The sequence below is a fragment of the Diospyros lotus genome, chromosome 3 (assembly GCF_014633365.1).
Source record: "Diospyros lotus cultivar Yz01 chromosome 3, ASM1463336v1, whole genome shotgun sequence".
In the NCBI taxonomy this organism is placed as follows: domain Eukaryota; kingdom Viridiplantae; phylum Streptophyta; class Magnoliopsida; order Ericales; family Ebenaceae; genus Diospyros; species Diospyros lotus.
In genome coordinates, this window is record NC_068340.1 from 8,859,894 (window position 1) to 8,931,982 (window position 72,089).

The 72,089-nt window shown below is 36.0% G+C and overlaps 2 protein-coding genes across 2 annotated transcripts; both read left to right on the plus strand.

Annotated features, from left to right (window-relative positions):
* The first annotated feature begins 5,650 nt into the window (after nt 1–5,650).
* Nucleotides 5,651–58,761, plus strand: LOC127797019 (double-strand break repair protein MRE11-like). Its single transcript, XM_052329461.1, is given in 25 exon segments — nt 5,651–5,994; nt 6,311–6,350; nt 6,909–7,044; nt 7,494–7,651; nt 9,567–9,657; nt 16,862–16,893; nt 18,647–18,734; nt 18,821–18,889; nt 18,984–19,075; nt 19,245–19,347; nt 19,427–19,534; nt 19,650–19,712; nt 19,808–19,879; nt 20,013–20,090; nt 20,194–20,256; nt 20,415–20,475; nt 26,544–26,626; nt 26,901–27,014; nt 27,394–27,471; nt 38,889–38,960; nt 39,091–39,344; nt 42,396–42,483; nt 42,756–42,830; nt 42,833–49,499; nt 49,549–58,761. Coding segments are annotated over 23 exon segments (2,127 nt in total). The 5' UTR covers nt 5,651–5,994; nt 6,311–6,336; the 3' UTR covers nt 42,968–49,499; nt 49,549–58,761.
* On the plus strand, nt 9,713–15,658 carry LOC127797018 (uncharacterized). Its single transcript, XM_052329460.1, has 2 exons — nt 9,713–14,651; nt 14,766–15,658. The coding sequence occupies exons 1-2, from the start codon at nt 13,685–13,687 to the stop codon at nt 15,620–15,622; spliced, it is 1,824 nt and encodes a 607-aa protein (XP_052185420.1). The 5' UTR covers nt 9,713–13,684; the 3' UTR covers nt 15,623–15,658.
* Nucleotides 58,762–72,089: the final 13,328 nt, after the last annotated feature.

The window sequence follows — 72,089 nt, forward strand, 5'->3', positions numbered from 1 at the left end:
AGTCAATTAATCAAAATAGTTGTATTTGTCTGAAGTTTGAGGACGCAAAACCATAATAAAATCACCTAAATTTTGGGCATGTTGTAACCCATGGAGTAAAATTTCCAACGACATATAGTTCATGGAAAATATTGATGTTCAGTCCATCAAATACTCCAAATAGAGATAGATCTAATAGGATGCTAGGGCTAACCCAATCGACGTACATAGAAAATGTGCCAAAGAGGTTTAGCATGGAGAATTCCAAGAGATGACTCATTTCGATGAGTTAAGGAATTCACCTCTCTAAGAAGCATTTCCCAAAAACTTCTGAAGAGAGAGAGCGTATGAGTAGGATACCTTATGCATCAGTTATAGAATCCATAATGTATGTTATGTTATGTACGAGACCCGATGTAGCACATGCTCTGAGTGTCATGAGTCGATATCAGGTAGACCCAAGTGAGGAACACTGGAAAGAAGTTAAAAATATCCGTAAGTACTTGAGAAGAACTAAGGATATGTTCCTTGTTTATGGAGGAGGTGAGGTGAAACTTGAGGGCTTCACAGACTCTAATTTTCAATCTGATGTAGATGATAGCAGATCCAATTTTGGATTTGTGTTTTTGTTGAATGGTGGAACAGTGAGTTAGAAAAGTTTCAAACAAGAAATCACTGTAGACTCTACTTGTAAAGCAAAGTACATTGCAGCATCGAAAGCGGCCAAGGAAGCAGTTTGGATGAAAAAGTTCCTACTAGAACTAGGAGTGGTTCCAACCATAGTTGACCCAATCTCTGTCTACTGTGACAACAATGGGGCGATAGCTCAAGCCAAGGAAACAAGGTCTCATCAGCGAACCAAGCACATTCTAAGGCACTTCCACATCATTAGAGAGATTATAGAGAGGGGAGATGTAAAGATAGATAGGGTTTGTACCAAGGATAATATAGTAAATCCATTTACCAAAGCGCTTTAACAGAAACCTTTTGAGAAGCATCTTGGGAAGATGGGTATCTTGAATAAGGGTGATTGGCTTTAGGTTAAGTGGGAGATTGATAGAGTTGTAACCTGGGAGCTAATCATGACTTGTGAGTTGGCTGCTTGTCTTATAAATCTCGGATATATTTTGATTAATAAAAGTATTTTTCTTTTAATACTTGACAATGCATTCATCTTAATGTTTTCTTATCTAGATGAAGTCCAAAGAGTGTAGCAATGTCAATCGGGTTATGATGAGATCATATTAATGAGACCGAATGACTGATGCTTCATTCTTAAACTATTCCCAGTCATAGGACTATAGAGTGGGGTCTCTATAGTACCGTTAAGACTGGTGCACACTATGCATGCTCGTAAGAAAGGTAGTTGATCTCATTGACTACTTGTGCGGTGACACTAATGCAAATGTGTAAGTGCTCATTGGTGAATGGGTTCACTGAATGACCTAATCTGAGAACACCCAAATGGTACTTACTAAATGTCAATTGGGAGTTCTCTATGGTGATAGGTTCTAGTAATCTCTTTTCCCGAGGTACCACGGTTATCTTGTATGAGGAGTGTCATGCTTTGATGCCACTATTTTGAGTCCAGTAAGATGGGTCTCTAATAAAGTGGCTATTAGTATGATCTGAATCATACGAATATAGGTGAGTACGTAAAAAGGAATCTATCGACCTTAATGAGAATCATAAAAGGTATATGCCCTATGTGAATGATGAAGTCACAACTTAGAAGTCGTTGGCTAACGCAGATAGTTGAGAATTAATAAGAGTTATTAATTCAACTATAGGAGTTGTGGACTTAACATTCGTACACATAGTATCAGTTATTGGAAGTTTGACATTTCACCATACTTCTAGACCGTATCGGGGCATTATGATAGAGGGATCAAATAGCATTGAAACTCGTTGTGGAAAGGTTCATCTGAAGTGCCGTTTGCATTTCATTATGATATGAGGGCCATGATACGTTGCTAGATGTCAATCTTGGTCTAAGGGCAAAATGATAATTTTGTCATGAGATGACATAAATTGCAAATCATAATCAAAGAGTTTGATTAGGAGTAGTGTTCTATAAATTGTCCTTTGCCATCTTCATTGTGAACCTATAAGGTCTCACATAAACAAAGAGAAGTTTTATGAAAAAAATTCAATAGGATCAAAAAGTGTTTCGAGTTTAGACGAATTTGTGGGTTTTTGGGACGAGCTAACACTTGTGGAAAAGTCCGCAGGATGTCAATAAGGAGCAAGATAAACCGAGGGAGATAACGGCAACGGGTCGCGTTGGGTGTGGCCTGGGGCCTGCCCACGCGCAACCCAGTGGGTGCCTGGCATGGCCCGGAGGCAGCTATGGGTGCTAACGTCGGCCAAGGGGGCGGCTGGGCCGCGCATAGCCTCCGTGGCCCATGTTAGAGTTATGCCCCACAAGCCAATTATATTTACATGTAATTGATCATATTTTTCCATTGTGACTCTTTATCTTCAATCAATTATTATTGTGAGGCATTATGTTTTATTTGTCATTGATGGTTGACTTTATTATTTCCACTCTTGACAAAGTCCATAGATCAAACAGGCTCATGGAATATGGTCGTGCATAGAGATGACGATCATGAAACATATTCCTTATAAGCCTTGATCTTAAATGTTCCTAGTCATAGAGTTATTAGGATTGGACACTAATAACTCGGATAGACTAGCATATATGATGCATGCTCAATTAGGAGAATGTCTTGTTTCATAGACATTGGTGTGTGGACACTAGTGCATATATGTGGGTGCTTATTATAAGAATAAGTACACTGAACTGACCCGCTACAGAATTCCTAATGGTAATTGTTGATTGTCGAATTGGAATTTCTGTGTTGCAGTAGTGCAGATTGGTCCTTAGACTTGAGACATCATGGTAGTCTTATATTTGACTGGTTACGCTTTGGTTATTTTTTGGATTCCAATGGAGTCATTAACAAATTATCACTGGGCGTAACCTTATCACATATGAAGGCTTGTGAATGTCGAAATAGGATTCATCACTTATCGACAAGATGAGAAGATGTCCTATGTATTCCGATGATTTCATGACTAAGGAAATCCTTGGCCAAGGTGAGATGGAAATCAAAAGGTGTTTTGATTTCATCGAACAAGTCATAAATCTGGAATGGATACATAGTTATTGAATGACTAGGGTTTCGTCATAAAACCATACCCTAAATTCAATCGGGACATAGTTGATGAAAGGATTTTACTGTACGGTAATTGCAATCGAAAAGGTCCGTGTTTTTTCATCGTTGGCTAGGCGTTCATGGCATGTTGCTAGACGTTAACCATGATATGTAGGGTTTTAGAATTAATATGATTAATTCTAAAACTATTAATTAAAGAGTTTAATTAAGAAGCCCATGAGATGAGTTAATTATGAAGCCCATAAGTTTAATTAAAAGAGTTTAATTATTCTAAGGAGTTGGGCCTTCATATAGCCCAATAGAATTGGCCCTACATCTAGCCCAATGGTGGACCTAAGGGGTCACACACTTGGGTCGAGTCCGTTCCACAAATTAAAAGAGAGATACGGCCCAATATGATTATGGGCCAGACCTAAATCGTTTAGGGTTTTTCCAAAGGCATAATTAGGGTTTTAACTCTATAAATAGGCCACTTAAGAAGCTGGAAAAAGAAGGAAAAATTCGGATCTCTCATTGGAGGCGCCTAGGGTTACTAGCATTACTCAAGGCGTTCGTGGAAACGGCCGATCGTGTGGACCGACTTGGAGGAGTTCGTGTTTGCGGCTCTACGGATCAATTAAGGCAGAATCATATCTTCACGGTTGCCCGGTTCCTAACAGCCCATGGGCTCGCTCGCACGTGCGCGACCCAGTGACCGGGCGCCCTGCACGACCCGCGTGCCTTGGCTGCAGCCCAGCACGTCCTAAACGTGATGGACTTGATTCCAAACCCTAGTTAGACTAGGGTTTGTCCTCCTCTCCTATAAATAGGCCATTAATGCTTCTGCCTCTTAACGGAAAAATGACTTTTGAGAAAAGTTAGAGAAACCTGACCTTTTTGAAAGTTTGTGTTAGATCTTGCGTTCTTAGCGCAAGAAGTCTCAAAACACGAAAAACTTATGGAAATGGGGTATTTATACTTGAAACTCATCCCTCATTTTCTCATATTTTTCCTTAAAATATTTATTGTCAAAAGTTGTGGCTTGCCTAATTTTCCATTGTTAAAAGTGTTAGCTTGTCTAATTTTCCCTTTTTAATTTGGGAAACCCTAAACCTAAAACCCAAAAAACTCCATATCCCAAAATCCCAAATCATAAATCTTAATCCCTAAACCTATGAGAGCGGAATAATAAGTGTTTCAGGGAGTAGAAGTGCTTCTCGTCCCAGTTGGTGCATCGGGTTTAGTGTGCCATGTGGGCATGATTTGGTTACCTTCCCCTTTCCCAATTCCCTTTTGAGTTGTGCTGTGCAACACTTCTAGAGCGTCTGACCGACCAATTTGCCTTACTTTGCTAAGTCGTATCACATCGTAACTTGAAGCTGATAGTTTGCTCTTAGTTTAACCTTCACAGTAAAATAGTGGTTGACTCTTGATTATGCTCATGCATCCTTACTGTTCATTCAGGGAGTAGTTAGGGGGTTCACAATTTGCGTCAACACCTCTTGTGAGCTTTCTGATCTAATTCTGAGGGAGGTCTTATGAATTGATGGTTCTTGGTCTTGAGTGATTATTCTAGTGAGTATCCGGGGTTGACTACACAACAGTGAACTTTGGATGACCAAAGCTAGTATAATCCTTATGGCTTCTCTTGCTTTGCTGATTGCAACCGGTGTTCATTTCCAAGCGTAGAGGTCTTTGTAGTCTTGTTGATCATTTTCTAACCTCTGCTTATGACAATTGTACATCCCTGTTTTGGGATCCATTTTTTCTCCTTGATGTTGAGGTTTTCTTTAATTGTTAAGTAGTTTTGCCTCTTTCCCTTGTTGTGAGGCCCATGATATGCCCCAATTAAAGCTATAGACGCTTTGCGATTTTTCATTTAATGTAATTCTTATTTACTAAAAAAAAACTCTAAATCTTAAATATTAAACCCTCTATCTCTATCTAAAGACAGAATCAGAGACAATATTTTTTGTCTTTGTTTAGAGACAGAATCAGAGATAGAATTAGAGATAGAAGTTTTTTGTCTATGTTTCGAGATGGAATCAGATACGAAATATTTTCTGTCTCTGTTTAGAGATGGGATCAAAGACAAGTTTTTCTTCTTTTTTTAGAGTCGAAATTAGATACGAAATATTTTTTGTCTCTATTTAGATACAAAATTAGGGATGGAATGTATTTTGCCTCTATTTAGAAACGGACTCAGAGACGAAATCAAGGACGAAAAATATTTCGCCTTTGTTCGGGGATGGAATTTTTATATATTTTATCGTATTTTTCATGTATTATTTTCTTCCGTTTTGCAAATAAATGGTATTTAACTCATTCAAAAAAATGATTGTGTGAAAAATAATTTCAGAATAATAAGTCATGGTAAAAATCCCTTTATGCTTGCTATTTTTTTTTTTTTTTTCATTTTGCTTGTATTATTATATAATTTTATGTATAAAATCTTTTTAAAAAATAAGGCTTCCAGTGTTTAGTGTTGGTTGCGCTAGCACTTTGAAATTTGTTTTGAAGGGGTTGGATGATCAAACCTCATTGAGTCCAAATGGATGCTAAGATCGCATAATTTAGTTACGGAAAATCGCAGAGTCCATAATACTGCTCATCGTGAGGGTTCTGGAGCTTGGCCTTGGACTACTTTTTCTTAAATCATATTGAAATCCCGTTGGTTACTTGTTTTTGAATGAAGTAAATTTCTTTGCGAGAGAAGTTGCAGCTAGGTTTATGTCCAAAAAAAACCTAACTAGCGCAGAAGAAGACCACTGACAATAGGCAGATAGATCCCCTGTCAAATGGCTTCCACGGAAGGGGTCAATGTGAGATTGGTTCATGTCATCTGAGGTTTAAGGTCCCGTTTTCTTTTCTTTTCTCTTTTCATTTTTTTCGAATTCGTTCCGACCAAACAGAGTCAGTTGAATGCTTATAGCATATACGGATAACGGGCTTATCTTCTGACCCCTTGCTATTGCTTCCATTTTTAGTATATACTGTTCCCGGGTTTTTCTGATTTTAGTTCCCTTCCTTTCTAATAGAAAGGATTTCCTAATTTCTTCACTGGTTTGTAGTTTCATCTTTCCCCTTTTATAATTTCAAACTTTACAAATTTTCAGAATCCATGATTAGTGATATTTTGCTAATGATATTTTACTTATATGTTATTGTAGGGCAATTGAGGTAAAACTTCGTTGTTATGGCTCCTCCAAGGTAAGATTGGTTGTGAAAATGCAGATGCCTGAATGCATTCATTACAATTTAGCTGGCTAAAGCTGAAGAAAGAGTTCAGTCATGTTTTACTTCTTATGTTGCTCTCAATGACTTAAGAACTAAATAGTTTAAAGATATTCTTGCATTTGTGCTAGCGTGGCAAGTTATGTTTAGTACATCCAAATGACCCAAGTGGATTGTATTTTAGCATATAGGTATCTCTGGTTTATCTAAGGGCTATTGTTGATAATCAAAAATGTTCTTTTTGATGCATGGGTTGATGAATAACCAACACAGGGCTTTTGTTTACTATTGGATTTTCTGTATGCATCCAATGGTAGAAGAGATTAGAATATCACTATTCTTGTCAGTCCGATAACAATAGTAGGACATGAATTAATGAATGATGATGTACTGGAAAATATTTGCATGCGTGTTTTGAATCATCCGTGTATGTTTCTTTTTTATGGTACACAGGAATAAGTTTTCACATTTATAGTTTGGTTCGTATGTAGCGTGAAAAACCTTTGTTGTTTATAATGGAAAATAAAATTTTAGGGAGGATGTTGCAAATACACTGGGGATACTTGTTGCCACAGATTGTCATCTGGGTTATATGGAGAAGGATGAAATTCTCCGGCATGACTCATTCCAGGCATTTGAAGAGATATGCTCCCTAGCAGAGCAAAAGCAGGTGATTTCTTTTTTCCTTTGTGCTTAAGGCCTTCATAAGCATTTAGATTTCAGATTTCATATTTTCCTATTGCTAGGTGATGTATTTTTATATGCCAACTTTATGTTATCACGACCCTATTAGTTTTTTTTGGTTACATGCATCTACTAGGACACCTTCAATTTCTCTCAAATGCTGTTGGATGAACTCCTCTAAGGCCTCTACTGCAATTCATAATTGTTTCATTTTCAACAGGTTTATATACAGCTTCTCTTCTTTTTCTTCTTTAGAATACATGTTGATTCACTTGAACAAGCTTGTTCTAATTTTAAGTTCAAAGGCTAAAGAATGCTATAAATATAATGCTTTATTTTCCAAGACTACCTATCATACCTTTGCATGGTAGTTGCTGAGTATCCAAATTTTATGCATGTTAAATCATACATCAAACTGTCTGATCCTGGCATCAGGTGGATCTCTTACTCCTTGGTGGTGACCTTTTCCATGAGAATAAGCCCTCAAGGTCAACATTGGTGAAAGCCATTGAAATTCTTCGTCGCCATTGCCTCAATGATCAACCAGTGCAATTCCAAGTTGTCAGCGATCAGACTGTGAACTTTGCAAACTCGTAATTTCTTACTTTTGCACTTGATAGAATTATGCCTGATGGTAAATAATTTATGTTCTTTTTTCTGCTTTGACTTGGTACTCCAATATTGGGTTGCTAAATATGTTTTGGCTGTTCAGCTGCCTGTTGATGCTGTGACTTAAGCAAGAACTTGGTGTCCTTGACTGAGTCCTTAGTTGCTAAATATGTTTTGTCAAAGTTTTTTTTTTTTTTCATTTTTTTTTTCTAAATCTACAAACACCATATGTATCCTTTTGTTTACCTTTATAACTTCCCTTAGGTGTCTCAACAAGTATATAGTGTCCATTGTTGACCTTCCAAGCATGAAACTAAATTGATTTTTCATACACCTTAATTTCTTTCCTTTATCTTTGCTTAATCACTCTCTCCTAAAGTTTGATATAGACTAAAATTTAAGCAGTGATTAAGGACTGCTGGAACTCAAAGTTGACTCACGGGGAAATCCAATCTAGCCTTTTCAACTAGCGAGAATCAAACTGTCATTGAAAGCAGACGCCATCAGATCCTGCTCATTAACTTGATTCCTCTATAATTTCCACAACTTTAAACATCTCCTTTATTCTTGTAAATAGGCAATAAAGTGCTCTGCTTCGATTATGCTCATCTTGCATCTTTTTTGATTTAAGGATCACATTAAATAATTTCATTAACCAAAAAGTGCCATTTTCTCCCATGCATTTCCATACTTCTATTGCTATGTAATCTGATCTAACTGATTTACTATTCTTTATCTTTTTTGGTACTGGCTTTATTTCATTTGGACATATATGTCAATTAAACATGTAAATGATATTTTCTTCAGAGTTAGTCCCCAACATAATACTCGTTGTTAAAGGTTTGCCTCGAGTAAAGTCTAGGATTTGGGAGAAAGCAGCCAAGTGTCAAGCATCTTATACTAGATAGGCTGTTTTTTCTTCAATTGTAATTTCTATTAAGTTGAGGGGTAAAACCAATAATATCAAACCTGGTCATTTGTATTGGGTTGTCCGCCCACTTAGTCTATAAATAAGGGGCAGGGGGTAGGCGCGCTTGACACACATATCTTTTTGCGAGTGCATTCTGTTCAATTGAGAGAAAAGGCTAGAGTTTTGGTAGTCCTTTGTAATTTCGGGTGAGAGGCAAGATTGTACTCGAGTAGGCTGTGTACTAATTGTTTTCAATAAAAGAAGACTGCTCTCGGTGGGTGTTTGAAGGCTGGATGTAGGTTCATTCCAAGAATGAACTGAACTAGGATAAAGAATTGGTGTTCTTGTGTGGTTTATTTTCTGTTCTTAATACTTTCAATTCTGTTATTGTTCTTGTAATTTCTATTCTGTTGATTCATTCGTGAGTGGGTGCGATTGAGAGTTTTTTAATCCGTCCAAGGAATCAAATTCCAGTGCTCCTTGTAATGTTGATTAAAGATTTGAAAGAAACAATAAGAGAAGAAAGTGAATTCCAGAATAATGCCTTGTTCAATTAAACACAAAACAGAGAGGTTAGCCTATTAATATGACAGGCTTAACCTCCTAATAACACTTAAAACACAATAGCTACAATACATGGACTAAGGTATAACTGAACAACTGAAACCAACACTTAACAGAATACAAACTGAAACAGCAACACAAACAAAGACGTCAACAAGCCTTAATTCCTTCAACACTCCCTTGTTAACACTTGTTTCTCCACCTTTATTGAATAACCATTGAGAAATACTCATTCCATCTCTCCTTCACTAACCCCCCACCCCCCCACCCCAATTTCATTTGGTTCAGATCCCTTATTTTTATCCCTTGCTTTTGCATACAATTTATACATATTTTCTTTATCTATATGTAAATTAGCATGTAGAATTTTATATACGTTGTGCAAAATTTGGGAATTGGTCTAACAAACCTTTTGATCTTGACAGATTTGGTCATGTAAATTATGAAGACCCTCACTTCAATGTTGGCTTGCCAGTGTTCAGTATTCACGGAAATCATGATGATCCAGCGGGGGTGGTATGGATTATGCAATTTGAGGATGCATATTTCTGCTGAAGTATATTTACTAAGCATGCTTTACCACTAGTCACAATTCCTATACATTATATGTTGAGAGTAAAAATAATAGTATAAAAGATAAAGTTAACCCTCTTTCTACCAACCTAAGCTTTGAGATGGAATGGGAGTTAACAATCAAACATGGTACTAGAGTATACAAAGGTCTTGACTTCAAACCCCTCGGCTAACCCAATATTTAAATAGTTGCATGTGTTTGAATCAATTATACAGTAAAAACTTGGGCACACATGAGGGGTTGTGTTGATTATAAAAATAATAATATAAAAGATAAAAATCCTCTACCTACCGGCTTAAGCTTTTAGATGGAACAATAGTTAACAATTTAACATTATTCATGGTATATTAGGGGCTATTTAGTTGTGGAAAATGATTTATCTTTACTTTTCATTTTCCATAGAATATTTGAAAAACACATTTGAATGTTAGACATATAGAAAACTAATTTCCAATCTAAAAATTTGAAAAATATGTTCAAGAAAAGGAGAGATGTTTTATTTTCTTTTGTGTAACTTGTATTAGAAGAGGAGATGAAGATGATTGGGGAAAAGTTTTTGGAACGCCACATTTTCCAAATCTGCATGTTATTAAAGAAAACTTATAAAAGTCATTTTAGGAGTTTTCCAGTGTAGTTTAATATGGAAAACTGCTTTTTTGCCAAATCTCCACTCTGTTTGAAAATATTTTGTATTTGCACAAGTTTTCTAATTTTGCATTTTATGTGGAGTAATTTTCTAGAAAACTGTGGTTGTTTTCCACAACTAAACAGCCCCGTAGTCTTTTGCTTTAAATGTATGTTTAATGAAAACTGAGCATGCCCCCATCCCTAGCAATCAGGTTGCTGAGTCATCATACAAGTAGCTTTGTTGGAGTTTTCAATATTTCAGTAATTAGACAAAGCATAGCTCCATTTTAGCACAAAGAGGTTGCATGTCAAATTTGATGACATCAGAAGACCGTTTGATGGGGGGTTTTATCAATTTGAAGTTGGCCACTGTTAGCTAGTGCTGGTGTCATGATGGGAGTGATTTCCAAGTTCAGAATCTCTCTTTTTCATTTCTATTTTCGTTTTATTGAGTTCAATAGTCCCTCCTTGAATTTTGTTGTGAAATTATACTGTTTGACTACCTTGAATTTTGGGTCCCCTTATGAGTTGGCACACAAAACAAGGGATCTCACCAAGTGTCCCTTTGACAGACCATGAACCTTCACCTATTCAACTTTGAGGTTCATCATGGTCTTATTTCAAGTGCCTCTCCAAATTCGTCCTAAAATTCTTTCATTTGGGCAGTTTCGTCCTTTCTGTGGTCAAAATGATCATTTTTCCCTGGGGTCAAAAAGCTAACTTCCCCCCCTCCCCCCCCCCCCCCCCCTCTTCTCTCTCTCTCTCTCCTCAAACACACTACACTTGTGGATCTTGGCCAGGTCCACCTTTCCCAAGGCAGATCTATAAACTTTCACTTAACCAAACGAAGTTATAGTGAACTGGACAGGTATATCTTGCACTGGAATAACAAATAAGGGGTAACAGGTTAACTGTCCAACCTTGGAACTACTTGGTGACACCCGTTGGTTTGATATTTTTTACTTCATGTCAAGTTTGTGGACAACAATCATTGTTCAAACTTTGTATGACACAAGAAAAATATGTTAAACATTCTGTGTCAAAACTTTTTAAATATGCTGGAAACAAATATTTATATTGATTAAAATTTTTTGATATGTACCATTTTGTTTTTGTATACCATTCCCACACATGGCATGACCTTATTTTCTCCCTTGACATGCTGTGGTTAAAGAAAAGTGAACAAGTTTATTTTGCGTCAAATAAGAAATAATGGGTTAAACCATAGTTACTGGGTTCACTCCTCACCCCTTGGAACCATGATCTAGATCAGGCATTCTAGATTGTGGTTCTTTCATGTCTCAGGATCATGAGGAATGTGATCTAGATCCCCAAGTTTGGGTATCCCAACAGTGCATAAGTCAGCTAAAATAATTTAAAGCTAAGGAAGAAACTTAAAATCAAATAATTTTCAAATTTCAAATAAAACTAGATAAAATAAAGCTTGCCTACCTTACTTTCTTCCAGATTCTCTGCATTTTGAATTATATTTAAAACCTACTTTGTTTGCATATAATTCTTCAATGCATAAAGTTTTACAAGAACATTAAAAAACCAAGACAAAATGATCAAAATAGCTTCTGTAATAGCAAAGTATTAATCCAACCAATTTCGACCTGGGTACAGCTATAAAGCGTGCAACAGCTCGAAATAATGAATCAAAATTAAACCTATCTCATCTACCACAAAATTGGCATACTAATGTAACCCATACCCGTTCCATGAACATACCATGTTCCTAGAAACTATGGGTTAAACTATTCTGTCTAACCTACTTTGTTACACCCATCAGCTTGCTTTTCTTTTTTTACTTAATTCTTCATCAAGTGATGTCAAGTTTGTGGATATCTACCTGCCATTATGAAAAGGTAAATGGAACAATACATGGTTACAACTTTGTATTATCAACACAAGAAAAATGCATCAAAACATGCTTGAATGTCGAAATGTTTTAAATATATAGGTAAGATATATTTATATTGCTAAAAATGTGCAATGCGTACATCTTGTGGTTGCTACACCATGGTACTCCACTTGGCATAACCTTGTTAGTTTCCCACATTGCAAGACTGCAGCATTCTACTACCTGTTTCCCTTGCTTGAGCTTGCTGCTTAAACCCTCTCAAGCTGTAGATCAAGTGTCACGATAGTGAAAATTTCGTTTGATTTTTTAGTTCTTTTCATTAAGTCTTTAAAGAAGAGGACTTGCTTTTGTTTTTGATTGTAGCAATGGCCTTCAACATAGTTTCCTTGTTTTGCTATTTGGTCCATCCTCTTTCTGTTCGCAAAGTTACAGTGTTTCTGATTTTCACAATGCTCATTCAACTCATTGGTGTTGCTACTTGTGCATTTGAAGATAAGTTGAACTATAAGAAACCATAGTTATCAAAGGCGCGCCTAGGCGCGAGGCGCCTCGCCTGGGCTGAGGCGAGGCGGTTTTGGCGAGGCCCTCGCCTTGCGCCCCTAGGCGCTGGGGCGTGAGGCGCGCCTCATGAAACTTAGGTCTTCTAGCTAAATCTTGCAGCCCAATCGCTCCTCACTCCTCCCGACTCTAGCATCCAACCGCTCCAGCCTTTCCTCTCCAGCTCGTTGCTCGTGCTCGCCCGATCTTCCTCTTCCTCTCTAGCCCCAGCCGCGCTTGCCTCCTCTCTTCCTCTCCTCTCCAGCTCGCCCGATCTTTTTCTTCCTCTCCTCTCCAGTCGCGACCCCCTCCTCTCTTCCTCTCCAGCTCGCTCGATCTTCCTCTCTAGCCCTAGCCGCGCCTGCCTCCTCTCTTCCTCTCCTCTCCAACTCACCCGATCTTCTTCTTCCTCTCCTCTCCAGCCGCGACCCCCTCCTCTCTTCCTCTCCAACTCGGCCCGATCTTCTTCTTTCTCTCCTCTCCAATCGCGACCCCATCCTCTCTTCCTCTCCAGCGACGACCCCCCCCTCTCTTCCTCTCCTCTCTAGTTCGGCTTGATTTTCCTCTTCCTTTCCTCTCCAGCCGCGCCTACCTCCTCTCTTCCTCTCCTATCCAGCCACGCCCACCTCCTAGCTTGTTAATTTCCTCTCCAGCCAGCTGCGCCCTCTTCCTCTATTCTCCTGTCCACGGTCTTCTCCTCTCTTCCTCGCCTCTCTTCTCATCTGCTCTTCAAGTTGAAGCTGTTAAGGTTGCCCACGGTCTTCTCCTATCTTGTAAGTTCTTTTACTTGTTTTTTATTTGTTTATTTCTTGCATTCTTGCCTAATTTCTTTTGTTGGCAGCTGGTTGCTGATCTCTTTTAAGTCTTTATAGTTTATTTCTATCATTAGGAGAATTTTGTGGAAGTTGGAAGTTTGGAACTGTGTTGCAACAGCCCAATAAATGTCGTCAACCACTTCCAAAACGAACTTTGCATGGAATTATTTTGAAGCTGATCCTAATGATAGAAATACCACCACATGTAAATTTTGTCGTAAAGTAACAAAAGGTGGTATATTTCGGGCGAAACAACATCTTGTGGGCGGTTTTAGGAATACTAAAGCTTGTCTAAAATGTCCTTCATCAGTAAAAGAAGAAATTGGAGAGTACATGCAAAAGAAGAAAAATAGAAGGGATGAGCGAAATATAGCATTGTTAGATGATGATCTTCAATTTGGTGAAGGGTATGATGATGATGATGATGATGAGCCGCTGCCTCAAAGTAGAAAAAGACCCAATGTATCTACTGGAAGTGGAAGCGGTACAGGTACTGGTAGTGTTGGTAGTGTTAAAGGGCCAACACAAAAGGGTCCACTTGATGTTTTTCTTAAAGACCCAGAAGTTAATGTGTTGAAAAGCAAGGGCAAAGGAAAGCAAACAAGGTTGGGTGAGCATGATTTTGCAAAAAAAGAGTTAAGAGCTCGAGTTTGTAGAAGCTTTGCACGATGGATGTATGATGCAGGCATTCCATTCAATGCAGTGACATATGATAGTTTTAAAGTATTTATAGAAGCAGTTGGTCAGTATGGTTCGGGTGTGAAGTCGCCTAGTTACCATGAAGTCAGGGTTCCTCTTCTCAAACAAGAGGTGGAAGCCACTCGTGAAATGATGAAAGATCATGAAGAGGCGTGGGCCAAATATGGATCTTCCATTTTGTCAGATGGTTGGAAAGACAAGAGGGAAAGGACATTGATTAACTTTTTAGTCAATTCTCCTAAAGAAAGTATGTTTTTGGAGTCTGTTGATGGTTCTAGCTATTCAAAGACTGGGGAAAAGATGTTTCAATTATTAAGTAAATGTGTGGAAAAGATTGGAGTAAGAAATGTGGTGCAAGTGGTCACCGATAGTGCTTCAAACAATGTTTTAGCAGGTATGAAATTCATTTTTGTAATTTGTATTATGTTTATAAATAGAACAATTTGAATATTCATTAGATATTTATTATTTACTAATATCTTGTTAATTTCACTCTAAATAATAACAGGAAGATTTTTGGAGGCAAAATATCCTACGTTGTTTTGGATATCATGTGCAGCGCACTGCTTGGATTTAGTGTTGGAAGATATTTTCAAGTTGCCTAATATGAAGAAGACATTTGAGAGAGCTGTTATGGTGAATAGCTATATCTATACTCATTCGGGTCTAGTAAACATGCTTAGAAGATTTACTGACAAGAAAAAGGTGTCGAGGCCTGCAAAAACACGGTTTGCAACTGCCTTTATCACTTTGGGCAGGATGCATAGTCTGAAAAACAACCTTAGAAGGATGTTTACCTCCGAAGAGTGGATGACAAGCAAGTGGGTAAAAGAAACGGGGGCTAAAAAGGTTGTAGAAGTGATTTTGATGCCTTCATTTTGGAACAATGTTGTATTTCCTTTAAAGGTGGCTAGTCCATTGGTGCGTGTATTGCGCTTAGTGGATGGTGAGAAGAAGCCTACTATGGGATACATATATGAGGCCATGGATAGGGCCAAAGAAGCGATTTCTAACTCTTTTAATGGGGATGAAAAGAAGTATGCACCCATTTTTCAGATCATTGATAATCGATGGGATGTTCAGCTTCATCGCCCCTTGTACGCAGCTGGTTGGTACTTGAACCCAGAATATTTCTACAAGGTTGAACGTATAGATCCAGAGATCATGACTGGCTTATATGAATGCATTAGAAAGTTAAATCCAGATGTAAAGGTTCAAGACCAAATTGATGCTGAGCTTTCGATGTATAACAATGCAGATGGGTTCTTTGGAAACTATATGGCTATTAGAAAGAGAGCTGATAAATCACCAAGTACACACATATATATATATATTACATTATATATATATAATCATTCTAGATAATAGATAATAACTAATCCATGAATTTTATTGGACAGCTGAATGGTGGGCTTCATATGGAATGTCAACACCCACGTTGCAAAAATTTGCAATTAAAATTCTTAGCTTGACTTGTAGTTCATCTAGGTGTGAACGTAATTGGAGTGTGTTTGAAAATGTAAGTGCACACTTACAATTTTTATTAGTAGTTGGTTTGTTTCATGTAACTTATTCTTACTTCTTAGTATGTTTTTGCATAAATTGTTGCAGCTTCATACTAAACGGAGAAACAGGCTTGATCAACTTCATTTAAACGACTTGGTGTTTGTGAAATACAATAGAGCATTGAGGCGTCGGTATCAAATGCGTGATACCATTGACCCTATCATATTGACCCACATTGATGAAAGCAATGAATGGTTGACTGGAAAACTTGATGAGGAGAATGATAAAGATGATGAAATTGTTTTTCCAGATGACGTTGGGGATGGGTTAACATGGAGTAATGTTGTTGTGGCTGCAGGAGTTGGAGAGCCTAGTTATCAATTTAGAACTAAACAAACTCGATCACAATCGGGATCAACTTCGGCTTCGACTTCAAAGCGGCAAGTAACTCGGGAGATTGAAGAGGAGGAGGAAAGTGAGGCAGGGACCGAAGATGATGAAGACTTGGAAGAGGGAGAAGAATTGAGAGATGAAGAAGAAGATGAAGGGGTGATTGAAGGGGATGATGAAGATATTGACCTTGATGTTGATGATCTCCTTGATGATGATTGATTAAAAAACTTCTTTATATTGATTGTGGACTTGTAGTGTTTATGTGTTTGTTTAGAACTTTGTATTATAATTGGTACTTGTTTGAGTTTGAGACTTTAAGTTTGTACTTTGATGATGTTTCTAGTTTAGAATTTGCATGATGAATGAATTAACTTTGATGTTGTTAATTTATAGAATTTGAAGATAATGAATTGTGAATGATATGAATGTGTTATTATTGATAATTTGATATTTGTTTATGATTTTACAAGATTTTGAGTTTTTTTCCTAAAAGGTGCGCCTCGCTTCGCAAAGGCGCGCCTCGCGCCTCAGGCTCCAGGAGCTTTTGCGCCTCACGCCTTTCAAAACTATGCAAGAAACCATATTTCTTGCCCACTCTATCCATCTAATATTTCTCTTTCAAATTTTAGTGAAATTAATAATTGGTCATATTTTTTTTTTTTTTCCTTAAGACTATTTCATGGGTGTTTTCTGATGTTGCAACAGGACAACCTTTCAGCAGTTGATATCCTTTCTGCATGCAATCTTGTGAACTACAACAACAACATATCCAGCCTTTATCCTACTATGTGGGGTCGGCTACATGAATTCTAGACTTCCATGTATTTTTGTCTTTTGTCATATCTTCATTGAGGTCTATACATTTCATATCAAACTTTAATGTCTTTCTCAAAGTCTTCTTAGGTCTACCTCTACCTTTTTTTTTGATTAATTGTTCAATTTCATCAACTCTACTCACAGGAGCGTCTCTTGGTCTCCTTCTCACATGACCAAACCATCTTAGTCTAGTCTCTCTCATCTTCTCCTCTATTGGCACTACTCCTATCTTATTACGAATAACTTCATTTCTAATTTTATCTTTTCTTATATGGTCGCACATCCATCTTACCATCCTCATCTTCGCTACGCTCGTCTTTTGCTCATGTTGGTATTTGATTGTCCAACATTTTGAGCCGTACAACAAAACTAGTCTTATAATTGTCCTATAGAATTTTCCTTTCAGTTTTAATGGGATTTTACCATCACATAACACCCCCGATGCATTTCTCCATTTTAGCCAGCCTGCCTTAATTTTATGTGTGACATCCTCGTGAATTTCTTTATCTTTTTGAATCGCTGATCCCAAATATCAAAAATGGTCTTTTCTTTGTAAGATTTGGTTTTCCAATTTTATTATAACATCCTCCACTCTTGCATTCTTACTAAATTTACATTCCATATATTCTGTTTTCTTTCTGCTTAATTTAAATCCCTTAGATTCTAAATTGTTTCTCTATAACTCAAGCTTAGTGTTCACTCTTTCTTTTGTTTCATCCACCAACACTATGTCGTCTGCAAATAGCATATACCATGACACCTCTATCTGAATATCTTTAGTGAGTTCATCCATTATTAAAGCAAATAAGTATGGACTTAGTGCAGAACCTTGATGCAATCCTATTGTAATTTTAAACGGTTCAGTATCCCCTCCGCATGTTCTGACCCTTGTCTCTGCACCATGATACATGTCCTTAAGGGCTTGTATATAGGCTATTCGGACTCCTTTCTTCTCTAAAACCCTCCATAATACTTCTCTAGGGACCCTATCATAAGCCTTTTCTAGATCTATAAACACCATATGTAGGTCCTTTTGATGATCCCGATATCTTTCCATTAGGCGCCTTAGTAGGTATATAGCTTCCATTGTTGACCTACCAGGCATGAAACCAAACTGATTTTCCGAGACCTCTATTTTTTTTCTGAGCCTCTGTTCTATTACTCTTTCCCAGAGTTTCATGGTATGGCTCATTAACTTAATTCCTCTATGATTTTCACAGTTTTGAACATCTCCTTTATTCTTATATATAGAGACCAAAGTATCCTTTCTCCACTCATCTGGCATTTTTTTTGATTTAAGAATCGCGTTAAATAATTTCGTTAGCCAGGAGATGCCCTCTTCTCCCATGCATTTCCATGCTTCTATTGGTATATTATCCGGTCCCACCGCTTTATGATTTTTCATTTTTTTTAATGCTTGTCTTATTTCATTTGGGCTTATGTGTCGATAAAATGTATAGCTCACGTACCCTTCGGAGTTACTAAGATATCCCAACCTAACTCCCATCATCATTGAATAATTTTGTGAAATACTCCTTCCATCTCTCCTTAATCGCTCCCTCATTCACTAATACATTTTGATTTTCATCTTTTATGCATTTCACTTGATTTAAATCCCCTGTTTTTCTTTCTCTTGCTTTAGCTAATTTATATATATCCCTTTCTCCATCTTTTATGCAATCTTGTGAATTATTTTGGCAAAATGGTTCTTGGAGGTTCTGGTGTTGGGGAAATTACTCTCAACCCCATTCTCATTAGGAAGGTCTATATTTAGATTTTATTTGTCAAATGCCATCAGTTTGGACCACTTGAGTAGTTTCAGGGAGCTATTTTTAACTCTAATTGTAGGGATCAACTTCTGTAGCTCTGTATGGCCTTGGAAACATTAGAGATGAACGACTTAATAGAATGTTTCAGGTGTTCATTTGGAAGAAATGCTTTTCAAATGTGATGTTTCTAAACTAACTTCAGCAGAACTTAAATTTTAGTTGTGTTGTTTTTTAAACCTCAGACACCTCACTCTGTCCAGTGGATGTGACCTGAAGCTCAAGATGGATGTCAAGTATCAGACTGGTTCAACATTTTAGTACTTCATCAGAACAGGTTTTGCTGAATTCCTTGACATATTATTGCATCATGCATGAAGAGACCTGTTGTTATTTATTTAGAAAATCAAATAATATCACAACTTATGGGAGCTTGTGTGGTCTTCAATTAGAAATTTATAGTTGTTGCGTCCTGCTATTTATCTTGCTTCTTATGTGCCTTGCAGAGTTAAAACAAATCCTAAAAATGCAATAAATGAGCATTTCCTGCCTCGGTTCCTGGACTTTGTTGTGTGCGGGCATGAACATGAATGTCTTATTGATCCTCAGGTACCAATAATATAATTGTTTCTTCTTCAATTCAATTTTCCTTGAGGTATCTCATTCAAGGCTGTTGGAACCTTAACAGGAAATTCCAGGCATGGGTTTCCGCATAACTCAACCAGGTTCTTCTGTTGCAACATCACTAATTGAAGGAGAATCAAAACCAAAACATGTACTTGTTTTAGAAATCAAGGTTGTCTTTTGGGAATGTTTAAATGAAACATTCTGGAGTTGATTTATTTCTTAAAAATTCAGGAATTTTTTGGCTTAGTTACCGAATTGTGTTTTTGTATATGAATTATATACAGGGAAATCAATATCGCCCAACCAAGATATGTTTGAACTCAGTGAGGCCTTTCGAATATACCGAGGTAAATTGACGTTGTTTATTTTAATTTTATAAGTAACTTGTGTTGAATGGCTTAATTAAATAACTTGTGTTGGATGGCTTAATTTCATGATACAGGTAGTGTTGAAAGACGAACCTAACATTGATCCTCATGACCAAAATTCAATTCTTGAACATTTGGATGAAGTGGTAAACCTTCTTCCTCTTCCCCCTTTTTATCCTTGTATTAGTCAGAAATATTAATTGCTTGTGTTATCATTTTCTACTGCCAGGGTACTATTTTTTTTTATAATTGTATGTTAATACTTTTACTCTGCTTTAGGTCAGAAACCTAATAGAAAAATCTAGCCAAAAGGCTGTTAACCTAACAGAGCTGAAGCTTCCACTAGTCCGAGTGAAGGTAAACATTTCCTTTGTCAAATGATGCTACATTGAAGATGATATTCCCAATTGGCATGTGTTTCCTCCACTTCTTTTTACCTTCTTGTTCTTTGATTTTATAGGTTGATTATTCTGGATTTATGACAATCAATCCTCAAAGGTTTGGGCAAAAGTATGTGGGAAAGGTACTGCATGTTTTATTAATTTTGCTAAGACTGTCCCTTCTTTTTTTTTTTTTTTTTTAATTTTCATACAGGGGTGCTTTTTTTTTTTTCTCTCCTTTTATTTTTCTACGCTTTTCCTGTTTTTCCTAATGGTGAATGACTATCTCAAGATTGTGTAGGTTGCAAATCCCCAGGATATCTTTATATTTTCAAAGGCTACACGGAAAGGTCGCAGTGAAGGTACTTCTTTGTTATTCTGGCTGTTAGTATTGTACTTTATAGTTTATATGAAATTTTCACCACAAACCTAATATCTATCTGTTGTGGGCATTCAGGTATGTATTCTTGTGCCTAAGTGATTACTTTATGTAACAATTGGTCCTTTCTTGACTTGTTAAAATAAAATAAAAGAAAATGTTGATACAGTTTTCTCTGAAATTTTACTTATTGTAGACTACCGAACTGAATTTCACTTTGTAGTTTGTAAGACCCTATTTGAATTCATTGCAATTTCAGTTTTTTTCAAAATCTTGAAAAAACAAAAAATGCTGTTTGGATAAGTGTTTTTGTTTCCTAAAAAATGGAATCCACTTCCACTATTTTCACAAAACCCTGAATACACCAATTTGTTTTGTTCAGTTGTTTTAAAAACAACTTTTAGTTTCGCCAAGGCCACTTTTTTCTGTGTGACAAGGATCAAAGAAGGTGCCATTAGTAAAGGATTTAACATGCCTCATTTTATTTAAGGGCTTAAATGAAAAGATAATTAGTTGCACTCTCAATATGTTGTTGGGGATGGTGAGAGGATTCTGATGATATAAATTTTGTTAATTTTGATTAAGGTTTATGAAAGTGGGATTAGTGGCTAATTAAATAATTAAGAGTAATTAAATTAGATTACAATATTGGGTAAATTACCCTCAGAGCCCGTGGTTTGTTTTTGTCCCTAGGGATCATTTTTGCTTGAACAGCCCTTTGGTAGTTTTTGGCACTGAGAATTTTAAATTAAATCAAATTAAGTTAAATTTACTCCTAACTCTAATTACAAAAGATATGAAAAAAGAAGGCAAATCTGTTCTCTTATTTGGAGAAAAGTTGCTGGCAGTGGTATTGTAAGGAAGAAAGGAGGAAGATCTTACAATTGCGAATATTTTAAGAGTGTTATTGGACGCAGCTCAAGAAGAAACTTCCAGTTTCCAGTATCTTCAGGAATGTAGCCAATGAGGTTAAGATTATGCAAATGAAGAACCTGGAGATATTAAATCTTCCCAAACTCAGCTGGAATGGGATCTCCCCGTCCAATTGACTCCCCTAAACATCCAAAATTTCCAATCCCTCACCATAATTTTTTGTCTCTGGAATCTCTCCCTCAACCCATTATCAGAAATGTTGAAATGTGAAAGATTTGTTAGACCAAGAACCCCCAGTGGAGCCAACTGAGTAAACAAATTGTTGCCAAGATCCAAGCTCTCAAAGCTCTCACACACTGAAAGCTGCTTTCAAACGTCCCAGTTAGCATATTCCTCCACAAGGACAAGTAGACCATTGATAAACTAGTCATTGCCAAGAAGCATATTTGTCAAAGGCACAAGGTGCACTGAAGCACAAAGAGTTCTAGGGGCCTAGGGGTGAGGCATAAGGTGAAGGGCAAGCCTCACACACATGAGGCACACATTTATTCAAAATGCTTATAAAATAATCTTATACACCATTTTGTTTATGTTGAGCCAAGTTGCTCCAATCAACCTATTGTGTATTTTGATGTTTAACAAAACATAATTTTAGTAAAACTATTTTTGGTGTATTTAAATCTCCTAATGAATTTTTGATATATCTTATGGTGGATAACATATTTTAAGTATTATAGTATTTTGTGTATCAAAATAAACCAAGAAATGCTATTTGTTCTAAGTAGAATATTAGCACACTATAAGGGAATATATAAGAAAATGTTTTCATATTGGAAAGCTAACTCTCGGTATTTTGATAGCTAATATTTATTATTGTTAAAATGATTTTTAATGAATTTTTTAAGAAATAGAAAGTATGTATTTTGGAAGTGGTAAAGTCACCAAATCCTGACTTTGTTTTAAAACCAAAAATTTACTTTCTTATTGATTTGGATTTTGATTTTTTAGATATTTTTATTGAATCCAAATGAGGGGTACTTTCTTATTTACATTTATGTATTAAAGTAAATAAAAGATAAAATATAAATAAAATAAAATGAGGACATTTACTTGAACTAAAGAAATGTAAATATTTTGTAATGAATTCATGCCATGTATTGTATTATCAAAGCAAATCTTTATTTTTCTGAAAATTTGGACTGAGAGTCGACTTCCGGTGAGGGATAGCCGACTGTAAGTCAAAATGGTAGTCGACTGTGGATATGCATCAGTCGACATAGCCGAGCATTGTTTATGTAGAGTTGAGGTAGTCGAGAGTAGATTTTGGCCAGTCGAGAGTAGATTTTGGCCAGTCGACTGTAGGCGAATGAGAGTCGACTGTGGGTGTCGTGGAGTCGACTGTCGGTTAGAACAGTCGACTGCCAGACTCCAACGGTCGGATTTTTGGAGCCGTTGCAGGTCGTTTGGGAGCTCCACTATATATATCTTGAAGAGAAATCTGGAGAAGACTAATGCTCTACCATTTTCTATCTTTCCAAAGCACATCCAAGCTCTCAAGCACTCAATTAAAGCAATCCAAGGCCCAAGGAACTTCAAAGATCTATCCATTGGAGCCTCAAGGCAAAGAAGAAGTTTTCTTCTTGTTGGTAACTTGTATTATTTCATTTGCCTTGTATATTGTTGTTGTATTGATATTCATTTTAGTCCAAGTGTGTTGGACATAGGATTGATTTATTTATATTGGATTGTGGTGTGGCATCCTAGAGCCTATTGTAATATAGGTGGTGTTGTTGTTGTATTGTTGTATTAGTTTCCGGGGCGAGCTAAGGGGAAAACCTCGGGGTGTACAAGTTTGCTAGATGTTCTTGTGTAGAAATCTAGTGGTGGTTGGTTTTAGTGGAACTTCAAGTGTCGGTTTGACCTTGAGAGAGTAGACCAAAAGTCCACTCTATCAAGTGTTTGTATAGCTTTTCTTTATAATACTGTATTTAAAGCTATGCAATATTATAAAGTTTGTATAGCTTTTCTTTAAGTGTTTCAAAATTTCTGGACCAAAAGTCGACTCCCATATGGGAGAAATCGACTCCTCTATTGCCAATCGACTGGGGCTTAGCCACAGTCAATGTAGCCGAAGCTCGGATTAAACAGAGTCGACATAGCCGAGAGTTATGTTTCGACAGTCGACTCCCTTTGAAGGGAAGTCGACTCCTTTCAAGTTGTAGTCGACTGTCTTGGTCCAACGTTCGTATTTTTAGCCCGATTTCTGCTCGTTTCTTGTTCCATATAAATATATAGCTTTTGTCCAGAGAAACAACGAATGAAAAAGTGCTCTCTCAAGATCTATCCTCCAAGAAAAGCAAGCAATTGCTCAAATCTTTAAAGCCTACTCAAGAAGCACTCAAGTTCACGGATCTACACTGTTCAACTGTTCTTGGAGCTCTTGCAACCAAGGAATCGAAAAGCCATCTTGCAAATCTGCTTGAGGTCAACTGTATTTGTTCGATCTAAGTTGTATTTTATATTACAGTTGTATCTTTGCATCTTATTGTGGTTCATTGTGTTGTCTAAAGGTGGACATTGTTGTAATACCTAAACTTCATCATTGTGGTTGTTGGTTGGTTTCCTAGAACCATTACAAAATCTAGGTATATTAGTTTCCGAGGTTAGCTACGGTAAAATCTCAAGGTGATTGAGAGTAGTGGAACCTTAAGGGTTGTTGATACCTTAGGAGAGTGGAATAGGCGTGAGATCGCCGAACCACTATATGTGTTGTGTGCATTGTTGCTTTTATTTTTGGTGAATCTTGAGCATTTAAATTTTCATCCCAAAGCTATTGGAATATACAATTATATATCAAAGTATTCTTATGTATAAAAATTAATCAAGAGATTTTAAATAAAAAAATTAGACCTAAATTTTTATCAACTCAATTCACCCCCCCTCTTGAGTTGCCATTGTATTGTGTCAAGGGACCAATAGTTTCAATATATACCTATAAGGAGATAGCTGCAAACTCATAAAATAATAAATCACAAATGACCAACCTTATAATAACAACTAATATCATTGTAGAAAATCAATTATTTTCTTTTGCAATTAGTTTCTTCTAACTGCAAAAGAAATTAGAGGAAATCAAAAATTATAGCAGAACACACTGCAAAAAACAATTACAGAGGAACAATTAGTTTCTTCTAATTTCTTTTGCAATTAGAAGAAAGAAAAAAAAATTGCAGCAAAACACACAACTAGGACAATTACAGAAAAGCAATTATTTTCTTTAAAATTGCAGAAGTAATTAGAAGAGAAAAAAATCAGTAGAGCATACATTGAAAAACAATTATAGAAAACAATTTGTTTCATTTGCAATCAGTTTCTTCTAAATTGCAACAAAAATTAGAAGAAAGAAAATAAAAATAGAGTAGAAAACAAAGAAAAACATTACAGAAAAAATTAGTTTATTCTAAATTGAAAAGAAATTAGAAGAAAGAAAGAAAAATGAGCAGAACACACAGGGAATGCACGGTATGCAACTAACAAGCACAATTTCATGTAGGCTAATAGACAAAAGGTCACCAAGAAGGTGGCCGCCTGCTTCTGGCAACTTTGTAGGTGGAAACAGGTCACTGGAGATTAGGCCACATGCCCACACATGCTAGTTCTACAGCGAATGAACATTACTTCCAAAGGATCCAGGAAAGTGGGAGATCTGGTGGACCTCACTTTCACCACTAGGTTTGCCTGTCACTGAAATACAAGAACATGGAATCAGATTAACAAGAAATAAGATCTAATATGGAAAATCAACAAGAAATAGGGTTTCAATAGCTTATACATACAAGGTGCATGAGGTATGTGCCTCGTGTTGCTAGGCAGTGCCTCATGAAAGGCACTGCACCACTGTGGTGATGAGGCACATAGCGCTGCTCCTCTGTGTGCCTTGCATTGCATCTAGGTGAGCAATTTGCAACTGGACAAGGAATTGAAACTGAAGATTGTTGTGTGAAAGGGAAATGAACTTGATCTTGCCACAATTCTTAAACAAAGCTGATGGAATCTCTATAGTATACCCATTTCTTGACAAATCAAGAAACTGAATGTTGGGCAAATCGCCAAGGAAATCAGGCATCATCTGGGATAAAGCATTCGAACTCCAATTGATGTTCTGCAACATCTCAATCTGCCTGTATTCATCCAGGATGTTGCCAGTGAATTGTTTCCCAAATACGGCAAGAATCCTTAAGAAAGTTCAGCCTGGACAAGGCCGCCGACAAGACACCCTCCCTCTTTTCTAATATTACATTTAATAATCATGATAATGTTACTGAAAGGTGTAGTTAAGAATTTGACAATATTCAAGATCTCCATCCACAACTTTTGATGTGGATGGAGATTACTCTATGAACAGTGAGTCGGTCACACGGTCCTCTGCATCAATATGTTCTAATAATACATGTAATAATTTTGATAATGTTATTGAAAGGCATAGTTAAGAATTTGACAATATTGAAGATCTCCATCTACACAACTTTTGATGTGGGGTAGGTCAGAATTATTTCATAGTAGCCCCCAACTTCCAGGCGTTTGGTGAGAACTTGAAATATTTCCAGATTGGCACTCCTCATGTTTAACAATGAGAATTCTGAGAGGAAGAAATTTCACAATAATGATTTGCTAATGTAAGATGAGTGCACGCATAAAATTGTCCACATGATCAATTGCATGGGTTGATTTGGATGCTATAAGTAAGAATCACTGGAATTCATCCAAATGGGCTTAAAACAATTGAGTTTTTTGCTTCAATCTTACATAATAAAGACTTCTCTCTGCAACTTCCAATGACTTCCAATGTGGGATTAGCCTGATTCCCGCACAAGATTGGCGTTACAAGTAATTTGACTTGTTATTGACTCTAAAGGTCCTATAGCTAATCAACTGTAGTGAGTGGAACTTTGTTTAAAATAATTTTAGCTACCACGAGAACCGTGTAACCTGAAGCTTTCTCACTGCTGATCTCTCCTATGTCTAGCCTCAGGGATTTGAAATACTTGTTAAAATTTTGTTTTTCGGGTGCAGTTTATATTAATTACCTTTTAAGGGCCCCTCATATTATCACTTGTCAGTGTTTTATTTTGTTCTTACATTGTGATGAATAACATCTGTGGTTTTCTTGGATTGTAGCTACAATTGGTGATGCTGAATGGCTTCGACCAGAAGAACTAAATCAGCAAAATATAGAGGCATTGGTTGCTGAGAATAATCTGGTGCTTGATTAACTTATGATATTTTGCTTTCTTTCTTTAACAATAAGAATTTATGCCTTTAGATTCTTCTGAATAATTTTGTTGAAGAGTAACATGTGATGTTGTCATGAGTTATCTTTAGGACCTCATTAGGTCTCTCCCCTGTGCACATGAGTTTCTGGTTTTGAATGTGCAATAATTAGAAATAACAATGCAAAATTTACAGATCACAGTCCAGAGCTTAGTTATTTTTGTTCCTATTCCAGGATCTCTGACTAATCAGTCAATTTTACAGAAAATGGAGATCCTTCCAGTTAATGATTTGGATGTTGCATTGCAAAATTTTGTGAACAAGGATGACAAAATGGCTTTCCATTCTTGTGTGAAGTACAACCTTGAAGAAACACGTGTACGTATTCTATTTGGCTCCTTGAGTTGCTATAAGAAGCTTGTGTTCAGATTTTGGGTTGATATTAGAACACCAATATATGAGATCAAGCCTTGTCAGTGACAGTAAGGTTACTCCTTTGTGACTGAAATGTCATGGATTCAAGTTGTGAAAACAGCCTCTTTGCAGAGCAAGGGTAAGGCTGTGTAGAAAAACAACCTTCCCCCCCAATCCTCGTAAAGCGGGGAGCCTCATGCATTGGGAACGTCTTTATTAGAACACCAATATATGTGCTCCTAAATTTGGATGGATAAGCACAGCTATGTTTTTGGTTGTTTGGACATGCCTGCCTATCCATATGAATTTGCCTAATAATGACTAAATCATCTTTACTTGGCAGAATAAAATTACTCAGGACTCAGGAATTGCGAAATTTGAGGAGGAAGATCTGATTCTCAAAGTTGGGGAATGCTTAGAGGCAAGCAGCTGAAACATTAATTTTTTAATTTGTTACTGTGAAGCTATCATTATGGCACTCAAAGTTCTCTCTAATGGAAAGATGTGTGTATTTCTTTCATGTTGCTTACCTGCTTCTTTTCCTACTGCTTTTTTTATTCCCATTTTTCGATCTCCTAAGGCCTTTCTTTTGCATAGGTTCTTCCATTTTCTTAAATCTCTCTCTCATATTCCCTCTATATATCTTCTTTATTCTAATGCTCTCTGTCGTGAGTCAAGGCTTTGATTATTTGCATGATTAACCAATATTCTGTAGATTTAAAAGTTGTAATTAAGATATGATCATATCTATGTTACTATCAATAGAAGATTACTCAATTAGGAGATCTGTTTCCATAGTCAGTAGACATCCTATGTCTATATATGCATCTTCTAGCTCAATGAGAAAGTAAGCCATATTTTTCCACATGGTATTAGAGCCTAAGAAACCCTAGGACTCTTTTTTCGAGCCTTCTTCTCCGACTGCCCTTTTGCTGCTATTGACAGTCTATGATCAACAGCTTTCATTGTTGCCCAGCCTTGCCTGCTATTACAACCATCACTAGCAGCCTTCATTGCTGCGATAGTACTTTATGTCCCATTCTTTCCTTAGGCCTTCCCATTAACTAGAAATGTCAGCCACCAGTAATGAATTTAGTTCCCATGACACAAAGGCAACATCAACACCCATGCTACTCTAGCTGTCTAGAGAACTACAACAAATCAATGTTGCCCTTTGGTTGGAAGAAATTATCTTAAATGGTCCCAGTTGAAAGGGAAAGGGAAGATTAGCCATATTATAGGAACTAGACCAAAGAAGGAAGATCTAGTCTATGCTGTACTGGCCCACTCCTGGATAGTCTCGCTAGTATAGGATATCTGAAAGGAGGTTATCACAAGAATGATATAGAATAATAACATACAATACCTGTTGGAAGAAGTTGTAATCCATTAGGAGTCTTGGAAGATAATCTCACGGAAGAAGAAGGTTTCCAGAATTTAAAGGTTGTAGATTATCATATTAGCTGTAAATTGAGTTGTAATCTTTCCCTATTTTATAGGAGAATATCTAGGAGATAAGTTAGCTAATATTTAGGAGATAGATGGGCTGATATCTAGGAGATAAAGTTAACCATTTTTAGGACTCTTTGTGTATAAAGTTCCATTACCATTGAACTAATAGATTATGGTAGTTTTCATTCAAGTTTCTACCGAAATTCTTCATGGTATCAGAACCACGGTTTGTGGCAGTATATCGGAAGTTCTACTTCAACTAGAACTCAGCTATCATCACGATGGCCGAGAACTCTACACTAAGTGAGAGTTTAGCCTCTGATCCTCCTTCCCAGGTTAGGAATCATCAGATTCCAGTCTCTACAACAGCTCTCGATAGCCATACTCTCCAAATAACTGTGCATAAGCTCAATGGAACCAATTTTCGTGAATGGTCTCAATTAGTTATGCTTGTGGTTAAAGGGAAAGGCAAGATGGGCTATCTGACCAAAGAGATAAAAAAACCGAGTGCAGAAGCAACAACTTATGGAGTTTGGGAAGCAGAAAATGCCACAGTCATGGCATGGCTAATAAAATCCATGGAGCCAAAGATTGGTAGAACATACTTGTTCTACAAGACGGCGAGCGAGATTTAGAAGGCTGTCAAAGAGATATATTTGGATCTTGAGAACACAGCACAAAGTTTTCAAGTCTGATCCACTATCCAAACCACAAAGCAAGGTAATAACTCGGTCACTGAGTATTATAATACCTTAGTTGAATTGTGGCAAGAGATGGATCTCTTTTATGAGATCACTTGGGAGTGTCTAGCGGATGGAATGAAGTATGATAAAATGATGGAAAAAGAGAGAGTATTTGATTTTCTACACGGCCTAAATTTGGATCTAGATGAAGTAAGGGGCAGGTTGCTTGGTACTAAACCATTTCCATCTCTAAAAAAAGTGTTTGCTGAAGTAAGAAGAGAAGAAAGTAGGAAACGAGTGATGCTGCCTTATGTTGGACATGGAGGAAACGAAGGATACTCAGCATTGAGTCTGTCACGAGGAAAGGCCTCTGCCTCCACAAAAGGTGAAATACAGAGAGAAAAACAGTGATGTGACCACTGCAATAAACCCTGTCATACTAGGGAAACCTGTTGGAAGATACATGAAAAGCCAGCTTCGTGGAAACCAAGGAATCAACGGAAAGGTGGTCAATCTGCATATGTTGCAGAAATGGAGAAAAGTAACTCAAATATGCCTACTTTTACAGACGAACACTTAGAGGCTCTTCGACAATTACTAAATCATTCTAAAGGAAAAGGGAGTTCGGAAGTAACAAATAATCTTGAGGTGCCTTTGCCAAGGCAAGGTAATATATGCTACTCTCTCCTATCTAAAAGATCGTATACTAATTGTTGGATTGTAGATACGGGAGCTATTGACCATATGATAGGATCCTTGGAATCCTTATCTAATTTTGAACCTATGGATCAAGAAATAGCAGTACTGCTAGTTGATGGTTCGAAATCCTCAGCCCAAGGAAAGGGAAAGGCTTACATATCAGGCCTAAGCTTAGATATGGTACTCTATGTACCAAATCTGAGATGCAACCTGATATTAGTAAGCAAATTAACTTCAGAAAGAAATTGGTCAGTAACATTTTTCTCTTCTTTTTGTGTTTTTCAGGACATATCCTCGGGGATGATGATTGGCAAGGCTAAGGAAAGAAGAGAATTATATCAAATAAATCAGTTTGAATCTTCTACAGAGTCTAGGTTATTTTTTCAAAACATGTTAGCTTCAGTTTCAGAGTTAGAATTGATGTTATTGCATCAAAGATTAGGGCATCCTAACTTAGAATATCTCAAGTTTTTGTATCCAGATCTTCCTAGAAATAAACTTCGGAATTTCAATTGTGAGGATTGTATCCTTGCAAAGCAAACTAAGAGCTCTCATCCTAAACATGCTTACAGACCATCAAAGCATTTCACTTGATTCATAGTAACATTTGGGGACTAACTAGGATATCCAACATAACAAATACCGGTGGTTCATCACTTTTATTGATGATCATACAAGAATGTGTTAGGTTTTCCTTATGAAAGACAAATTTGAAACCTATCTTGTATTCAAAAGGTTTCATCAAATGGTCTTGAATGTTTTCCAAACCTCCGTTCATGTTCTAAGAACGGACAATGGCCGAGAATATTTTTCAAACGAATTCAATCAATACCTAGATGAGCATGGTATTGTTCACCAAAACTCATGTCCTTACAACTCTCAGCAAAATGGGATTATAGAAAGAAAAAACCGGCATCTTCTTGAAACAGCCAAGGCCTTGATGTTTGCTAGATCAGTTCCTAACAACTATTGGGGGGAAGCTGTCCTGACATCCGCCTATCTCATCAATAGGCTACCCTAAAAAATTCTGAAGTTCCAAACCCCTTTGAGCGTCCTTATTGATTTCTTTCCTTACCATTCTAGAGTCCTTAATTCTCTGCCTCTAAAAGTGTTTGGATGTACAACCTTTGTACACCAAAAACAACCAAACCAATCTAAGCTAGACCCTAAAGCTTCGAGATGTGTGTTTGTTGGGTGTTCTCCCACTCAACAAGGATATAAATGTTATGATCCTACTAACAGAAAGTTCACTGTTTCCTGTGATGTCTCCTTCTTAGAATCTCAGCCTTTCTTCAAACACCATCAGTCTCAAGAAAGTACCAACAACCCAGAAGATATATGGAGTACTCTATTGCCTATATCTGGTCATCCTTATCCCAATTCTCCTTGTGAGCCATCCCAAAAGCCTGAGAATTCTCAGGATGATCCTAATCTAAAGATTGACTCTATCAATCCGCTCTCAGATCATCCAAGGAGGGAAGGAGAAAATACTGAGACTTGTAGGGAAGATCAAGCTAAAATTAAACCTCCTCTCCAAGTTTACTCAAGAAGACCTCAGAATCCTCAGCCTACACATTCATCTGACTTGGGGATAAGTCCAGAAAATGTTGAAGAAGGTAGGGTGGCAACCGAGAGCAGAGGTGAAGATGACCTTGGAATTCCAATTTCCCTAAGAAAAGGGGTAAGAGCCTGTACAAAATATCCCATCTCAAATCACTTGAGATACTCAAAATTGTCTCCTCTATACCGAGCATTTACTGTAAGTCTAGATCAGGAGACTATTCCTACAAATATTAATCAGGCTCCACAAGATAAGAACTAGAAGGGAGCTGTTATGGAAGAAATGACAGCTTTGGAGAAAAATAATACCTGGGAAGTGACTGAGCTACCTGAGGGAAAGAAAGTAGTAGGAAGCAAGTGGGTCTTCACCATAAAGTATAGATCTGATGGAAAAATTGACCGATACAAGGCAAGGCCAAGCTGACCACACTCTCTTTACTAAAGTTGAAGAAAATGGAAAAAGAACTATCTTGATAGTGTATGTGGATGATATTATCATCACAGGGGACAATCTGCAGGAGATTGAGAGGTTGAAGCAACAGCTGAGGCAAGTGTTTGAAGTGAAGAACTTAGGGGAATTAAGATATTTCCTTGGATTGGAAGTAGCTAGGAGCAGTGAAGGCATATTTATATCTCAGAGAAAATACACTCTGGACTTGCTACAAGAAACAGGAAAAATGGGTTGCAAACCAGCAAGTACTCCCCTAGAGTCAAACTGGAAAAATAAGGAAGAGAATGGAGACTATTTGGTAGATAAAGGGAGGTATCAAAGGTTGGTAGGAAAGCTGATTTATCTATCTCACACTAGGCCAGATATAGCCTATGCTGTGAGCATTATCAGTCAGTATATGCACCAACCGAGCAAGAGACATCTTGAGGTAGTCTATCATATTCTTAGATACCTCAAAGGGACACCTGGGATAGGGTTGTTATTCAAGAAAAATCAAGACAAGGGGATTGTTGGCTTTGTTGATTCGGATTGGGCCGGTTCAATTGAAGATAGCAAATCAGTATCTGGGTATTGCACCAAAGTTTGGGGCAATTTAGTAACCTGGAGGAGCAATAAACAGCCAATTGTAGCGAGGAGCAGTGCGGAAGCGGAATACCGGGCCATTTCTCAAGGAATTTGTGAGGTAATTTTGTTAGAAAAATTAATGAGTGACCTGTCTATGGCTATGTCATCATCTAAGGTGCTATATAGTGATAGCCAATCAGCCATTAACATTGTGAACAACCCGGTTCAGTATGACCAAATGAAGCATGTCAGAATTGACAGGCATTTTGTCAAGCAAGAGATAGAAGAAGGAGGCATAAATCTGATGTATATCCTTACAACAAATCGGGAGGCAGATATCTTAACTAAAGCCATGCAAAAACAGGGTTTTGAAACCCTTAGAAGCAAGCTGGGAATGATGAGCATCTATTCCTCAGCTTGAGGGATGGTGTTGGAAGAAGTTGTAATCCATTAGGAGTCTTGGAAGATAATCTCACGGAAGAAGGTTTCTAGAATTTAAAGGTTATAGATTATCATATTAGCTGTAAATTGAGTTGTAATCTTTCCCTATTTTATAGGAGAATATCTAGGAGATAAGTTAGCTAATATTTAGGAGATAGATGGGCTGATATCTAGGAGATAAAGTTAACTATTTTTAGGACTCTTTGTGTATAAAGTTCCATTACCATTGAACTAATAGATTATGGTAGTTTTCATTCAAGTTTCTACCGAAATTCTTCAATACCATATTATTATCCTTAGATAAATTTAGCGGAAGTGAACATAAATGTTTACAACATCATCAATTTACAACATCTTGGCACCATGGCCTACACAAAATGAAATACAAGGGCACTAATGTAATTTAACAAAATAAAAATCTCCTCACAACATGCCCTTATCAAAACCACTAACAAGGATTTTTTAGTCTGGGATGTCTCTGTACACCTCTAAAGTTGGGCTCTAGCCCCACTAGACTCGCCTTTCACAATTTATTTACCTTTACTTGGAATGACATGAGAGTATAACAAAGTGAGCCACAAGGCTCAACAAATATATATATAAAGCATGGAGATATAGGATCAAAGGCATGGATAACCAAAATAGAGTAAACAACAGTTCTATGAAAAGGGTATCAGTAAAACATAACTCAAATAGTTAAAAGTTTTCCATTTACAATCATTTTCCATGACGTGATCATTATACATACCATGTATTCATTTTCATGCTCATGCACATGCATTAATAGTAAAGAATTACATGGCTCCCACGACCAATATATCCATACATGGTTACATACATCATGAAAATACATCAAAAAACAATTACAATTTGAGCCTCGCTTACCGGGTTGATGGCCACCTCACCTGTATCAAACACTCATAGGATATCCTTTTCTCACCTGCGGACAAAGCCGCGACGCAAAATAATAGGTGCACAAATATCTATCATGCCACACATAGGCATTTCAATGCAATTTATAACACCGCATAACATCACAAGTCTTGCCCATTTCATACACATGGACATATTGCTCTATTTCACCATTATTTTTAGATTAGGTAATCATCAAACGAATGTTGTAATTAATATATGAATTACAACCCATATCTCATTATGAATCACTTATAATTATTTTTCCACAATTCTGGACACTGAAAGTCGACTTCTCAAAACTGGAGAGTCAACTCTTGAAGGGGCGAAAGTTGACTCTAGAAGACAAGAAAGTCGACATTTGAAGTGGTGAGAGTTGACTCTTGGAACAATAAAAGTCGACTCTTGAAGATATGAAAGTCGATTCTTAAAGCACCACATCACAGCCTCCAAATTTTAGCAACCTCAAATTTGCCACGAATTCTTCCCCATTCATCTCCCAGCAAATTCCCAAACATGAGGATTTGACTTAATACCTGATGAAGATATTGCTGCTCAGTGTCTTGATGTTTATGTCTTGATGTTTAATTGTTCTGCTTTGTTGTTTAGCAGTAGTATTGTTGCTGTTTTTGTAAGTGGTTAGTTAGTTGTTTCTGTTTGACGCGTTTTAATATGTTGTATGAAAGCTGACAGTATATAAGTCATCTTTCCTCTTATGTTAAGTGAGCTATTATTCATTTGTTCCGTTTTTAATTGGAAGAGCACCTGAGGTATTTTTCTACCTTTGTTTTTCATTCTTTCCATTGTGAAGCTCTCGCTTCAATACCTTATTTCCGTTTGCTACTGTTACCGAAAGGGGGTGAGAGTTCGAGACCTCACACCCCAATTTCTTTGCCATACCTTCATCCAGAAAGCTATGGGTGCTTCTGCTATCAATGAGTACCATTAGTGGACATTGGTGAGCTCGCCCTTCTACCTTAATGATCTTGCTGTGTGCCAATCCTTTCAATGCATGTAAGGAGATTTCTCTTTGATCACCTTCATCCATCTCCAAGGTCTCATCCGTGAGTTCTTCCTCATCCTCCCCTTCTAGTAGTAGGATTTATCGTTTGCACATGTGTCCTGGAAAGTATCTATCCCCGCACCTATAACATAAGTTCGCTTGGCGTCTCTGTTCCATTAATCCTCCTCCATTCGTCGAATTAGGGGCTGCAGGAGGTAATGCTAGGACCCCCTTACCACTGTGCCCCATATCTCTTCCTTGAGTCCTGTTACCAGACTGCCATTCTCCAGAGATTACTCCCTTTACTTGAGTGCGTTGCCTCTTTAGCAATGCTTCGATCGTCATATTTTGCAACCTTGCAATCTCTGCGGCTAGCCTCACTGTCGTTGGTTGCATCATTTTTACCATGGGTCTCACTTCATCTCCCAAGCCACTAATAAAACTCGATACAAAATACTCTTCCGACAGATGGGGATTGTGTACCATCATTAAGGACCCTAGCTCCTCAAACTTGAGCTGGCAGGTCTGCACCGACCCCAGTTGTTTGAGCTTGTTGAATTCTTCAATTATATCTCGCATACCATCCTTGGAACCACGCATCACCCATATCATTCAGGTAGGAAGAGGCCAAGGTGACCTTTTGCCGTTCTTGTACCTGATACACAACGAACATACATTCGCACCTCCTTACCCACCATTTTGGGTTTTCCCCATCGAAGAGTGGAATCTCCAGTTTGGGTACCGGGAAGCTCGGCTGATAACGATTAACTTGAGCTCATGCTCTTCTCTCCCTTATATTATCGCTGGCTCCTTCCGCCTTAAATTCAAATTCCGACGTTCCTAATGGTCGGTTCTCTGTTCCTACTCCTTGAAGAATGGGTTTCGACCGCTCCCTCTGTGGAAAATCAACCGAAAGTCTTACCGGTTGCTGGGATGAGAACATCCGCATGATCTGGTGTATCTGTTCCATCACTTGCTCATGAAACCGAGCATTCTGTTCTCGATTCTCACCCCACCGCCTTTCCATGGCCTAATCAATCCGAGCATCCACCCCTGCTCCAATCGAGGATTCAAGCATTCCCATTCTTGTTTGCATCTCCGCCATTGTTGTAGCCACCTGCTGCATTTGGGACTCCATCTGTTTCATCCTCGTTCCTTCGACCATATTGATAACCTTCTCCTATTCTGCTCGCGCCCAAGGACACCGCTCTAATACCAAATGTCAGCTTCTGAAGACCTGACTGTTTGATTTGCTCGGTTGAGCGATTGAGAGTGTTAGCCGAGAAGAATTAGAAGGGAAGGGAAGCAGTGGGGATGGTCAAAATGAGAGAGAAGAACAAGAGAGAGAGAATAGAAAGTTCTGGGAATATTCATTCATGATCATTGGAGAGATGGTCAGCTGATGTATATAGCTAAGCCACTCGTCCCATGTGCGGTAACAGTTTGCCGTTGCTGGGAATGTACTACCCCATAATGCAGCAACAAACAATTTACAACTCCTTAATGCAAACTTTCTAATATACTACTTACTACCGTTAGTTTAACCCAATTACACTAGCACCCACTCCTTACCCACGACACATGACACATCAATATCCCATGTTGTGAATCTGAGGTCTTGGGGCCTGGTTCAGTTAAATGGGCTATCTTCCCTCGCCCCTTTAAGAAAGTTCTTACAAGTTGTGATCACTAAAGGTATTTTCTGCCATCTAGACAATAGGAATGATGCATTCTCGGTAGCTCACTGGTAGGAGGATTTCCAGTTGGTTGATCAAATGGGACAGCCTCTCCCGTTGCCATGGAAGGAGTGGTTTCAGAATTTCTGACATATTTGGAGAGATTAATGGCTGAACAAGAGTGCGAAAAGAAAATAATATTGTAGCAATGAAGGCACGCAGTGATTAAATCAAACCAAGAGGATAACGAGGGCAGATCACGATGGCTCTGATACCATGTGAGAATGGAATAATTTCATACATTTTCAGAAGACAATACATCCCTAGTTAATAGGGTTGAGAAATTACAACATAGTAAAGATTACAATGGTTAAAAAACTAGGAAACATTGTCTATACAAGATTTAGGAAAGTATCCTAAATTGATTTAGGAATTTCTAAAACCTAAAGTTTAGATCAGCTTCCAAACTTAGGATGGATAATTAGTCAACCTTCCTTATCCTTTCCTTCGTGAATCTACATCCTTCGGGAATCAACAAATTCAAATGCCGCCTAATAGTGTCAAGACAATGTTTATGACAATGGAAAATGTGGCCCCACGTATAAAAGTACAATGGTTTATTTGGCCCCTTTTTAAAGTACAATGGCATATACCAAAATGACTAATGTGGCCCCTAGTCTAAAGTTATAGTTGTCTATTTGGCCTTTTTAAAAGTACTACTACAGTGGCCAATTTAGCCACCGGGCCAAAGTATAGTGGCCAATTTGATGCTTCTCCTTCTATGTTATAATTAGGTTTGACCCTGTTGCAAATTTTCATCCTTTTTTATTATTAAAGTTAAAGTATGAGTAAGTAAGGGTGAAAATCATGAGAGGTTTTATGGTAATTGATCAAGTAAATGTATTGCTAAGTAACCTCTAGCTAGGGGAGTGGGAAAATTAAAAATTAATAGCAAGCATTTGCTTTTCTGTAAATTAATTTTCCCAGTTTTTATTTATTTAACATCCCCTGGCCAAATCTCTCTCTCTCTCTCTCTCATTTAATATTTTCCCTTTTTTTCTTTTTTCTTTGCTATTTTTGTGGTCAGAAATTTCATTTCTACCTACTATATAAAATACAGAAGGTCCATGATGAGAAATTATGGTTATTGAATTTTAATGTTTGATATTAGGATATAAGTGTAATATGAATTTTGGAATTCAGATTTTAGATTTAGATTTAAGTTTTTCATGACTTTTGTTTATTTTGTTAGGATAATTATCTTTTAGTTGGGATTTCATACTATAAATAGGCTTATGATGTGATAGATATTAGGCTTTTGATTGACATGGAGCTGTCTCTCTCTCAGGTCTCCTCTTCTTCAACTTCTTCTCTTGTTCTTTGTTTCTTCTGAAATTATTCTCTTCTTCTTCAATCTTTCATAAATTTCTGGCTGTTTGGCATCAAATTTGTATCAGAGCAAACATCAATCTAAACTTCCAACAATCCATCAAACTCTGATTTATATAAATTGATTCCAGGGAAGAGTATTTTATTACTACAATATTGTCTTTAAACGATATTGTTTACCCAGTCTATCTTTTTAACTAACTCAATCAATTCCAATTTGCATTATTATGCATTGTGAAGAATCAGAAAAGCTACAACTGAAATTATTGGAAAAGAAAAATTCATAAAGATAAATGTTCTATTACTAAATTAGGCCCATTTGAATTGATAATTTTTAAAACTTTTATAATTATATGTTTTTTCTTTTTAAACTAAATTAAGTTGATGAGTATTATTCATGAAATATCTTTTTTACATATTAAAAGATACACATACTTGCCCTTGCAAAAGAAATGTGACTTCATATCAAATAAAACGGATGCATATGAGCAAGCTATGATAGGACAACTATAAGATTATAATATTATCAGTTTTTCTTGTTAATTAGTCATTAATTTGTAATTATATTTTTCTTTGTTCTACTGCTATTAATTAAAAAAAATTGCATGTGTCACGCTCTACTGTTAGTAATCTTGGTGAAGTAGTTAGGAAGAACTTGCTGAGCAACCTTTTCTTTGTGCCCTTATCTCATATGTTGATATGTGTTGTGGACCCATTCCCTAACATTGTTTAGGGCAGTGTTCTAACACGATGTTTATTATCCTGCTATGCTCCTTATTCTTTGGTTTTCTTAGTTTATTATTTTGTTTCTTCATGTGCAAAAAATGGGTTTAGAAATTGGGTATCTGTAATACGAGTTGACATTTTACTGGGCCCATTCCCTGACAGTTTATAAGCTCTAGTAACTTGATATCCTTTTAGTGTGGGATGGGAACTTTTGGATGAAGAGTTGTGTAAACTCCTCGCCAGGGCAAGAATTATCTGTCAATGTGATACTGCTATTTGCAGGAACGTGTGAAGGAAAGGTCACTGTGCTCTAAAGAAGCTCCAGAATTCACACATACTGCACATCCCTTGGGGGTAATTCTTTCACCTTTATCATGCTGCATTTGCATGGATGATTGTTGTACCAGGCAAAATTTCCCATCCATTTTATAGCTATAGTGGCCTGTATATAAAGTTGGAGCATCTTTCTTTCCCTCCCCCTCAGGACTTCGGAAGTAAAAGTACACGAGTTGGAAGTGCAGTTTCCTTTAGTGATGATGATGATACCAATCAATTCTCTACTTCAAAGTCTGCAACTAGAGGCAGGAAAAGATCATCAATACCTTTCAGTTCCTCTCATGATCCACCAGAAGTTGCCAAGACATCTTCAAGAGGAAGAGGCAGGGGTAGAGGCAGAGGCTCTAGTAAGTTAAAGCAGACCACCCTTGATGCAGCTATTGGGATCCGCCACTCACAGAGGTGATTATGTTACTATCACATATAGTCATAGAATTGTTATTCGAGAAGCAGTTATCTTTATTGTTTTATTTTTATTTTTATTTTTTAATTTTCTATCATTGTCTTTAAACAATAATTGTTTGTACAATCTATCTTTTTAATTCCTAATAAACTCAGTCAAGTCCAATTTGCATTATGATGCAGGGTGAGGAATCAGGAAGCTACAATTGAAAATTATTGGAAAGGAAACATTCATAAAGATAAATGTTATATTACTAAATTAGGCCCATCTGAATTGGTTAATTTTTGAAAATTTTATAATTATATGTTTATTCTTTTTAAACTAAATTAAGTTGATACGAGTTAATCATGAAATATATTATTTAGATATTAAAAAATACACATAATTGCCCTTAAAAAGGAAATGTGACTTCATATGAAATAAAACTCATGTATATGGGCAAGCTATGATAGGGGAACTATAACATTATAATATTATAAGTTTTTTATGTATTTTTTGTTAATTAGTCATTAATGTGTAATTCTATTTTTCTTTGTTCTGCCTCTATTAATTAGAAAAATTTGCATGTGTCACACCTCTACTATTAGTAATATTGGTGAAGTAGTTAGGAAGAACTTGCTGAGCAACTTTTTCTTTGTGCCCTCATCTCATATGTTGATGTGTGTTGTGGGACCCATTCCCTAACATTGTTTGGGGCAGTGTTCTAACATGATGGTTTTTGTCCTGCTATGCTCCTTATTCTGTGGTCGTCTTAGTTTATTATTTTGTTTCTTCATTTGCAAAAAATGGGTTTAGAAATTGGGTAGGTGTAATACGAATTGACACTTTACTGGGCCCATTCCCTGACAGTTTATAAGCTCTAGTAACATGATATCATTTTAGTGTGGGATGAGAACTTTTGGATGAAGAGTTGTGTGAACTCCTCAACAATGCAAGAATTATCTGTCAATGTGATGCTATTTTCAGGAATGTGTGAAGGAAAGGTCACTGTGAAGGAACATGCTCATAAATTGAGAATAGACCTTTCTATTTGCATGTTAGATCCCTCTCATTGAATGCTTACGGCCAATTCATCTAGTAATTAAAACATTAGAAGGGGCAACTTATATCATTATAATGGATATTCCAATCAGCCCCTAAGGCATGGCTAGATGCTCCTTGCCAAGCAGGCCAATTTCGCGAGTCATAATTAATGGGTGGAGCAAATAACTCTAATTGGATTAGGTCTCCTATTCCTATTCCTATTCACGGTCAAATTGGGTTTTATCTGAAAGACTTTATCTCTATCATATTTGAATTTGAGGAGTTATCTAGCAAATTTATATCTTAACTTGCTAGATGTCATACTTCATGAACGTATAATTAGCATAATTATTACTGAACTGACCACCGGTTGGGCCATGAGTTGATACCAAGAAGGTCCAGTTTGGGAAAAGAGCAGAGATGTATAAAAACCAAACAAAATCAGTCAAAACCAGCTAGTTCTTTGCAAATCATTAAAACTGAAAAACCAGCCGATGTTGATTTTTATCCAAACTACTGAATAACCCACAATTTTTAAAGATCTATTTTCTTTATGGGTGTCAAATTAGTCTTTATAGCGGGAAAAAAAAACAATGAAAAAAAAAAAAAAAAAAGAGAGAAAAGATTGAAACAGCTTGACTTCTTTTCTCAAAATTCACAATCTCTGCTAAGTGCAAACTCTTTGCTTCAAAACCCCTGCTAAAGACCATTCCCATCCAACCATAGGTTTGCTTCCATCACCAGTAGCTTGTATCAAACTTTATATGCATTTATTGTTATGAGGAGATTGAACATCTTAGGTATCTTTTTGTGTTTTTAATTAGTTTGTAATTATGATATTTGAACATTTAATTAGTGATTCATGTTTCTTCCGGATTGGCTGGAATGAGACTGTATACAATCATTATGGCCTAACAAAAGTACTCTGAGAAGGTGTTCTCTCTCTCTCTCTCTCATTTTGGTTGTGCATGATGGCTTTAGTAACTGTTTAGTGTATGGTCCCCTGTAATAATATTTCATGGTTAAAGGGGATTGCAGCGAACGTCTAAGTAGTTTTTTTTTGGGTTCTTCCTTCTAATGTTGACTAAATATGGACGAGTGCTACATTTGCATATCTTTATTGATTGACCAGAAGAATGGCGATAAAAAAGGAAAACACAATAAGAATTCCCTTTATGATTAGCAAAACTAAAAGAATATTATGTTTGACATACCCGTGGACACATCTGTTGAGAGTAAAAATAATAATATAAAGATAAGTGAACTTTCTATCTATCAGCTTAAACTTTTAGATGAGATGGTGGTTCAAACAATATCCACTGTGAGTAAGATAAATTATCTAAACCTAACCGGAAGAAATAATAAACCAGAGAAAGGCAATCCAAAGGTTTTTGTTACTTGTTTGTTTGCCTGCGTTCATTTCTTTTGTCCTGGCGGTACAGAATTGACAAGTCACCTGCCTAAATTTGATACAGGATCATTGCAGTTGAGCAGATTAATTTGGTTTTTATTAGTATAAATTGAAATAGTTTGGTCATGTGAGAAGGAGACTAAGAGACGCTCCTGTGAGAAGAGTTGATGAAATGGAACAATTAGTCACAAAAAGAGGTAGAGATAGATCCAAGAAGACTTTGGGAGAGACATTAAAATTTGATATGAAATATATGGATCTAAATGAGGATATGACAAAAGACAGAAATACATGGAAGTCTAGAATTCATGTAGCCGACCCCATATAGTGGGATAAAGGCTGGATATGTTGTTGTAGTATAAATTGAAAATTGCGGTCATTTCTGGTGCTAGTGGTGGGCTATTTATTTATCTATGCAATAGAAGAAGCAAATTCTGTTGAAAATTCTAATTGGTTTACCATGTTTCCTTGGTGTTGATTTACTCATTTCACAAAGACTTTGCCTGAACTAGAATGATTTTGGAATGCACTAAAACTTGCTGTCTTTTAGCAATTATATGAAATTGTCTACACATCCTTTCCAGAGAGAGTTTCTTATCTAACTGTGTTATTTCAGATCTGCATCGGTGCAAAATATTGCTGATGATGAGGATAATGTGGATTCTGGTTCAAGTGATGAAGCAGGGAATAATGGAGTACATGAGGTTCATGCATTAGTTTATTCCAACTATACTTGCACCACTTGCATGCTGGTCCATGCACCCCTTTTGGCCCTTGCTAACAAAAAAAAAATGTTTGAGCAAGAGAAGAGAAAAGAAAATTTTGGAGAAATCTTGTCCTTGTAGTAATCAAATCATTTAAATTTTAAAAGCAGATAATTTATTCAAGACAAGCCAAGCCAACAATTAGCATACAGGAAGTAATTTCAATTTATTTTCTTGCTCTTACATTGCCAATTTGGTATCTTTTTTAAAAGGACAATTGCGAAAATCATCAAGGCAAAGGACGCAAAAGAGCTGCTCCAAGGGGAAGGGGTAGAAGTTCTATACCGGCTTCAAGCAGGGAAGAAAATCAGGTAACTCTTCATCTTCAGTCCATAAAATGCTTATGAGCAAAGATGATGAAGAAGATGATGATGACATGGAAAGGAGAGTGAACAAGTCTCAACCACAGGTAAGTGGTTCTTAAAGAATTATGTTTCCTCATTTAGCTTCTTGCGGAAGAATATGCTATGTTCTAAAAATGACTTGTATTATTGCCACTTTATGATTGAGGAGCCAAAAAAATAATTTCTTAATTCTGATCTGTCAATAGTGTTGGAACTTTTAGATTTTTTGTTCTCCTATTTTTACTCCATTAAACTGGATTCTGATATACTGGAATGGATTACAAAATTTAAAATTCAAATTCAAAACTAAACTTCAAAATATAACCAAAATACCAAATATCCTGCAAGAATCTCACATATATCTTAATACTAGAGATTTTTGCTGGAAATTCCAAGCATGTCTCTCAATATTTGAGACCTTGCTTTAGAAAGAGACTTGGTCAAAATATCAGCAACTTGTACCTCTAAATTGCCACGACCAAGCTTAATTTCATTATTCTTCTCAACTTCTCCTATACAATGGAACTTCACATTGATGAGCTTAGTTTTCCCATGCTGAACAGGGTTTTTAACAATTCCAATAGCTGATTTATTGTCATATCTAATCTCAATTGCCTCTTGTAGCTCCATTCCCAAATCCTCTAGGATTTTGTATTTTTGTCAGCAGTGAACTAAAACGCGGCCTAGGCGGTGCCGAGGCGCTAGGCGACCACTGGCCACCGCGATTATGGCCAAATCGGCCACCTTAGGCACCGGCCCGACTAATCAGTACCGGGCAGCTAGGCGGCCAAGGTGGACGCCTAGCTGCGTGAACCGCCTGGCCGATTATGGCCCAATCGGCCGTGTGAATCGCCTCGGCCGTTTGTTTCCCCTTACCCGTTACTCCTTCTCTCTTGTCGATTTCCCTTTCTCTCTCGCTCACACTGCCACCAACTGTCTATTGCAGAGTCGCCGTCGCCTCTATCAAATCTTGTTGTCGCCATTGCCTCTGCCACCGCTTGACAGGGACGGGAATAGCCTTCGGGCTTACCTGTGGTAGCACAATGAATAGGAGGCAGCGATGCGATCAAAAGAGGTAGGTGACCATCGCTGTGATCGAAGGAGGCAGGTTTGAGAGAGAGAGAGAGTGCTGAAATTTCGGGGGACGGGGGGTGGGGGAGTGAGAGAGAGAGAATATATTAAGAAAAAAATAAAAAAATTAAATTTTCTAGGCACCGTGTAGGTGCTAGGTGCCAGTCTGCCGCCCGACTAGCGCCTTTTAGAACACTGTTTGTCAGCCAAATAACTTGGTTGGTAGCAGCAGCTGCTGCTGCTACACATTCTGCCTCAGCAGTAGACTATGCTACAACCTCCTGTTTCTTTGAATTCCATGAAAATGCACCTGTCCCCAATGAAAAAACAAAACCTGATGTACTCTTCATATCCTTAACTGATCCAACCCAGTCACTATCTACAAATCCCTGCAAATTTCCATTTTCAGACTGCCTATACCAGATTCCGAGTTGAAATGTTCCTTTTAAATATCCAAGCACCCTCTTTGCTGCACCATAGTGAGTCTGACTAGGTCTTTGTAAAAATCTTGACAATAGACTAGCTAAATACATAAGATTAGGTCTTGTAGTTGTTAGGTACAGTAGGTTTCCAATCTAGCTTCTATATGTGGTTGCATCATCACCATCTTCTTTGGATAATTTCTTATTCAAAACCAGTGGCATTCGAGCTGGTTTACAGTCCTGCATTTTGAATTTCTTCAGAATTTCTTGAGAATATTTTTGTTGAGAGATAAATTCCATCCTTATGAATTTCAAATTCTGGGAGGTACTTCATGTCTCCAAGATTAATTGTCTCCAAATGATTCTTCATCTCAGCTTTAAACTTCTGCAATTCATCTGGGGTACTACCAGTTACAAGCGAATCATCAACATATAAAGATACAATCAGTACTCTGCCATCAGAAAATCTTTTCACATAAGATGCAGCATTATTCTCGCACCTTTTGAAGCCTTTGTTGCACAAATAAGAATTAATCTGTTGTACCCAAGCTCTATGAGCCTGTTTCAGTCCATACAAGGCCTTTTGAAGCTTGTAAAGTTCATCTCCACTGCCTTGAATACTCAGGTTGATCACCACAAATTTCCTCTTCTAGATGGCCGTTTAAAAGCGTTGACTTGACATCCAAATGATAGATTTCCCACATCATTTGAGCTGCAAGTGCAATTAAGATACTGATTTTATCCATTCTGGCCCACAGGAGCGAAAGTATCCTCATAGTCAATCCCTGGCTGCTGTGAATACCCTTGGACCACGAGTCTTGCTTTATACTTGTGAATAGAACCATCAGGAATTAATTTTATCCTGAATACCCTTGTAACACCAGGGGCTTGTTTGATTTCGAGTCTGCTAACTAGCTGCCAAGTATCATTTTTCTTTATCATTGCAATTTCTTCTTTCATAGCAGAATACCACTCTTCAACCTTGTTTGCGTCTGCATAGATGGTAGGTTCTACAATAGTCCCGTTATGCCTTCGATAAATCTCAGAAAGAGACTTGGTTCCTCACATTGGTGTATCTTCCATCAGATTCAAATTCCAAATCTGATTGATGAATAGAGTCAACATTTTCACCTTTCAAAATGAATGTGACGGGCTTTCTTTCTACTTGATGTGACTCCCAATTCTAATAAGCATCTTCATAAATTTGGATATCTCTGTTGGTGAACACTTTCCCAGTTTTGATATGGTAAACTGTGTAGCCTTTTTTACTGTGAGCTATATAGCCAACTATGATTCCTTTCTCATTCTTCGCAGATGATTTATGTCCACTCCACGCTTCTATCAGTGTCATGCCATGAACTGCTCTTGTTGGTAACCTGTTATGCAAGCATATTGTGGTATAAACAACTTCTTCCCAGAAGGCTTTTGGTAATTGCTTCTCAGAAATCATGCACCTAGCCATCTCAAGTACTGCCCCATTTTTTCTTTCAGAGAACCCATTCTGTTGTGGAGAATAGCTGATAGATAGTTGGTGCTCGACCCCTGGTCTTCGTAAAATTGGTTGAATTCTGATGAAGTCTATTCTTTTCCATTGTCTGACCTAAATGTCTTTAATTTGCAGCCACTTTGAGATTCAACCAACGACAAACTTCCCAAACACTGAAAACACTTGAGATTTTTGTTTGAGAAAATAAACCCAGGTCATCCAGGTGTAATCATCAATAAAAAGAATGAAATACCAATTACCACCATGTGAAGGAGCCCTCATTGGTCCACATGCATCACTGTGAATCAAATTCAAGCTTCTCGTTTGCTCTTCTTGCACCACTTTTAGGGAAAGATAATCTATGTTGTTTACCTAGCCATCTCACCATTTAATGGAAACCTTCGATCTTCCATAGGCACATTTGCAAGTTCAATTCCAGCAGGATCTATTACTCTACTGGGCTTGTTTTCAAACATCAAAGTAACCATTTTACATCATTTGACCCTCAGTCAGCAAGTTTTGATCCAAATCAGGTACTAATAAGACATCAGAAATAAATTTAATACCTGAAGCAATCTGAATAGCCACAGTGCATCTGCCAGTGACTGATACCTCTCTGTTGCCCATTTTAACAGACTTTTCAAGTGATACTAGTTTGGTAAACAAGTCTGTGTCCCTAGTCATACGTTGAGCACATGCAATGTCTAGAAACCATGGATCAGAATTAGAACTTTTCATCTGCATAACCATGAAAAAGCAATCTCCTCTTGAGCCTCATTTTCAGTAAAATTCGCTTGTTGAACCTGTTGTTGGTTCAGCTGCTTTCAGGCTACAATTTCTCTCAATATGGCCAACCCCTCTTCGTAATGTCTACATTTAGGTTTTCCCTTATACCAACAATCTTTTTTCTAGGTGGTTAGCCCTTTTGCAAATTCCACAAGGACAAAATTTACCTCCTTATCCAATTTCAGGCTGCTTACCTTTCTTGATTTATCACTTGTAGGTAGGGTCACAAATGAGCCAAGCTGTTTGCGAGCGGCTTGGTGTTCAGCTCAACAAAAGTGAGTTTGAATTCATTCGTTAAGGTAAACGAGTCGAGCTTGAACACAATAAAGCTCGACTCATTAAAGCTGACGAATATGTTCGATGAGAGACTCGTGAATAGTAGTAGGTTTGATTAGAGACTCGTAGACATACTTGATTAGAAGTTCGCAAATAACTCATGAACAAGCTCATTTATAAGTACATTAATACATTTATTTATACTTATATAAATATATTATTTAACATAAAATTATCAAACTTTAAAATATTATAATAATATAATTAAATTGAATATGTTTAAAATTATTATACGTATTAATTTAATCATTTAACATGATATAATATATGTATATATAATTAATGTGAACGATATTATGTTTATTGTACTTTGAAGTTATTATTAGTTGATTATCATGTTGAGGTTATATTTGTTGATTATCAGGTTTTGTTTAAGGTTATGTTTGTTGATTATATGCATATTAGATTATCAGGTTTTTAAAAAATAATTCTAACAAATTCAAGCTTGAGCCTGAACTAGTAGGCACTCGAGCTTGGCTTGTCAACCTTTTGATGAGCCGAGCCCGAGCCGAGCTTTAAGGCTTAGGCTCGAGCTGGAGCTCTAGCCTAGAAATTGGCTCACCGAGTTGAGGCTCAACTTAGTTTGATTGTGACCCTTCCTGTTGGCATCTTACCATCTCTAAGAAGATGATGGTTTTGGTTTTAGCCTTGCTTGGAATGCAGCTTCGTTTTCTTCCACAGTCCTAGGTTTATGTAGGCTCATGGGATTGCAAAGATCTAATAAGCTTACTGAGCATCAGAGTATTGAGATCTTTTCTCTCCTCCAAAGCTGAAACTTTTGCTTCAAATCTCTCTGGCAAACTGATAAGAACCTTTTCATTCTTATCTTCAAGTTCTTCACCATGCATCTTCATTTGGTTAACAATTGAGTAAGTTCGGTGACTTAGTCAATTACCTTTTCATTTTCCTTCATCTTCAGCATATCAAACTCTCTCTTCACATTGAGTAGTTTGATTGTTCATATTCTCTTTGAACCTTCAAACTCATCAAGTACATCCCAAGCCTCCTTCACTGTTGTAGCAGCGGGTATTCTTGGAAAAATGGCACCTAAGACTATACTTGAAGGAAAGATAATGCTTTGTAATTTCTTGATGACAAATCCTTCTGTTGCCCAATTTGCTGCAGAGTAGGATACTCTACTTCCTCCAATTCATAATCTCTCAACCATTTTCCACAGATCATAGGCCAGGAAAATAAAAAAATTCATTTTAACTGATCAAAAATGGTAATTTTCTTCTGTAAACACAGGTGGTGTAGGCAAGGCTGCACTATTTCAAGCCATAGGAGAAACTCTTTGGTTTTACCTCTCCTTTTGTTTTTTCACAATGCTCTGTTACAATTTGTTGGAATTTTCAGATTCTCTCTTATTTACTGCAGAACAAGAAACTGCTTGTATAGTTGTACAAAACTGATTTCTTACTTCTACTCCATCAAACCAGATTCTGATATACTGGAATGGGTTAGAAATTTAAAATTCAAATTCAGAACTCAAATTCAAAATATAACCAAATACCAAATATCTTGCAAGAATCTCACATATCTCAACAAATAGTAATACCCGAGTTTTTAACTGGGTAGTGTTTTGGACTTCTTCTCAAACTGAGGCAGTTTATACTTTCTGAAGGCAACACTTCCATTTCAAATTTTTGTTAGCTGCAATTTAATGTGAATTTATTGTTGTACTGTAACTTAGACCTTAAGTCATGGCCAATAACCACTTCACCAAAACCAATGGGAAAGGAAAGAAAATAGAGAAGTTATCGTTGGTCATTTTTTCATGAAGAATTGAAGTTGCAGTTGCCTAAAGTGACTTGAAAGGGGTTCGCAGAATAAATTTAGAACCTGGTTACATTTGGGGAGTAAACTGTTAAAAGTTCTGAAATTGCACGTGTACATTCAAAAACTTCACTTAGATATTGCCATGACATTACATTTAGCTTAAGATGGTTTCATTTTTTTTTTTTTTTGGTGGGGGGTATAAAATCTGGGATAACACTTCTCTGAGATTATGATACGCATTGCACAATATGCATTTACCCATATCAAGAATAAACTATGGATTCTTTCTTCCCTTTTAGTTTACAATTTTTTTTTTTCTTTCATCTAGTTTGAATTAGGGAAGATCATTTCCAAAATGCCCTTTACATTCATTTATAGAAGCTGATTTTTGTAACTTGTAAATCATTCAATTTTCATTTAAAGAGAAACACACATCTAGTATCACACCCCTGCTTTACAGGTTATGTAACTGGCCATGAATCCTAAACCAAGACTTAAAGTTCATGTAGACTAAATATCCTTCCATATTATCCCAAAAATGACTAAAAATTAAACAAACCCAAACTAAGTCCACTGGTAATCCCCCAATCCAATGTTAGGACCCTAAGGTTTATAGTAGCTTGCACCTTACAGTAGGGTTGGGTGTAGCATATTATTTCTCAGTAGTAGTTAGTTATTTTACTACCTGTATTTTCTGTTTTGCCTTTGTAATAGAATCCTAGCATAGGAGAAGTATTTTCTGTTTTGCCTTTGTAATAGAATCCTAGCATAGGAGAAGTAGCTATATGTAGCTACTAGGGCTGTTGTAGAGGGGTCATTGAGAAATATCAATTGAATCTTTTGATTTCCCCTCTCCAAACTCTCTCTCCCTTTCGGATCTGTCTCTTTCTCTCCCTTAGCTTCTCTCCTTCTCTTTCTCCCTACCCTAATTCTCTCAGTCAGCAGACAAGTCACTTGCCAGGATCCTACTCAAACCCTAGGCAAACCCTAGGTACATGACATCCAAGTCCACATCAGCCTCACTAATCCTACTCACTTGAAAATATGTTAAGAGAGTGATGAGTTTAAAGTTCAATGAAGGTTACCCTATATAATGGATCGATACAACAACATATCCAGCCTTTATCCCACTATGTGAAGTCGGCTACATGAATTCTAGACTTCTGTGGGTTACGCCCCAACAGATAGTTTGTATAGAATTCATATTTGGATCCGACTAGGTTTTACGCTGGCTGTCGGCTAGTTAACACAACCCTCTTTTATCCGGGTTTGAGACCGACAGTGGATAACATCCCCTAATAGAGTAATGATGAAATGAAGTTTCAACACCATTTTCATATGGAGAAGTTTCATAAGATGGTGGTGAATGAAGATAATTGATATAGTTGTGTTCCATCACTTAGTTGACATGACGAAATCAACAAGTACAATATGGAAACACAACCATAATAAAGTTTTTGATACATATAATAAAGAAAATTTCAGTTTCAAAGTTTCACCAAGATTTCTCATGCAAAAACATATATCAACAAAAGAATCAACTCATGTAGTATCGCATGGCATATCCATTCAATTTCCATAATGTAAATAAATCATCATCTCAATAAATATTTCCATGGCAATACAGCCCAAATTCATTGTTGCAAGAGGGGTTCTCCTAGTACTCTTCCTGGATCTAGTCAATAACTAGCTAGTTCCCCTATCTTTCTGGAGTCCAACTGTATAAGGTAACCCATTACTCTTCCCGGATCTAGACAATACCCCTTTCTTCCTGGATTCCATCAACATGCAAAGTAATCCAATACTCTTCTTGAGTCTAGTCAATACCCCTTTCTTCCTGAAGTTTACCAACGTATCATGGTTCACAACATAGGATTTCCATATGCTAGAATCACAATATTCTCTTCATACTTTTCAAAGTAATTTCACAATTCTACATTCTCAATTTAATTTCAAATCAACAATTCAAATATATATCAAGTAACAAAATTGAGAATTTATATCACGTTAAAATAGTTTTCCAGACATAACCACTTACCAAACCCCTTTGTAGAGAAAATCCACAAATATCCAGCCACTGTACTTCTCATTGCTAAAGTTTTGATGATTTAATCCTCCTAAGTTTGGATTTATAAGTTTCTTAGGGTCCATCCAATTCCTCTTTGGTTTCGCATTGAATTTCCCCTGTTATTTCTAATTTTTCAATTAACCATAATCCTTATCAAATCCTAACTAGCTAATACGTTACATCTTTAATCTCAATCCTTCTTGAACTATGATAACCCCTTATCTCAATCTCCATTTAGAATATGAACTCAATTCCAATTTCTATGAAACTAACCATTCTATTCTAAAATGGTTTTAGAAATCCAATTTCCTCTTGCATTTATCTCTTTCTAAAAATTCAGGTGTTACATCTAGACAGCATGTGTTCAAGAAAAAAATTCTCGATCTCCTATGCCTTTAACTCAGACATGAAGAAGCCTCCTTTCTTTCAAATACTTTTGTTAACCATTGAACAACAATAGACTTTATCTTGACATGATGAATAGTGATGCTCAACTGTTAGGTGTAGTCCTCCCCATAGCCTTCGAGGATATTAAAGTAAGAGAATATTTTATTCTTGTTATTATAACGTAGAAGGTATACAATGGGTGTAGGGTCTTAGACTAATCTAAAAAGATAATGAACAATTAAAGAAAGATTACAAAGAATATATAGAAGATTTATAAAATATTCTAGTAATATTGTCAAGATATTCAAACAAAGGAGACCATATTGTCTAAAACAATAATCTTCCCAAAGCATTCTAGCAAAGGTTAAAGGAGCCAAGAAAACCAGTTGGTTCTTTGAAACTTTTATAAAGGGATCAAGAAAATGAGTCACACTATGGAATTTTGCAAGAGGGTAATTGAGCAAAGGTTAAAGGAGAGAAACTAAGGCTACGTTCTCTTTGTTATTTTTAAGTCATTTTTAGTTTTTGATTTTCTAAAATAATGAAAACGCGTTCTCTTTATTGCTTTTAAAAATGCATTTTTGAAAACAAAAAAAAAAAAATTGTAAAGAAAACTCAAAACAACAAAAAGTTATTTTGAGTGTTTTCATCCAAAACAAACTCTAAACTCAAAACACATTTATTTATTTATTCATATTTTATTATTGTAATGGGAAAAAATATTACAAAATTCATTAACTTTAAAATGTATATATTTTTTAATAATATATTAACATTAAATATTTCTAATTTACTAAATAATCAAATTTATTGAATAAAATATTATTAAAAAATTATTTTCAAAATTTCAAAAAGAACATGTTTTCAAATTTTTTGTTTTGAGAAATAGTTTTTCAAAATAACAAAGAGAACGCGTTTCTAAAAACAGACTACCAAAATAGAAAACTGAAAATGAATTCAAAACTCAAAATTGAAAATTGAAAAGTAAAGAGAACGCAACCTAAACTCTTTGAAAACCAGTTGGTTCTATGTCTAATAGCTACATAATGAAAGCTATCTATTTAGTGAGACCCCTAAAGGAAAGGTTCAAATATAAACAAAAGGATTTACGTATACTATTTATAGTCTTGAAAAAAAAAAACTATAATAGAGACTAAGAGAAGTATTGTGGAAGTTACTGGACAGGAAAGGAGCTTGGATTGCTCACAGTAAGGTTACTGAGGACATGCATCGTCAAAGTAAAAACTTGTATTAGGACTTATTGTGGAGATATTAAGGCTTTCCTAGTTACAATTAGATTACATCAGGGACCTGCATTGAGCCTTCTTTACTTGGCATGATGGATGAACTCAAAAAGCACCTTGAAGAAGAATTTCTTTGGTATATGTTATTTGTAGACAATATTGTCTTGATAAAGGAGACAAAAGAAGAAATAAATAATAAATTTAAATTATGGGGAAACACCTTACAATCCAAAAAGTTTAAATTATTTGTCAAGAACTGAGTATGTGAAATGTAAAGTCTTTAAAAATAGAAGTGGGTTAATTTATTATAAAACTTGGGGATCTAGTTAGAGATCAATTTTGAAAACCTTGAATCAACTGTTTAAAAGAATGGGACATTATGGAGGATGAAACTCATAATATCAAGTTTGGATTGTTAAAGTGAAGAAATGCATCCAGTATTTTATGCAATCATAAAATCCTTTGAAAGCTAAAAAGAAATATCAAATGGCTATAGGACCATCCTTGTATGGTTTAGACTGTTAGGTAGTTAAGTGTCAATGTGTGCAAAACATGAATGTAATTGAGATGAAAATCTTATGGTAAGTGTGTAGCTTTACAAGAAAAGACAAGAATAAAAGAGATCATATATAATCAAGTTGGAATGGAGCCTATTGAAGATAAGATGAAAGAGTATTGATCAAGATAATTTGGAGATATGAAAAGAAAACTGATAAAAGCAACTGTGTAATGGATTCTTTAAAATAAAAATTGTAGTAAAAGAGATAAAGGAAGACCAAAAAAAAACTTGGTGGGGATAAGAAACCCTTTTAGACATGGCATGAGGTATACTCATCTTCCATGGATAGACAGTGGGATGTCTAGACTTAGATAGCTATCCCGCCTAGTTAGATCAAGTCTTTTAATTGATGTTTTTTTGTTTTCTTTTGAGATCTTAGACTTGTTACTTTTAACATATTGTCACTTTTAAGAGATGCAATGGTTTGTGCCATTATTTAAATGATATGCAAGTAACATGTTTATCAGATTCAGAAAATATTGCCCGAAAGGAGGGAGAGTCCTAAAATTAGTGAATTAGATATGGCCAGAACTTTTTTGTGGAACACTAATAAAAAATTCTCATGCCATCTTGTGTCATAAATAAAAAATTCTCATGCCATCAACACTTTCAAACCAAAAACCTAGACAGACTCCGATATTTCTTGGGTATTGAAGTTGTACAATCAAGAGATGGTATCTCAATCTCCCAAAGTATACACTTGACATCTTAGAAAAAACTAGTATGGTGAACTACAAACCAATTGACACTCCAATAGACCCAAATATCAAACTCTTGCCAGGAGAGGGGGAGCTCTTTTTAGATCCTAGAAGTATCGAAGACTAGTAGGCAAGTTGAACTATCTTACAATCACTTGTTCTAACATTGTTTTTGCTGCGAGTGTAGTTAGTTAGTTTCTTAGTTCTTCATGTGATTCTCACTGGGATGTTACTCAGATTTTGAGATACATCAAAAGAGCACCAAATAAAGGACTACTCTATGAGGATAAGAGATATACAAATATTTGTTATTATGTAAATGCAGATTGGGTAGGATCTCTGTCTGATCGTAGGTCAATCTTTGGGTATTATGTTTTCGTGAGAGGAAATCTAGTTTTTTGGAAAAGTAAGAAACAAAATGTAGTGTTAGATTCAGTGCAGAGGCAGAGTATTGGGTTATGACTAATGCAACTTGTGAGCTCGTCTAGTTTAAGTAACTCTTGCAGAAGGGAGAGTCTTAAAATTAGTGAATTAGATATGGGCAAAACATTTTTGTGGAACACTAATAAAGAAATTCTCATGCCATCTTTTGTCATGAATAGTGAACAATGATACACAACATTCGCCATAACATACTTAGTTTTAGGAAAATAATAGTACCACCTTAAGAACAATAAAAGGGAAGGGAGACCAAAATTCACTTGGATATGGATAATAGTATGTATATAAAAATATGATACATAGTGCTTTAATCGAGTTGACAATTTTGTTATCTCTTGTCAATTTTTATGTAATGGGCTTAATGTATTTTTAAGACAAACAATATAATGACTTTATAAAAGATAAGATTATAGACACAGAAGATTGGTGAGTTCGAATTCACATAACAAATCCTACCTAATAAGAGTAAGGCGTGGTTTCGGTGGTGGTGGTGCAATAATATTCTTAATGCATTTTCCACAGCCCTCTAATCATGTGGCAGGACATGGAACATCAACACCTTCGAGTGCATTATCACTATCGTGTCAAAAGAAAGATGTTTGTCGCTGTTGGCACATGACTTATTAAGTACCAAAGAAATTCATTGATCACTTGTCATGTTGCCATCCCAGTATTGTGTAAAAGCTCTTGTTTGGATTTTGTTCTAATCAAATGGGATTGTTGACATTGATGTTAAACGATTTATAGTTGAGCCTAGTGACTACTCTGTGTAGGTAACAAGAAATTATGGTGCCCTATGGAGGTAGCTACCATGGAGGCACTTTTTTTTGCACCCGTACCAGCCCACATCATTTGTATATGTATTACTCTTTCAGGATATCGTGTTATCTTGTTATCTAAGCAACAAGATGTTTGGCAGCTTTGTTTATATAGTCTCAAAATTATTTTTTTTTGGTGGGTTGGTGGCATCTGTAGCAGCAACTTAATGACCCAACTCACATTTTTCCCTTTTGTTGATCCTGTTTTCAAATATTTGTAACTGTTGGTAACGTGCCTTAGTGCTTCAGTTAGGGAGTTGCTAAATAATAGATCAACAGACCAAGTCTTTAGAGAATATTTTATGTTTTGATTATGGCTTAATATTAGGAAGTTGTTTTTGATTTCAACTTATATTTTTGCTATATAAATTGAAGTTTATGATTGAATAAAACATTGAATGACTTTTGCATTTGAAGACCCTCTCGTTGCTTTGCTATTTTGCTCTTTGTTTCTGTCAAAAACTTTCAACATGGTATCAGAGCCCTTCTTCTTGAGGGACCTGTGACATTGAGTGAGCTAAAATACAACCCAAAACAAGAAGAGTGAGTGATGGAGGAGAAGCTGGTAGAAAGGTTGGATGAAGATGATTAAGAAGATGAAGAGACACGTAAGAAAGCAAAAATAGATACACCTCAGAAGACAGATGGTAAGAAGGGCGGTGGTGGACGCACAACAACTCTCCACCCTGCAAAGCAGGTGGCAAAAACTCCAACAAACAGCAACAAGGCCAAAGAACAGAGCCCCAAGTTTGATGGAAAAGTTTTATGCAAAAAAATCAACAACAAAATGAAGCCAAAGCAGTAATGAATAGCCAATCGGAGGAGGAGGAGTTATTTTAACTCTAGTCAAAATCATATCCATACTTAATGCCCAAAAAATGCCTATGCCCCATAACCATACCTATGTCTCATAACCATAAACCATGAAATACCCATATGCCTATATCTAAGACATGCAAAAATTAAAATTTGCATTTGCAGCAACTAAGGCAAGGAGGAGCTGTTGGTAACGTGCCTTAGTGCTTCAGTTAGGGAGTTGCTAAATAATAGATCAACAGACCAAGTCTTTAGAGAATATTTTCTGTTTTGATTATAGCTTAATATTAGGAAGTTGTTTTTGATTTCAACTTATATTTTTGCTGTATAAATTGAAGTTTATGATTGAATAAAACATTGAATGACTTTTGCATTTGAAGACCCTCTCGTTGCTTTGCTATTTTGCTCTTTGTTTCTGTCAAAAACTTTCAACAGTAACCATGTTACTTTAAAGGGTGAACTTGACAATCTTAACCGTTAAAACTGATTTGTTATTGAGCACTAGGACTATCTAATTATATGTTGCAGGAGGTGATTAGTTGTAAAATTCATAGCATGGCTTTGTTATGTTCTCATGTTTTCTCTAATTTGAATGTTGGTTTGTGGTATCCCTCAACGACTTGAGTGGCTGTTTAGATTGATGAAATAGGACAACTGTCCCACCGTGGGTTTGGGTTGTTGCCACCGACAAGTGGCTGAAGAAGGAAGCTCGAGGAACATTGTGGCAAGCCAAAGTTAAGAGGATTGCTCTTACCTGCACTATTTACTATCTTTGGAGCACTAGGAATAGGAAGATTTTTGAAGGCCATAGGCCTTGTGTGGATACGGTCATTCGTAGGATCAAAACACAAGTATACAGAGTCATTTTCTTTGTATTCTCATGTTTTGATTCATTTTGAGGCCCTCGCTTTGAGTCATTGATTGTATTCCTTTCATTTCTTTGCCTAGGTATGCCCAATGTACTTGTAATGCCCTTAATTTTTACATAGCTAATATTTATATTTTTTCTCGGGGACGTGATGCTGGCACGACTACCAACAACTCATGGCGACCTCTTCCTTTGAAACTCTAACCGAGGAATTCAAGGGAAAGCGTCAGAATAATTGGCACCTGCCATAGTCGTAATTAAAATACAACTAACATACTTACTCCTGAAAACAAAGCTTTGCTATTGCCTCATCAATCCACTTAACTCATTTTTAAGCATACATTGAGGTCAGTTACATTAAACAATGTTGAATCTAACATGTTATCCTATTACAACATCTGCAATAAGAAGAAACCACCAGGACCTTATGGTTGGGACTGCTATGTACGTGTCTAACCGTTGCCTCGAGCACTGCTTACCTTGCCCTTGCATGGTACCCTGGTCTTACTTGGAATGACGTAAGCGAAATGTGAGCCGCAAGGCTCGCAAGTATAATAATATGAAGGCAACAGGTTACGAATGGAACTTTCCTCATATCACATGCAATTCATGTCAATGCAATAACATACTATGTCATGATTCACACGTGTCTTAGCTCTATATGCATAAACATAAAGTAAACTACACATAGAGGGTCATTGGGGCCCACATAAGATACACATGCTGGTGCCTAAGTTCTACATACAAACCTGTGAGCAGCCCAATATAGACTATCATATCATCATTCCTGACTTGCCTTTTCTTGACTTTGGTAGACTTTTCCTAACATTCATAATATGTTTTTCCTGTCATATACATAACATATCACCACAATTGGCCTCTCCTATCATTCATAACATGTTGTCGTGGACCAGTTCCACGATCTTACGCCATGGGTCTCACCCACCTCTCATAGCCACTCTTCCTCACCATGCAATGCAACACATTAAAAATGCAATGGCATCTGCAGCATAAACGTGATGTCAAGATCCCCATAAACCAAACATCAGGCCATGCTACATCCACATAAAAATACACACATGTGAAATGCTTTAAATGCATATGCTTACCTAAGGTACCCAAACTAGCTCTTAGGCCAACCGGGTTATGCCAATGCTCACACACCCCATTACACACAAAGTATGTCCCCTCAATGAATGCAATCCAAACCTCATGCATCACACAATATCATAATATGCACAAATCAAGGTGAAAATCTAGTAGTACTAGCTCTTCTAACCCGTCTCTCGTTTATCATAACAGCTGATAACTGGCTCCCACACATCCAGCCACCGACTGCCACGACCCACGGTCAATAGTCAGTGGCTTTGTACCCCCATACCTTTTAATACCCACAATTAAGATTTACTTATATTCTTTAAACTTAGCATTTCATGAGCTTTCCCTAGACTCCCCATACACCTCACCCATTAAGACTCTTAATATAATCATCCATTTTGCAAGAAGACATAATTCCTCGTGTATTCTGAACCTAGCAGCAACGCATCATCCCTTAAAAATTTGAGGGCGGTTCAAAACCCTCATTTAGAGTACGGACATAACTCAATTGGAAGTTATGTTATAGGCCAAATAAATAAAAACCAGACTAAACCGTTCAGATCGAAGAAAATAATACGAAAAAGACTCGCAACGGGAACTTACAAGTAATCGAAAGAGCGAATAACTTAAGACAGGGTTAAGAGCTTGAGTAAGGATCAAAAACATAAGAAAATGGTTAGGAGCTTGTATAAAGAAATAAAGAAGTGGAAGCTTGCATAAAGGAAATAAAGGAGTAGAAGATTGCCTGTTTAATGGCGGATTCGACGATTTTTCTGCAAGAAACACCAGTTTTTGTAAATCAAACATTAAATATTTTTATATAGAATTGTAAATAATTAAAAGAGGAGTTACTATGTAAAATTTCAGGCAAAAATGGCTCTTCACGTGCCTTGGGAAGGTGGCCCACACGCTTTCACGCGCCGTCCTTGTTCTTTGACCAGCTTGCGCAGTTTTCGTATTTCAACCATAACTCTCATTTTAGCTTCAATTCAACCCTTTTTTTTTTTCCACACACTATTCTTTCATCCCTCTACAAGAATGTCAGATTATCGAAACTTATCTTGCTATTTTTTTGGCTAGTTTGGCACGAACTTCAGCGAAGCTTCAATTTTCCTAGCAAAGCCCGTTTCTCCCTCGTTTCTTCACCAATTCCGCACCTTCTTTTTTGCAGATCTTTGCTTTCTTTCCCAAGAACACACTCGTCACTTTCTACTCTATCAATCCCACCAAAATTTCCCCAAAGTTTCCGCTTGAATTCTTGAATGCTCAATTCTACAACCCAAAGTCGCATTTTATAAACACCTTCGGCCAATCATATTTCACCACATATCTTGCCACCTAAGCACCCTCATCATGACTTACAATTACCTTCTAAATTGTGGCTAACCACTTTGTGCCACTTGTTCTCTCATCATGACTCATAATTACCTTTCAAATTGTGGTTAATCACTTTGTGTCACTTGTCTTGTCATTACGAGGCTCCATGATGACCTTCATGTGTGGCCAAATCGCCTTGCGCCACATGTCCCAAAGTTGGATTTAAATTGGATTTGGAATCAAAAGCAACATTTAAATAGTTTTTGAAATCCAAATCTATATTTAACAAGAGTTTGAAATCCATAACATTTAGGTCCCTAGGCTATTCTTGAATTCCACCAATTTCCAGATGTTTTAATAAATTACACTTGTTATCGAATTTCTTTTTCAAAAATTGCACTTCTACCCAAGCTTTAAAATTACAATTTTGCCCCTGAATAATTCTATTTCCTTGAATATGGAAAATCTCGAGTATAACAGTACTTGTATAGTTCCTTTGATATATATACATTTACCTTTCAATCAAAAAGACACATTGAATTTAGGCTGAGCGACTTGGCCAGCTTGGGTTTCGAGAGATAAACATGATCTGGAAAGTACCCACGTGGAAGGGAATTCTTCATCTTTGAAACAATAATTAATCTACTTTGTTCGATAGATGTACAGAGGGACTTATCGAATGGTGTCAAAAAGACCAAATTGTCATTGCCCAAGTTACAAATTTGCAAAATCTGTCACTATCTGTTGTTGTCTCCTCTCTCATCTCTCATTTCCTATGACCACTGATGTAACCGCTGATCACCTCTCCTTTGCCTTACTACCTCGCTGTCGTCGCTTCACTGCCCTCGCCTCGCCAACTGTCGTTGCATTCTTGGTATGCAGCGACGATCGGCGAGGCCATGGCAGCAAGGCAAGGAGATGGCAGTGAGGCAACGACGACGAGGCGAAGGCAAGGCAGTCGACGATTGCATCGGTGGCCATGGAAAGGGAGAGAGAAGAGAGCAGCAGGCAATGATAGATTTTGCAAATTTGCAACTTGGATGAGGGCAATTTGGTCTTTTTGACACCCTTCGATAAGTCTATTGGTGCATCTATTAGGCAAAGTGGCATTGCTCCTGAAACAATTATAAATTTAAAGAGTTTCTTCTTCTTCCTACTCTCTTTCTCTATTCATTTGTCATTGTGATACATTCACATGACATAGAGCACTACCTAGGAATGTAAATGAGGCTCCAATTAACCCCATTCGCTTGTTTATTTTGATAAATTTGTAAATAAATATTATCTTTATACCTTATTTTTGCACTTATTTTTATTTTACATAAGATTATTTGGGACCCATTTAGATATGTGTAGACAAAAGTGATAACATTTGAAACTAGAAATTCCAAGAATCCTGATGCAAATCAATCAAGCCTTCTCCCATAATAGATTTCAATACATTAGCGAAATCTCACAATTTTATTTTACCAATTAAACTTGACAATAATATATCTTCTGAAATACTCAGATAGTTCTAGCAATCGGTGCTTTAAATGGAGCATCACATTTCAGATTCATCTAAGCCACCTCCAAAGCTCAGTGTACTTTCTTCTGAAGATGGAGCTTTTGTTGAAATGGTGTTTAATGAGTGAGAATGTCATTTCTAAGGTCACACAATGCACTTCTTTCATTTGAATTTTGGAAAGCTTTTGAATAAAGTTTTGTTCAAGAATCGAATACAAAGATATTGCGTCTAAAGAATCAGTTATAGAATCTAGATAAAAATAATTTGTGTATAAGGGTGCGTTTGATTATAATGATGGAATTTAGGTGAAAATTAAATTCTAGAAAATTAAATTGCAACAAAAATGAATTTTTGGAAATTAAAAATTTAACCTGTTTGATTAGTATAATTTTTTATCTGAAAAATGATGTTATTTTCCATCTTTTGGTATTTGATTGGTAATATTTTTTTTATAGAATTTGATCATTTTCCTGTCATTTCGTGTTTAAGAGGCATTATTTTTCATGGAAATGACACATTTTTCATGAAATTCAATGGTGAAAATGTATTAAAAAAATATTAAATCATGTATAGAAAAATTAAAATAATAATATATTTTAGATTAATTAAATCATTTTCCCAAAGAATAAAACCACAAAATTATTTTTTTTTTGTTTTTCAAATTTATTAATTTATACATAATTTTTTTATTTTTATACATTTTAATTATTAAAAATAAAGAAGAAATTATTTTGCAAACCCTCCCTCATTCCCTGCCCTTCTCTCTCATTTCCCAATCGTCGCCCACCCCCTTGCCCTTCTCCCTCTCTTGCTTCGCTCGTTGCCATCGCCCACCCCATGCCCTTCTCCCTCTCCAACCTCCTTGCCTCCGTCGGACGACTCAAATTGTCGCTGACTTGCTCGCCCTCCTCGGTCGCTGCTCGCTCAGTCACTTTTGCCTCTGTCTAGCTCCGTCACTCATCGACGTCGACTCTACTTCGGCCTCGTTCTCGCCGCCTCTCCAGTCGCCCCCTTGGCCCCTCGCCCTTGTCGGTTGTCGGCTCTCCCCTTGTTCTCTCGTTTGCTGCCTCTCTGGCTCTCTCGACTCTTTCACTCGGTAAGTTAGTTGTTTCAATTGCCAAGAAAATTTCAACTCTTCCCCCTTCCCCCAAGGAATTTGGTTTATTGAAGGAAAATCCATTCACCTGACCATAAATGGGAAAATGAGTTCCCTAAAAGCAAATGGCTGCTGAACATTGGACAAGTGCGAAATTGGGTGGAAAAATGCCTTTTTCTTAGAAAAAGTTGGCTATCAAACGGGGCCTAAGTGACTATGGAATGAAGATCAAATCTATTTGTGATAGTCTTTTGGCTACTGAATATCGTCATGTTCATGTCCTGGCTTTTACTGCTCTCACATTCTTCTACCCGACATTTCTTAGAGCAAATCAAGGGTCAGACCCTTTATAGCATTTCATGTGTAATAGTGATGTCAGGAATCACAGCCTATTTCTCCCTGGTAAATGTTGAAGACTGATTCAACATTTTCTGAGTTGGTATTTATTTATTTATTTTCCATGTTTTCTGTTTAGTTGAAGTAGGTGGTTTCGTATTTTTCTGTTTTTTAGTTCAATCAAAATGCAGTTGTAGTTGTGCCACGATATCCGGTCTTCACGTAGTTGTAGTTGTGCCACAATATCCGGTCTTTACGTATTGTAATGCCTATTTACAGGCAATTTGGGTTGCTGAAATTACAGAGCAGATTTCTCCAGATTAACTGGTTTTGTGCCCACCACCTATTTGATTAAATATCTCTAAGAGAAGTTCCTTCTTCCGAGCTTTGTTTTCTGCCCTGTTTTTCCTTCTGCAGCCTCACTAATTCTAACAGTAAAGGCATTTACAACACCACATGGACGATTTTGGGATGAGAGAGTAAACATTTGCCCTTTCACTTAACAGGACCTACACCAACGGTCCTCACACGGAACCGATACCGGGATTGACACTCTTCATCATCATCATCATCTTCACTAGATTCATCTTCAACTTTGTCCCACCTTGAGTAGTCGAGTTGCAAGTGTCCTTTCGGTTTTAGAATTTTGCTTGCCATCCTCTTGAATTCTGTTCGGGTGATTCCTTGGTGCCCAGAGATTGAGATGGACTAACTTCAGCATAAGGCGTTTTAGATTCATTCGTTTGCTCTCTTCCTTCCTTTGAGCATGCCAAACAAATCCTTTACTTCTTGTACTTCTTCCTCAATTCTTGTTGATTCAGCCTCAGCTTTGCCTTCCATCCCCTTCTTCAAGCTCTGCCTCAACTTCAGGTATTGGAGCAAGTGACTTCCCTTGATCAAAGAATTACAGAACTTACTGATTTCATGTATCAGTGATGGATAACTATCAGATATCATAGAGAAAACAAAAACAACAATTATATTTATAACTCACCCTTATTTTCTCAAGTACCTATGAAGAATAACTCTAGGGAATACATAAGCAATTTTGGAGACAATGCAGAAAGATTGATCCACAGCTTCCTGTCTTGTAAACATTGATGCAGATCAAGAGTCCTAAGTATTCTAAATTTTTATAATTTTAATTATGTAGCTTTTTGGTTTTAAAAATTTAGTTAATTAGGAATTTTAAATTTTTGTTCATATTTTAATTTGGATTTGAGTTTCAAGTTTAGTTAGGAGTTAGGATGTTACCTTTTTGTTTCCTAGCTAGTTTACTTCAGATTCCTAGTTTAATAATAGGTTGTAAGTTTATTAATATCTCAAAGATAAAGGAATTACTCAGATTTCAACTATTAATTATTGGATATAGAATATTACATGCTTTTGCATTTTGTTCAACAGGGTGTCTATTGGATGGGGCTGATCAGAAATGGTTTTGGAGATATTTATAAGAAGTTTAAATGTAATGCCCTCTAATGTGACACCCATTACATAAAGCACATGATCCTAAATTGTTATATTAAAAGGAAGTCAATTCTATGCGGCCATGCAATCAGATAAGAACAACAATTCTCATAATCATTGTTTATTATATAAAAAGTACCGGAATAACAATAAGGCAACCAGTAGGAACAGAAAGATAGTGTGGGAGGAAAAAAAAAATACAGGAATTGGATAAAACTTAATTACTTGGAAAAAGTAGGCCGAACACGGTATTACAATAACCAGTAGTCGCTTATTGCAAGATTACCCCAAGGCATCGTGCTACCCAATCTTGGCAGTTGTCCATGTCAATTAGCTACCAGGTTATTAACTAATTGTTCGTCCATGAACAGAAACCACATGGCCATGGAGGGGAACACTATCAGCAACTTTTGTCTTTCCTATATCAACTGCATCACTGAATTGTAAAGAAAAAAAAAAACAAACAAGAAGCTGCAAGAGATTACCAATTGTGTCTTCAGGCAGGCTTGAAGGTTTTGGTACACTTCTGATGATGGATTCAACTCCATAAGCCTGTTGACATCAAAAAGTGCAGAGTGCTACTCTTTTGAGTGTGATCAGGGTTTGCGCCCGCAACATCAATGCCATGCCCCAGTGTGATTCTGGTCAAGCTCAAGGACTGAAGTACGTTTCCTCTGCTGCCTAAGATGCAGGAAGGATATACATCAGGATATACTATAAGGTCCCATTCTTAAATATTATTACTAGTATAGGATATTCAAAAACAGGTCATCACAAAAATGATATAAAACAAATCATAATAAAATAGACAATGCATTTCATTATTAACAGTGGAAACTAAATTAAAATTTAGTTACACTTTCAATATCTCATGAGTTTGGGCTCAAAGGTTAAATAAAAGGCTCTAATGTTAACTAACAAAATAAAAATCATTTTATCTCAAGACTCACCAAAATACTAATTAGGATCTTCAAGTTAGGACGCGTCTCCGTACACCACTATCCCTAGGCCTTAGTCCCATTGGACTCAACCTCAATAACAGTATTTCTTTTACCTAGAATGGCAAAGAAGATCAAATGAGCTACAAGGCTCAGCAAGTTCGAGAAATAATGAATAGCATCCAAGAACATGATGACGCCAAAAACAGTAATCAAAGACTCAACAATCAAATACAAGATTCATAGTTTATGACTTCATCATTTCCAATTTAAATGTATCATGCTATCATGTACCACTGTGCAAATATGCATATAAATTCAATGTCAGTATTAATTTTTGCAGGCTCACAAGCCATCAATCAACACATGCCAAAGTGTATCATATAAATAGAATATCACAAATAAATATGGAGCCAACCTGTCGAGCTATAACCACCTTGTCCTGCGCCAGGTGCTTTAGGATACCATTTTCCCTCCGCACAAAATAGTAAGTGCACAAGATACATATATATGTATATATAAATAACATGTACATATATGCATCATGTATGTATTTTCCCTAAACCACATGCATTTAAATTCTCGTTTCCTCAATATTCATACTCTCAACACCATTTACCCATACAAGGTATTTTACCATCATCAGATAAATTTAACAATTCTTACTTCATAGCATTTACCACATATAAGATGTAAATTATAACACAAATAATTTTGGAAGATGCTATTTAAGGTTAAATCTTGGTTCACCATTTGAGGAGTATTATAGATTTAATATGCTATTCATGGTTGTTAAACTCCCGATTTTATGGGTACGATTTTACGATTTTTTGTATCAAAAACCCTTACGATTTTACGATTTTGAAGTTGAATTACACTCGATTTTACGATTTTACATGTTGAAGACCTTCTTACGATTTTACGATTTTAACAACCTTGATGCTATTTCTCATATTATATAATCTCCTTAAAGTCATTCAATAATTATGTTAAGTTGACCTTGATATGTATTTTGGGGAAAACATATTCGGATGGCATGCACATTCGGATAGATTTATTAAATTGAATGCAACATTCGAATGGGGTATAAATATGCATATATGGAGATTCGAATAAGGCAGAGGCGATTCGAATGGTTTATATTACATATATGGTTGATTCGAATGGCCAAAGGAGTATTCGCATTCGAATGGTGCATGAGGCATTCAGGTGGGTCAAACAAGTATTGAGAGGGGCAATCGAATGGTACACTATGCCATTTGAATGAGGCATAAGAGAGGGCATTCAAATGGTACATTGTACCATTCGAATGAGGCATATATACATATATAGGTGATTCACAATAGTGAATTCCAAATTTTTGGTCAAGATTGACGGGGCCATTACGGACTCAATATAATGCCAAATAACACAAGTAATATATCCAAACGAAACCCAGAATATATAGTTTACATCCCAATAAACGGATCTTAATTAGGAAATAGGAACAAAAAGTTATAGGTCTAAGAACACCAAGTGGTCAGATTACACGAAAAAAGTAAGCTACGAATTTTTTGACAGAAATTAATTGAGTTGTTACGAGCTCAAAATATAACCAAATCATTCAAATAATACATCGAATCGAATCCTATGAAGTCTAGTTTCCAACGCATCAAATGAATCTTAAATCAGATATCATCACAGGGAGATATATCTAAAAGAATGAAATCTGGTCAGATCTGCTATAGTAAATCACGAATTTAAATGACACATTCAGATGATTTCTAGCACATTCGAACGAGGGCACCATAGCATCCGAATGTTAGGAAAAATCAGAGTAATTTGATCAACTTACATGCAATTCATTTGGATGTGGGAGAAACTCATTTAGATGGGTTTGGTATATATATCTGGATAAGACTATTCTGGGCAGTTTTAACATCACTTTGTAATCAGGGCATAAATCTCTCGTCCGGGCTCCGATTGAGATGATTCAAAATGATATGGAATGAAAAGTAAATTATCTACAACTTTTATGTTTTGAGTTTTGAGAGATTCTGGCTTCATCAAGGTCAAAATCGGGCTCGAAGTTGCTGCTATTGTGATCTATCTAGATATGGCTATCTTCTAAGTGTAACATTCGGATGAATAAGTTGCTTTTGGCTAATATATTCGAATATGAGGCTTGGCATTCGGATATGTTGGAGGCCTTGTGTCTTGTATTCAATATAGGAAGTTTCTTAGCATTTAGATATGATCACTGAAGTAACTTATGCAGATACAGAAACAACCAAAGCTTTGTATCTTCTTCTACCAATAAGATGCCATTCATTGAATAATTTAGGGGTGAATAAACCGCCCTTTAGAGACAACAAAGAGACTCATAGATTGGTGTTTATTGCATAGAAAATATATACATATACAAGTGTACTCAAACAGAGAAGGGCTTAATAGAGCAGAAGACATTATATATATATACAAATACACAAGTAAGCACGAACCAAGGATAATGAGATGTTTGCACGAAGTGAAATCAAGAGATGAGAGGAGAACTTGCCTAAGGAGATGTCCTGACAGAAGAACTTGAGACTTTTCCACTGAAGGTCCAATCGCCAACAAAAAAATGGGAGAAGAAGAAGATGATGATGATGAAGTAGAAGGAGAACACGGAGAAAAAAAAAAAAGATTATGTAGTAGCTGGAGAAAGAGAACGAAAGCAATGGAAATAGAATCAAGAGGCAAATCGCTGCAAAAAGAGAACGGAATAAGAGAATACGGTGTATAGAAGATCAGGGGAAAGTGGCTGCAGGGCTGCATGCCTATTTTCGCGAGATGACAATTTTGCCTTTTGCTCACACGACAGATAACATTTTCAAGACACTTCTAGCTACCTATTTCAAATTTAAATTCCTCTCTTCTTATGTCACTATTTTTCGATTAGATTTAAACCTCCATTGCTCAAATGGGCTTAAGCCCTCATCATGACCCACTTATCTTATTGCCCAATTTCTTTAAAATTAAGCCCATACACTTATTCCCATAATCACACAAACCATAAAATAAATTTATTCAATCCAAATTATTTCCATGTTATCAAAGCAATTTATCATTAAATACTAAAATACTTAGACCCACATTCAAAATGCCATTAAACTGATATTAAGTAATGAAAGATCTAGACCCATTTTAGGGTCGTTACATTGATAGCCATCAATTGATTGTGAAACACGGTCCAAATATAACGGAAAGGCAAATCGGCGCCACATGGGTCAGTCGTTGGTTGCCAAGTGGTTGTCTAGCAAGCGCTAATAAGCAGCACTACGGTTGCCAAAATGGCCCTCCAATTCTTTGACCCATACAGTATCGTTTGATGCTTCACTAAAACCATCAATCTCCACCTTGAAGTATCAAACTCTGGATGAACTCATTCTCACACACTAGTGTAGCATGCTTCAATTCTCCCCTTCACTGCTCATGTTGGTTCTTTAATTCAACCAACTTTGACATGCAGTAAGTCCAAGCAATGCTTGAACATGACTGCAATCAATACATTTGTTTCCATGTTGGCTGAATTGTCTTCAGTATGCACTTTCTGAATATTCAAAGCACCATTAGCCACTAAATCTCTTACATAATGATATCGCACATCCACATGCTTGAATCGTTCATGATTCACTCATTCAAACATCCTTTTCACTTTAGATGAGCCAAATTTTCAATAAAAACAAAAAAATAAGAATTTGTTATACTTTTTGAGTCTTAATTTTGAGTTTTGAATTTATTTTTAATTTTTTATTTTGATAATCTATTTTTAAAAAATTAAAGACATGTTCTCTTTATTATTTTAAAAAACTATTTTTTAAAACAAAAAAGTGAAAAACGTGTTTGCTTTGGAATTTAAAAAAAAAAAAAAAGATTGTCACTCATTATTCTCTTCTCTACTTCACTCACTATTTCATTTATTTATTTTACCTTATCTATAATTTTTACACATACACAAAATTAATAATAAAATACATAAATTAATAACCAAATATACAAAATAATTATATACACGCATAAACAAAATAATTTAATATACTTATACACACAAAATCAATAATTAAATATATAAATCAATAACTAAATACACATACACAATATCAATTATCTAACACATTAATAAATAAAAAAGATATCAAAATCCCACAAACCCACTTCAAAGGAAATTGAAATCACGAAAAAACCACTTTGTATTTGTCTTACAAAACCCACAAAGAAACCACGAAGTGAAAATTTGGTCTTCATTTTCTGTTGTTGCTCATCCTCGTCGTTGTGGCTTCTGCGGCTCGTCCTTGCCGCACACTATTATTGCTCGTCACTGCTACAGATCTAGCTGGTGGCAATGATGGCTTTGAAGAAAGGAAAAGAATAAAGCGATGGCAACAAATCTGGCTTGAAGAGAGGAAGAGAAGGAAGTGATGGCCGGTGGTCATGGCTTGAAGAGAAGGAAAAGAATACCAAAAAATAAAAATGAACATCTTTTTCGTATTTTTGAGTTTGAAATTTATTTTGAATGAAAATACTTAAAATAATTTTTTATTGTTTTGGATTTTTTTAATAATTTTTTTTTTATTTTTGAAAATACATTATTGAAAACAGTAAAGAAAATATATTTTTATTATCTTAAAAAATCAAAAACTAAAAATAATTTAAAAACAACAAAAGTAACGTAACCTAAATTGTTCAAACATTCTCTGAATTTATATCAAATTGTACCCGTATGCCACCTTTAATTTCTCGTAATTGCAAAAACATATCTTCCCATTTGATAATCTCTGTCAAAATTAAATTAACGGTTGAAGGCTAGACAAGGCCTTTTGTCACTTTAAATATAAAATTATATAGTTAACAATTCATAAATCTATTAAATATTATTATTATTATTATTATTCATCAATATTTATTGATATAATGATAAACTAAAACATTGATTTTTTTTTTTTTTTTATTGAAAGAAGATGATTTCGTCTTCTTTCTTTCTTTTTCTTATATTTCCCGATCTCGGAAAGAGATTCTTAGTTTGTAAAGTTGAAGTGCATTTTTTGGTGATTGGATTTTCGATACTTGGTATATATAGTGGAATCTTCTTCGATTTGTTTCCAAGGTTGGGATTGAGTTAGTTGATTATGATTTAAAAAAATGAAAAAGAAAAAGATTTGTCTGATGTTATTGTTGACTGCTGGTACTATTTATTGCATTTGATAGTTGATGAGTTGGATAGTTTTTCAATTAATGGAAAAAAAAATGTTTTTTTCTAAATCTATTTTTAAGTTAAAATGAAAAATATTTTAACCTTAAAAAATTAAAATATTAAACTATAAATATATATCAATTTCTTTTTTAGAGCATAAATTAAATTAAGTTATTAATATAACCAAGAAAATATTAAACCAAGGGTAATACAGACATTTAACATTCAGAAGTTGGTGGTCGATTATAATATTGAACGTTTGAGACTGCTGATCATACCAGGGAATGTTTATGCAGATTATGAGTAAAAGTGTCGTATTGGTGCAATTAATTAGTTTAAACTTGTGGATGTTTGTGTAATTATTGATCCAAAACAAATATTATGAATTGCCTTAATTCTCCATGTTATGATGATATCCTAGTTAGTATATATATATGTTATTAAGTTATGAGCAATATTAATACATATAGCTAGCTAGCTTACCAAAATAATGGCCCCCCAAAATAACAAAGCAAAATTGATTCTATAATTTAAGCTGCTTTAATTTCACTGGTCCCCGGCCGGAAGATCAACTCACTAGTAATGGTACTCTCTTTCCTTCTCCTTTCCTTGCTCCCAAACACACTCCACTCTGATGGCTGCTGATAATCATGAGACCTTTCTGTACGACTCTTCCAGTCAGATGTTCCCCAAGTTCAAGAAGCAAGACTCAACAACAAGGCAAAGATTGCTAGTGTTGTTTAGTGCCCATTATTAATTCAAATAGTTTATCGATCCGAGTCATTGTTATTGTCCTCAGAAATAAATTATAAGGATACCAATTGCATAAATTTAAAATCGTAATATAATAAGGGACTTGGTACAATTACTTCTAATTTGATCAAATTGAGTAATTATTTTATTTTTTAAGAAAAAAACTTTTATTATTTAATTATTACAAATCTAAAAATTGTGAGACGAGGAAATAAGTCTCAAAGTCTAAAATGATATCATGCATCGATCGACATTGCTCAATAAGCATCTCTTTATTTAGTTATAAATCTTTATTTTTAAAATTTATAGATATATATTTTAGTCAACCTTTTGGATGACCCTCAATTTAGTAAAAAATTTAAAAATGACCTTCTTGATTTTTTTTTTTTAAGTTTTTTACTCTTTGAGATCAAATTACCCCTTACTCATTCTTATATGAAATCATACGTATGAGTTCAAACTGATCAACTTTACACACTCTTTGTAAACTCAATTTTACTCACTTTTCATAAATTCAACTTTACATATTCAACAAACAAATTAGAAACTCTATCTGTGTACAGTTTTCAGGTTTGAAAATTGAATATTACAACAGATTAAACCACGTGATTTTGTTTTTAACACACTAAATAATGAAAATATATAGCACCAAAAATAAATAATGAAAATATATTTTATATTAACCCAAGTTACCTATATATCTTTCTAGGGAGAAATTAGTAGAGAGACAAATGGTAGGAGATGAGAGAGACTGGTGAGATGCAAAGAGAAGAGAGTGAGGTGAGTTTTGAATTAGTAGAGGGAGTGAGTATTTCACTTGTGAAGACAGAGATGTGAGTTTTGAAATATTACAGAGAGAGTATTTCACAATTTTTTTTTTTTTTAATGATAGTTCACAGCAATTATTTAAAGGTTTTTTGGTCCAAAAACAATATTAGAGGTTCAAAAACTTAAAAAAATTTAGAATGAGTTATTTATAAACTTTTAGTTTTTCTAAGGGTCAATTAAAGCAATTTATTTTCTCTATCTCCTCCTGATCTTTTAGTTACATATCTTTATTTTTGCAAGCTATTAAGGGTGTAAATAATTATTCGAATTTATGTTATTAAGATAATAGTACACTCAGTATAATTAATTAGAGACTATTTGGAAGAGCTTATTTATTGGACAAAAGAGCTTTTTTTAATAGAAGAAACTCTTCTTAAACAAATTTGTGTCGTTGGTTGTCACTCCATTTATATAAGCTTTTTGACAATTAAAAAAATTGTTTTGTTTATTTTATATATATGTACGAAGAGAAGCACAAATTTTGAACTTTTGGAAGTAGAATTTTTTTATGCTTTTTTAAAATAAAAAAAAATGTCTAATATAATCTTATTGTATTTTATTATTTTACATGTCATTTTTATAATCTTATCATTTAAAATAGTATTTTAATTGACATTTAAACAATTTCAACCTTTTACTTAAAAAAAATTATTTATAAAAACTCTACTCCGAAAAAACCTTTCTAGCTAGAGGAACTTTGTGAATGTACCATTAGTGGACACATCTTTGACGTTGAAGCATTTCATATATAGCCACACGTGAATGACTATGAAATGCAAATAAGCCAAGAAAATGATATTTGATTTCTAACCAAATAGTTACATACAAGTAATTCTACTTAACTAGGGAAAGGAAACTTGGTCCTTGATTT

Excerpts from the sequence above, each read along its gene's own strand:
- LOC127797018 (XM_052329460.1), top strand. The coding sequence starts at position 13,685 with ATGTCGTCAACCACTTCCAAAACGAACTTTGCATGGAATTATTTTGAA. Across the intron at positions 14,652-14,765 it reads TTCAAACAATGTTTTAGCAG|GAAGATTTTTGGAGGCAAAA; the intron begins GTATGAAATTCA and ends AAATAATAACAG.